Source organism: Heterocephalus glaber, unplaced genomic scaffold (genome assembly GCF_053883595.1).
Source record: "Heterocephalus glaber isolate CG9 unplaced genomic scaffold, H.glaber_assembly_v1.0 deba00001594, whole genome shotgun sequence".
NCBI classification, from domain to species: domain Eukaryota; kingdom Metazoa; phylum Chordata; class Mammalia; order Rodentia; family Bathyergidae; genus Heterocephalus; species Heterocephalus glaber.
The window spans coordinates 6,072,588-6,144,676 of NW_028258369.1; the positions used below are offsets into that span (position 1 = coordinate 6,072,588).

Genomic DNA, 72,089 nt, shown 5'->3' on the forward strand with positions numbered 1-72,089 from the left:
CGGGATTTCTATGTTTAGAAATGTTTGCTATAATGTGTTAGCACTGTTTTAGAAGTCCTAGGTGATATAATATGCAAGGAAATAATTTACATCTTTTCCTGATATGACTACACACACAGAAATTCAAGACTTAAGGCACAATGAGAAGCCAGGTGTGGTGGCACACTCCTGTAATCCCAGCACTCGGGAGGCAGAGGCAGGAGGATCACTGAGATTTCGAGGCCAGCCTGGGCTACATAGTGGGTTCAAGGCCAGCCTGAACTACATAGCAAGACTCTGTCTCAAAAGAAAAAGCACAATGAGAATTGAGAAGAAAATATGGTAGATTTACTGGGTGCATAAAATACACAACAATAAACAGCTTTTCTTATTTATGCTCTGGCAGTATCAGGTCATGTACTTATGAAAAGTACACAATGTATGTGATGAAAGCAGTAATATTTTATGAAAAAATATAAAACAAAACTAGAATGGAGAATCAAGGATGTGAGGGCAATATGATGAAAATGTCAGGCTCAATTTAATGTTAAAAATTCACACAAAATCCCAATATGTCTTTTAAGGGAAACTGAGTAAAATGATTCTAATGTTCCTATGGAAGAATAAATGTAAGAAAACTATGAAAAAAATGGAGCCCAATATAGATTTGCCTTTTGATATTAAAATTCACCAAAGAGTATTGTGAGTAAAACAATATGACATCAGCACAAGAATAACAGTGAAATTAGAAAAACCAAATAAATCTGAGGATACACACATAAAGTGTCATTTCAATTCATAAGGATAAAGGACAACTTACTTCATAAATAGTATTGTAATAATTGGCTCTCTATCCAAGAGAAAAAGAAACAAGGCCCCCTACCAAATAACATATACCAAGATAATTTTAATTGTATACAAATCCAAGCAAAATTAAAATAATAAAAATAACAAGAAAGCCTACACATGTATTTGTTGAAACTTGGAGTGGAAAAGATCTTTTTAGGCAGGACAAGAAATTCCAAGAATCATAAACAACATATTTGAACATACAAATATTAAAGATTTTTACCTATCAAAATATTTTATAAATAGTAACAAGATAAATCATAGACTATAAAAATGTGCAGCAAATGTATTGGCAAGTTAATAGGCCTTACAAGACTCCAAATAGAAAATAAGGTATAGGATTTGTACAGGAGACTTATCAGAGCAACACAAAGAGCTAATAGACACATGAAAGTATTAATCTCCACTTTGTGTATGGTCAGAGTAAACCGAAAACAGTAACAACATATTTGTTCGTGGAACCTGTGAGGTTGGCTCCAACACTCACTGTAAGACTAATAAGGGAGATCAGACCTTCTCATATATTGCTGTGGCAATGTGAACTGTATTAACGCTGGAAACCTGAATATCCAACAGGTATTTCTTCATGACCTGCCATGCGTTGCCCTGTTTTGGTGAACAGCACTGAGCAAAACAGACACAAACCACTGCATTCCTGGAATTTACATTTTAGCAGAAAATAATTTGGTAATATCTAGTAACATTTTAAAAATAGCACTTGGGCTGGGGATTTAGCTCAGTGGTTCCACTGCCTGCCTCGTAAGCGCAAGAACCAAAGTTCGATCCCCGGTACCAAAAAAAAAAAAAGACGACAAAAAGAATAGCACTTAACCTTTCATTTAGCAATCATCTCTTGGGGGAATTCAGTCTATGGAAATCAAAACACAAATATGCAAAGATTACATGTACAAAGACAGTTACTCCAGCATTCTTGTACAGGCAGAAAATTTAAAACAACCTGTATGTCCATCAAAAGGGGACTGGTTGACTAAATTATGGTGGGCCTAATTTATGGAAAGTTCTTCAGCTATTAAAGAGCATGAGGCCAGGCATGGTGGTGCACGCCTGTGATCCCAGCACTGAGGAGGCTGAGGCAGGAGAATCTCCATGAGGTCGAGCCCAGCCTGATCTACATAGCGAGACCTTGTCTCAAAAAACCGAGAGCATGACATTGAGCTTGAGCCTACTGTCCTGGAGGAATGGACATAATGTATTGACTTGTCTCATTTTGGCCAAAAACCTGAAGTCTAATCCCCCAAGCCTCCCCTCACTTTTGTATCTATCAATATTTATACAGGTTTGTACATGCATGGAGGGAAGGTCTACAGTCTGTTCACGATGTTTACCTCAAGGAAATTGGCCTGGAGGAAGTATGGGGTGAGATCACTAAGTTTTTATTTATACTATTTTGTATTGTGCAACATTTGTTCCAATAACATGTATTTTGCAACTGAAAAACATCTAATAAAAAAACTCAGGAAAGATATTTTTACTTTCTTCTTTGTATCATATTCTCTCCAGAAAACAACGTGCATTAAAAAATGCTTAAAGGAAAAAAAATGCTTAAAGGCAGGGATGGGGATGTAGCTCAGTGGCACAGCACCTGCCTGGCAAGTGTAAGGTCCTGAGTTCGATCCCCAGTACCAAAAAAAAAAAAATGCTTAAAGGCAACCAATAGATTTGGAAATACACCATGTTTGGTAAGAAAATCACTTGACACAGAACAGAATCAATGCTGTGATTTTAAGTCGGGTAAAAGAATTACATGTATGGACTGAGACTGGGGAACAATCCCTTTAATAAAAGGAACAGGTATTTTGGATGACTACATTTCCAATTTTTGCCACAGATATATGCAATAAAAATGACTTGCAAGATGTCTAACTTTGTATGCTTATAAATTGGTCCTTTAAACTTATATTTTCTGAAGAACCAAAGCATGCTGTCCTGGGAGAAATAGGAACTAAATCTCTGAAAGTCTGTCAAAACCACTACTTCAAGCAGGAGCAGGGAAAATCAGTAGGGGGAAAATGAACACAAATATGCACGAAAGGGGGAAACTCAGGTTTTGCTAGTGTGCTAATGCTAGAGGCTAACGGGGTGAAGTGAACTAACGTTTACTGGATGGTATAAGGGAACTCTTTTCCACCTTCCCATGTCCCAGCCTGTCGGGGCTAAGGAGGATGTTCCATTTCTCTGGTAGGAGGAGCAACTAGTCTCTTTGTAGCTCACAGGAGTGGAAGGTGGACCCCGTGCCTTCAAGTGGCTGCATCAGTCAAGGCCTACCCTGAGGGAAATTGGAGGTAGACTCATTTCAGCCTCTGGGTCTCCCAAATTCAGCTTTACTAGAGTAAGTCACACACTCAGCTGGTGGTTTCTTGTGCCTATTTTCAATGGGGTTAGAGCCCACAGACAAAGACAGGTGTGAGTGAAACCTCCAAAACCTCCAAGAGATGACTTTGCACTTCTTCCACTTATTTCAACGAATCTCATCATACAAAGGGAAATGGGTTCCACACTTAAAGTCAAGCACAAGCATGAAAGACTTTGAGAAGGTAGCCTCTACTGGAAAGCAGAATAATCACTACACAGCTGGTTAACTATGGATCATTTTAGCCAATGTGTTTAGATATTGTTGTGGTCATGAATTCCTAAGTAGGTCTTCAGCAGTAGCATCCTTGTGGCTTTATAACACCAGGTCACTACTATGGCAAATGCTTTGTGTTCACCAATACCATCAAAACAGGTAACTCTGGAGCCAAGTGAATAGGAAAACCAAGTAAAGGAAAATAATCCTTGACTTTGACCTCCAACTTGATGGACTAAGTATTACCATCACAGAGGTCAGAAAATGATTTTTAAACCCAAGTAGGTGCAAAATGCTGTATCTCTATGCAACAGTAATAGCTTCCTTGATCCAAGAAATGCTGAACTAAAGGGGTCATACTACTTCCAGCTTGTAAACTGGGGAATGAATGATCTATATCTCCTTCATTTTCCTGTGCATGTGTGTGCATGTATGCCTTATCTATAGCCAACAATCCACTAGGGTAACTTAAAATAGTAATTTATTTACAATAGCAAAAATGTCAAAAATAACAGGAATTGTAACAAATTCAAGAATTATTTCATGAAAAAGGCAAACAATATATACATGAAACAAAAGATAAAACAAAATTCATAGGACAAATTTTTGACCTTATCTAAAAAGCTGCAGAATGTGGCAATAGGGGTTTTTGGATATGAATTACCCTAAGTAATGCTGGGCCAACTGAATACATATACCCATACACACACACACACACACACACACACACACACACACACACACACACTTTTCAGCCCTTTTTCTACTTGCCCAATCTTCCTCTGAATTTTATTTACCTTTGAGGAATGCAACTTTGAGAGGCCACGTTAAGATTTAGGAATAATAGGCTATTTACATACGCACTAAAGGATATACTTAGTAAAAAGCAGGCTCACTTTATAAAGGGTAAACCAAAGGTAGAAACTCCAATTTTACCCTATTTACTTCTGGTTGCTGTTTTTGTGATCTTCTCGTCTACCAGTGTTGCACCAGTAATCTAAAAGTTTCTTAAGTGCTCTAAAATAAGTGTTTTCCAAACTTGATCATAAAACAGAATCACCTAGGGAACAGGTTAAAACACACTGCTGGGCCCCATGCCCAGCTTTTCAATTCGGTGGGTAGTGAGGTGGGGCTGAGAATTTACATCTTTAACCAAGTCCCAGGTGATTACCGTGCTGCCAGACCATACTCTTAAGAACCACTGCTCTGAAATAGTGCCCTCTAAAGATTTGGACCAGTCATGCTTTTCCTTACATGAATCCTAGAATTTGTGGAAAATATAGGAAATTAATACTGAGGTTCCCAGAGATCAGAACAGCACGTTATCTGACTATGATCACAGACTGGCTAGACGTGACATCAGACATTCTATTATAGCTGAGTTTTCAGCATGTTATGGTTTGGCCGGATTTATGGCTCTACAGTGATGTTCTCCACATTCTCTTGATCATTTACCTCATGTTTTGGTTATCTACTATTTGAACTATGAGGCTGACACTTGTTCCTACAGATGAAGAACTGAACTGAATTTGATCCTTAAAATCAAAGATGGCACAAAAATCTGACTCCTGAGAACTTCTGCCCAGCTCCCAAGTTTTTACTGCAACAAATTGACATCCATCATCTAGTATGCTGTTTACTAGATCCCTCCAAACTAGGCACAAAGGGGTAACTCGAGGGCAGGACTTTAGCAATGAAGTAGTGACGTCCCCAATGATTAAATGTGCTGTAGATTCATACTGAAATGAACTTTAAGTGCTCTCAAAACCCACTTTATGCATGGGTAATTTATCTTGGGGGAATTGGAGATGCTAATAAAACAAATGAGGATCAAAAAAAATGAACTTCAAGGACATGTTCATCAAAGGACTCACCAATCACCTAACTTCTCTGAAATATTACTTGCAAATTCACACGACTGAAATATTATCAGTATTTGCATCTGAGTCACAAAATTCAAAGCAATCAAGCATTCTGCATTTCACTGCTGCATAAAAGGAATTAAGAAATGGGGGGGATGAAAATAATCCACTGCTTTTGATGTTTATTAGGTTTACAAAAACTGTACAACTTTTTTTCTTAAGAAAAGCATTAACTTAGTACTGGTATCAAACAGACTAAACATTAACAGGAAAATATTCTGATTTTTATTTTTGCACATTGTTCTCAAGTACACAATTACAATAATGTCACACATCCCTATATGATTTTCTTTTTATGTATTTTACTTTTTTTACAAAGTATACAGAGGGAGGGACATACAATATTTAACAGGATATTTCTACAGAACAATAACTTATATTATGTCCTTGTAAAAATCTGTACCTCTTTAAAACATTTAACTGAAACATCCATTTTTGTTTAGCTTTGCTAATCAAAATTGTTTTAAGAATTAAAACTAGGTTGTAACTAATGTCAGTACATAACAGTGCCTACAATTTTCTCTTTATACAGACAAATATTTTATATTCACTTGACCAAACCCTTAAATACCTTTTAAAGGCTTCAACATTGTGCTTTAAAAAGAAAACTGTGTATGATTCCAAGTTATGCAAAAAGAAATATAAAGTATGTAAAGTGTTGTGTTCTTTATCTTTCAGTTTATTTAAAAAAAATACAGCTAAATGACCCAATCATTTATATTTTCTGAATTTATAGGATGTTTTAAAATTAATAAATTTCTACTTTAAGTGTTTTTACAGTATTTCCAGGAAAATAAAAAGGGAGATTTTTAAGGTTCTCACAAAAAAACAGACAGAGCTTTCAAGACTAGCAGGGCAATGAATCATGGAATTTAAGTTACAAAAAAAAAAAAAAAAAAGCACATTATGGGAGCCAAAAGGACACAGGAATTCCCCTATGTGACAGCCAAGGGAAACCCACACCTTGGTCTGACTGGCATTTGGGCTGAAATTCATACTAGCCTGAAGCACTTGATTTAGAACTAAATTAATCTAGCACTTCAGAGGCTTGCCAAACACCAAATATTTTGATTTCTAACCCTAAAAATATAACTTCTGAATACAAATATTGATGGCAAAGAGAAAGATGAAAGGTAAAAACCTAATGGCACGAAGGGGATGGAGCACCATAACAAGGTGGCAAGGCAGCTATCAAGTGAGAAGAAAATTACTAAATCCCCCTTGATGCGCCAGATACATGTACCAACAGCCAATTCCAGGGACCCCAAAAACTGATTTTTGTTCTTAAAGAGTCATCTTAACATAACCAAATTCTAATTAACCAAGTTCACTATACAAATGTATGACTGATTCAAATCTACATGTTATTAAAAACTGGCAACTCTCAAAGAAAAACAAAAACAGAAAGACTTGGTAAAGTTCCAAATAAGACCTCAGACTTTCCTTCTGCACTTGGAACATACCTTTATCTCCTAATCCAAGCCAACTTGACTGTTAAGTTTCTAAAGTCTGCTAACTGTAACTGTCTAGGAAACAGCAGAGCATGCTGAACTTGCCAAGTGTAAGGCATAATTAGCACCAATTCTCTGGTCCATGGAGCCATCATTACTCTTCGCCCCCTCACTTGGTGAGACAGAGTTCTCTCTCAGCTTTTCCAAGAGAACTGAGGGAGTCACACGTCGACACTCACTAGCTTTTCAGAAAAATATAAAGGCATGGAGCTGAAATTGTATGAAAACATTATATCTAAAAACATCTTAACCTCTTCAATTATTTTTCAATTACCAAAGATATTTAAAAGAAAATACCTTTACTCTTTAAAAATACTAGTGTCCTTATTTCCTTCTTATTCTTCACCTGAGTAGTCTCTCTGAAGAGCATGACTTACAAAATGCTCTCTCATGAATCCCTGGATCTTCCATGTTATTGTAAATTTAATACTTTTTATTATAGATTTTAAACAACTACTACTTGGGGTTGTGTGTATAAATACATAAAATAAGCAATACACACAGGTACATGTTATATATATATGTGTATATATATAATTCAGAGTACATTTACATACATAAAGTTGCAAAAGATCCTATAAGCCACAAGTCACCTCTAGGAGATTCCAAAATGCAGTCCTCGTTAAGTTTCATTTGCAGTACACAACCAACCATTCCAGACAAAGCAGCACAGACAGAATACTCAAATTACAACAGGATCAAGCAAAATTTTCCAATAAGGTTTTCTTAAAAGTTTGCTATGCTGACAAAAGATGTAAATAGTCCAAAGAAAGCATAAAGAAGTATATTCTGTTGCTAAACAAAACGAAAAGTAAACACAAGCCCAGCCACTGCTCCTTGCTCAGCGATGCCAGGGACACAAAAGCTCAAATGGAAACTTCTCTCATTGCATGGTCTGAAAAGACTAAGCAAGACAAGTAAATGACTTCCATGTTATGATCATGAGACCTGACCATAAAATCTCCCACTCATATAAGATTATCTCTGACAATTTTCTTGTGAGAAATTTATGGGGGCAAAACAATGAGTCAACACGAATACTTTCAGAATTACCAATCTAAAGTTACCTTAAGTTAAATGGTCTTAGAAGAGTACCATCAAGGTAAGCAAGGTAAATATTTAAATAAATATAAAACTTCTAAGATAGAAAAATTCAGTATAGAATCAGGGATTACTTTATTAAAAGCAACTAGCTTGTTGCTACTTTTCCCCATTTATTAAACAAACTGGATAGAATTCAGAACACACTACCAAACAAAATGTAAAAAAAAAAAACTAGAAGCAACAATTCTATTTGTACACAGCATAAATCAATATACAGTATTGTAGGTGAACTAGACTGATTGGAAGTATTGTTAGGGCAGGCCAACTTCTTTATGATGCCGCATTATGTGCTGGTTCTTTTCCGAAGGTCTTCGGAACCCTTTCTTGCAGTACTCACACCGGTGAGGATAGTCTTTTGTATGAATGGAAATAACGTGTCGCTTAAAGCCTGAGGCATCTGTAGTGCTATACTCACAGTACTCACACTGATACACTTTCCGGCCACTGTGTGTCTTCATATGCTTTTTAAGCTCATTCTGTTGCCTAAACCCCTTTCTGCATCTCTTACACCTAAATGGAAGGTCCTTTGTGTGAACCGAGAGAATATGACGACTTAGCACAAATGGATCTGCAATCTTAAAGTCACAATGTCTACATTGGTGCATTTTTTTACCCTTGTGGGCAGCCACGTGTTTCTTGAGTTCTGAAGGCCTATGAAAGCCTTTATCACACATGTCACACTTATGGGGGTAGTCCTTCGTGTGAACTGAAATTATATGTCGCTTTAAATCACTTGAGTTCGAACTCTTGTGGTCACAATGCAAACACTGGTGTGTTTTGCTTTCTTGGTGGATAAGAGCATGTTGCTGCACCTCTTTGGTATCTGAGAAAGTCAGAAGACAAATGTCACACTTGAATGGCATCTCTTTACTATGCTTAGTTTTTACATGTGTTTTCAAGTTAGAAGAATCTGCAGATCGATATTCGCAGTACTGGCATTGGTACGGTTTCTCCCCAGTATGGATTCGCATGTGCTTTTTGAGCTCTGATGGGTGACGAAAACCTTTACCACACTCGACACAAATATGAGGAAAGTTCTTGCTGTGGACTGCCAAAAGGTGGCGATTCAATAACCCTTGTTCAGCTGTCTCATATTCACAAAATTTACACTTGTGCATTTTGTTGGCTCCTTTTTCCTTATGCACCATTTTGTGAGTAAACAAAGCCCCAGAGTGAGAGAAATGCTTCCCACACTCATCACATTCGATGGCCTTCTCTGCCTTGCTGGTGAGCTTGTGGCTCTCCAGATGATTGTGTAAACTTATCTTCTTGTTGGTAGTGTAATCACAGTCAGTACAGCGGTATTTCTTCTTGGCAAGGTGTTCAGGATGGTTTTTCATGTGTCTTTTCAAGAAACCTCTCGACTTAAACTTCTTCCCACAGATCATGCAAGGGTACACAGTCAAGGGATGTCCATCAGGGCCAATAATTATTGCTAAGAAAGGACAAGAAAAGAGAGTATAAGGGGTCAAACCAAGTTCTCTTTCAGCTACTTCAAATATTTACTGAGTGTTCTGAACACCACTGGTCAAGGACTTGTAAGTGAGGTTATATGCTATTTAACATTCCTTTTATCATTTTTCCACATAAGAGATACAGCACCATAGTCGTATCAGGAGAGCTTGGTCTGGAAACTTCACTCAGTAGGATTGTACCAACCTCACTCCCTCCAGTTTAACAAAATTAGTGAATAAATATATAACTTCTATTAACTAGTGATTAAAGCCATATCAATTTAGAAATCTGTGGGAAACTGTTCATAAAAGTAAAGCTTTGTAATAAAAATTCCTGCTTTGGTTATTAAAAAACATTATTTATGTTAAATATATCCATAAAAATTTTTAATATGCAAATCTGTATGCAAGAATAGACAGAAGTATGTCAGATGTGCTGCAGTACTTATCCTGCTGCTCTGTAAATTATGTCTGCTTCATGCTAATATAATTAGATTCTTTAAATATATTTATTTAAAGTTAATGCTTGTAACATATTTGAGGAATTCCTTTTCATTTCCACATAAAAAACATCCAAGTTTTGAATTTTTTCATCCCTATTTGATCTATTTCCTGTTCCTTTTTCATCCAAGGAAATCATTCATGAATATCACTGAATTCTGAAAATTTTATTTCCAAATTCAATATACAAAAGCTACATGAGGTCTAGCAGCTAAAACGTCATTGTGACACCCCTGTGGATACACACTAGTTTCTCTGAGAGCTCGCACAGCATGCAGCACCATGGAACTTGTGCACCCTCACCTGTTTGGTACTGCCTTGAATCAGGTCTTCTCCTTTTCTTTGGTTTTTGTTTAGCCAGTCTGCCGAGGCCAGCAGACTCATCTATGTGCAAAAGGGCACTTGCAGTGCCATTCCGGTTTTCAATTCCATCAGAATTATTACCTAACAATATGCATTAAAAAACAAAATTATACAGTATTATAAATGATAAAGTTAGGAATTCTTTTATTAACTATGACAACGAAAAAAGTAGGCCATGATACTCATGAATGACAGAAACTCCCCATTATAGGTAATGGGTTTTATGAACACATTTATTATGGCGGGACACTAGGAAATGTCTAGTTTCCAAAGCTAAAAACAAAGGTCAGCATTTTCCCCGTGGGCTCCCTTGTCTCCCAAAACTGTAAAGTCACGGGCTAGATATAATCAGATGAAAAGTTTCAGTTTGAAAGCCTGTGTACTTCTTGCAGTACTTCCTTCTACATAATATACACATGAAGGAAATTCCTGCTAAAAATAAAGACAAAAGGTAGACTTTATAATCTTCCTCTACTCTTGTTTAAATAAAATAATCCGTATAGGGTGCTGGTATTTCAGATTTCTGAAACCTAAGACCACAGTGTTTTTAAATCATGATCTCATGCCCAAAAGCCAATTCAACCGATTCTAAGATCTGCTCTGTGACTTACCATAAGCTGCTGCCCAAGCGATCGGCATGAAGGTTTTGATTTCACTGTCATCCATCTGCTGTTCATGCACAGCTGCTGCTGCCGCTGCTGCTGCTGCAGCATCCTCCTCTCCTACAATCACTTCCATGTAGACTTCATCGGCGATTTCAGCGACATCTAAGTAGAAAATTATAAAAACTTTTCTCATCAGGTTTATAGCGATTAAAGGAAATACATTTTATTTGAATTCAGTTAATAAACAAATAGAAAGTCCAAATATTATGTACCTAGAACATAGCTTTTGGATAGTAAGCACTCAAATGAATCGTACAATTCTTGGCTTTCACCAATTTGGTTTTAAAGCAACATTTTAAACATACATAAAGAACCACTGATGTTTCCCTCTGAATATGGCAGTGCAATAATCTCTAAACAATGCTACTTGTTTCTTTCAAATACTGGCCATTTAAAAAAAGAAAGCCCTAAAATGTACCAATAAAAGGATATACAAAAAAAAAAAAAGAGAGAGAAAGAGCTATGGACACAAAATTTTCACCCACAAAAAGGCCACCTACTTACTTAAATCTTCATCTTCTTGCTGAGAGTCATTGACAGTCATATAAACCATCTTTTCTCGAGGAACACGAATACTGTTGTTCTGATCAAGTAGCTCAACTGCATGATCATTCTCAGGTTCACTCTCCACAATGTCTACAGTTCCACCTATAAGGGAAAAGGCAGGTCCAAAGGTTTATTTGAAAACTTCATTTCCACCTTTTTGTACTTTTTAAAAAATTACTTTTTATGTAGTTTTCAGTTACATTAGAATTCTTGCTTAAAAGTTACCTTCAGAAAATATTTCAAATGCTGTCAATCTAAACAACACAGAAGCAACCACACTGAAGCATTTGATCAGGATATACAGAGTGTGCTAAGGCTTTTTCTTACCTAAGTCATCTTCTCCGGGGTCAGCTTTAAAAATGTACACCTTGATGACTTCAGGACAATTGCCATCCACTTTACAAGGATCAATTTCTGACTCTGCATCCATGGTTATTCCAGATGAACCATCGTGTTCTATTTTGCCAGCATCATCCACTGAACAGGGAGGAAATACATCACAAATAATAGAGGATACTTACATAAAATGTTACTGTTTTCTGAAGTCTTTTTTATAACTTAATCTCTAATATGATACACCAAAAAATTGGATAGTTTTACCTAGACAACTAGAAGGTTCAATAAAGACAGTTCTAAAGACATCTGAAAATGGGGATCAGGTACTAACACAAAAAATAAAACACACAGAGAAAACTACTGGTAACCTAGAAAACTGTTACATTTACTGTGCCAAGTCATAGGTAAAAACATTCCTATATTAAAGATAATGATTTTTTTAAAAAATGGCTGGTGAGGCTGTGGGAAAAATAGAACCCTTCTAAAATTGTTGTTGAGAATGTGAACTAGTACAACTACTATGGAAATTAGTATGAAGATTCCTCAAAAAAGAAAAGAAAAACAAATTCCATTCGACCCAACTATTCTACTTCTAGGTATCTTTCCCAAAGAGTTAAAAAGACATTATATTATGATAATACATGCATACCCACGTTTACAGCAGCATAACTCATAATAGCTAAATCTTGGAAGCAGCCTATATGTCCATCAACAGATGAATGAAGAAAATATGGTATTCACACAATCGAATACTACTCTACCATAAAGGAGGATACATCTGAGTCACCTGTAGGAAGATGGATATACCTTGACACAATAATGTTAAGTGAAATAAACATTAAGTTTAAATATCGCATTGTTTCTCTTATACGAAAAACCTAAACCATAAGTAATTTAAAGAGCAAAATAAAAGATAATAGGAAACAGGGAGATAGACCTTTTGCAAATGGAAAGAGAACCAAGAGATGGGGGTGGGATTAAAATGTGTCACAGGCGGGCATGGTGGCGTACACCTGTAATCTCAGCACTTGGGAGGCTGAGGCAGGAAGATCATGAAGAGTTTGAGACCAGCTTGGGCTACATAGTGAGTTCAAAGCCAGCCTGAACTACAGCGTGAGAACCTGTCTCAAAAACAAAAAAAGATGTGTTATATACACGTACTAATTCTCCACAATGAATGTACTCATAATGTATTGCAAACATGCACTAATGAATCAATTTTAAAAATATTTATATGCACTACTTCACAGTTACTATTCTTGAATATCATCTGATCTAATCTATTTCCACCAGAATAATATACTTAAAAATAATCAAAACATGATTGCTAGAGGGGTGTATTGGAAGGAGATGACCAATAGAAATTCTAACTCAATATGCTTCAACTTAAAACTGTACAAACATATTGGGGCCAGGGATTTAGCTCAGTGGCACAGTACCTGTCTGGCAAGCGTGAGGTCCTGAGTTCGATCCCTGGTATCAAAAAACAAACAAAAGTATACAAACATACGATTTTATATACATCTATACACACAACTTTAGTTTATGACAGTAATTAGTCTAGGTCCTTGATGGAAAAAGGTAGCAATGTGAGAATTCAAACATATTCATATACCCATTGTCCTACTTAATAGCTTTGTTTAAAAAGAGAAAGAAAAGAAAACAGAGGTACATATGATTTCCAGTAGCAGAAACATTGCATTTGGGGGGCGGGGGGAGTGCCGGGGATCAAACTCAGGTCCTTGTAGTTGTGAGGCAGGCAGCAGAACCACTGAGATAAATCTCCAGCCCTTTTTTTTTCCGGTACCTGGGATCAAACTCGGGACCTTGCACTTGCGAGGCAGGCGGCGGAACCACTGAGCTAAATCCCTGGCCCGTGTTTTCTAAAACTTTATACAAGTAGCTAAGGAAATAAGTATACTATTATGGATAAGACCTGGAAAATAAAAACACTGGAAAAATAATGTCTTAAAAAAACAAACTCTGGAGCTGAGTAAAGACCAAATATATAATCCTCATCATTTATGAGCATCTCTAGCACAACAGAAAGTATGGGAAAAAGTAATGAAAACTTAGCACCGAGGACAATTTATAACAAAAGTTAGACTCATGAACACTGAGTTTATTAAAAGAACACTGAAGGGGGCTGGGGATTTAGCTCAGTAGCACCACGCCTGCCTCACAAGCACAAGGTCCTGAGTTTGATCCTCAGTACAAATAAACAAACACTGCAGGAATGTTCTCTCCACTCTAGGCCCTGCTGGCCTACCTAGCACAGCTGAGACCAAGCAGAGAGGAAGAGGGTCAACGGCCAGAAAGGAAAGCTCCTTTAGCCTATCTTCAGTACCTGCAACACGCCTTTGCATTTTCCTTTTTCCCTTTTAGTTCCCTTTCTGGTGTCCTTCTGCTGGATATATTTGTTTTCCTTTTGGCTAGATGTTTATTTAATTCACAAACACTGAATCACAACTATATATAATAGACTTTATGTTAGATACTGGAGATAAAAAAATAAGAAAAATGTATTCCAGAAGCTTGCTATCTTGTGGGAAGGCCTAAGTAGACAATTATTCTTAAACGTAGTAAGAACACAGCTACCATTTACTAAGTAACCAAAGTAATATTTAATACAACCCTATGAAGGAGGTGATATTGTGTTATCGACATTTTACAATAGAGCAAAGATTAGAGAGGTTGAATAACTTATTTCGAGACACAGAATTCAAATCTCAAGCCACATTAATCCTGGTTTGTCAACTTCTGGAGTTTAGAAAATAAAATGGAAATAAACTGGCAGAGGCAAAGGTGATTTTTGAAAAATCAATGAACAGTTCAACTATCTAAAGATGCTTTCTTTTAGTGAAAATCAGATGAATGGGCTCATGACTCAGGCAGGCTGAGTCAGTATTGCAATCAGGGCCGGGGGGTGGTGATTTTCACCACTATAACATCTTAAATTCATAGTCATCTGTTGTGCAATTTATACTCATTAAGCCAAGACAGAACCGAGATTTCAACACCTTTGAAATGATACTTCTGCAAAGTCCTGTTGTGCTCTCAATCAGATCCAAAAACTGCACTTATCTAATCAAAATTCCTACATAGAACATCAAGATGATGAATCCAGTATCTTAAAAGCCAGCATCAAAAAGCAAAAATACAGTAGTAATTTATCAACCTGGCTTCTGACTTCCTGAGAATCAAGACCATCCACATCACAAATAAATTACAAAGAATCACTAGCAAACAGCATCCCCAAACCTTTCTTATGTGTCATTTACAAACATAAAAATTGTAAAATTTAATCAGCTGGCTTCAAATGCAAAGAGCCAGGAAGTCAAAGCCCTGGGCCACTGAAAGTAGTAATTTTAGTCTATTTCTGACACCATAACATCATTAAATAGAAAGCTATATTTTAATACACATTTGGTTTCAAAAAACCAAACATGTCAGTTAAAAATGCACTTGTTAAGTGTTACAGCTCTTTTAGAATTTGTTTAGCAGGTCAAAAAAAAATGCACTTGTTGATAACTCATACTTTTACTAAGTATTCATACTAAGTTAAAATGAAGGTCGCTTATGAAGAAAAAGCAACATCTTATTTATACACAAGATGATATTAAAGCTGAACTCTCTAATGCAATCTTTAATAATAATTGATACAGAACATGGAAAAGGATTAGAGCCAGAAATGACTGGCCAATGTCACACTGTGCACTGATAGCTGCCACGGAAACAAGGAAAGGACATCTCATTCAGGCTGACAAAAGACGCACTGATTTTAGGTATAGAATACAGCAAGGACAAAAGTAGAGAGGAGAAATGGCATGATGCTGTTGGCCGTGGTGACACACGCCTGTAATTCCAGCACTTGGGAAGCTAAGGCAGGAGGCTCACTCAAGGCCAGCCTGAAATACATAGTGAGACTCTGCCTTTAAAAAGAAAAACAGAGAAAAGAAAAATAAAAGAATGGCATGATGCTAAGGGAACATACCCTTCAATACTGCTGGGGCTGAAGGTAAAACATGCCACAGAGCATGGTGAGAAACACAGCAAGCTGCTAAGGCAAAGCCAGGTCACAGAGGGCCTGGTGCACCTGGCAGAGAAGCTTAGACTTGATCCTGGAAGGCTAGAAACCTCTCAAGCTGGTCAGGCATCAAAATCCCTTGGGGGTACTCTAAAAAAGAGCAGTTTTACAGAATCAGAATGGGGAGGGGCTGATATATACAGGTGGATTTAGAGGCACCCTGTCCCTAGGATTTTGACCAGAGAGGCTTGAGAATATCTGCTGCAGGTGATGAGAGACTTTTAAGCAGTAGGTGATGGGCAATGACAAGGTTCAATGCCCATTTTTGCTATACCACTCTGCTTGTCTTGGAAAGATAGATACAAAGGGATTAAAGACATGAAGCAGGGAGACCACTTATGTATCTGCTGCAGTAACGTGTTAGTGACAGATGATAAGACCTTGAATCAGGACAGAAATAGTATGAATGGGCAAGAAGATTGGTCTTGAGGCCGATCTTGGGACTCAAATGAACAGGGCCTGGTGCGCAACTGAAAACGATGTGACAAAGGAGCCAGGGATAACAGGGGGTTTTGATCTAGGAGGCTGAGTGACTGGGGTAAAAAATGTAAGAGAGATGAGGAAAAAGACCTCTCTTCTTCCTGAATGCTTATTTACTTTAAGATCCCAAGGATATCACCCCCAAAAGCTATCAGAGCCAGTGCACAGCCCTACCACTCTGTCCTCTCAGTACCCTTGCTTGCTTCTCTCAAAGTACGTGACTCACCATGCTACTATCTGTTTTTCCCTCCATCTTTACCAACTGATAACCACAGAATCTGTATTTTCATTACCTGGTCTTCTAAGACAGAGCATGGCAATAGCAGATGCTCAGAATATTAATGGTTCCATAAATGACTGAGATATGAATATTTGAGTCTGGAAGCTAAAGGTTGACACACAGATTTGGGAGCCATCAGCTCTGTGTTAACTAAGCCTTGTGATCACTTACACACAATCTGCAGTATGAAGAAAGTGGGGGCTGAGGATAGAGTCCTGCGGAAGCCATAGTTTAGGGAGGGACTTTCTTTCACAAAGGAAGATGAGACGGAAAAGCTGGAGAGGTTGGTGGAAGGGGCATGAAGGAAGGCAGAGAGTTAAAAGATGCAGACATCCTAGTGAAATCCATGGTGGTAATGCAACAGGCACACAAGTCAAGGAATGTCTGCAATGATTGTGGCAACCCGAGGTCACCAACATTACTGGTGAAAAGCAGTACACGGAAGACTGATGGGGTCAGACTGGAGTTTAGGAGTCAACAAAAGATGTGAATTTCAAGTCTAATTTTAAAATGGAGAGCAAGTGGGCAACAATAAGAATGGGTTGCAGGATTAAGGACATTCCTGTTCAACTGATAAAGACATTCAGGCATGCTCAGTCTAGAGACTAGAAACCCACAGACTAAAGTCAGGACATGGTGAAATCTCTGGATCCAGATCTCAGAGGGAAAGGGATACTATATATGAAGCAAGGAGGAAAGAAGAAGGAATTTTCCTCAAAAAAGAAGGAGAAACATTCTATCCTTTCACAACTTGAGGAGGTAAATGTGGATGACACTACAGCTCTACTGTGTTCAGAGAAGGGAGAAAGACTGTAATGCACAAAGGTGAAGGAGCCCATGGCCAGTGGCTTCATCTGCAGACATGAAATAAGAGGTAAGGACTTAAGTAAACAGTGAGAAAACAGCATGCTGGGTTAAGAGCCTAAGAAGCTAGGAAAAATGAGTCGATCCAGGAAAAAAAGAATGACATGAAGGTATAAAAAGCCTAACTGGTTAAACTCTGCCATTAAAAAAAAAGGGGGGGGGGTCATCTCTGAAATCTAAACATAACTACCTAAAGTATTTAGATTATGCTTTATAAAAATATTTTGTAGGAGGAAAGATATTTTTATGACATACCCAGGTAAATGAGGCAAGGTTATTTTAGAATTTCGAAGTGAGCAGTATTGGATGAAGATCTCACCAAACTAGTCAGAAGAGTCCAAAATAAACCAGTTATATCTTTAGAAGACACATCTCTGAATAGTTTGACACTCATCTCTGAAGCTGGTGTAAACTTTTGGCAAGGTTTGTCAAAACTGATTCGAATAGGTACTGGAAAATCAAATCTTGGGTTTACAAAGAACACATATGTTTTGCATAGGTTAGTTTGTCAGTGCTCTTATAAAATCTCTGATGGGAAAATTCTACTCATGTTAGAGCTTGTGAAATGCCATGCACTTATTTACCTAAAACTGTAAGCAAAATGTTTGCTTTCATAAATGTGTATGAAAAGCACCTCAAATATATGGCCTTATCTAACAGCAAAGCTATTCTATTATTAGACAAAAGTAGGATTCATCCTCAGATTTTCACCTTGAAAACTTGCCCCACTAACTCAGCCTATGAAATTATTCTGAATCTGAAATATTATAGAAGTGATTTTAAAACACACTTTGATGGTCCTGTTAAGTAATCAGAATTTCACTGTGATTTTAAAGCTACCATTAAAATGAATTTCTAAAAACAGACAAAGAAGGCTTCGACAAAATTGAGTCATCATATGTATGATTTCTGCCTAAGTGCCTTCTTCTAATGTAGTAATGAAGAACTAGAGCTTTAGAATAAGGCCTCTCCAAAATAGAAGAGCATAATTTTTGGAAATTAAGACTACTTCTAATAATAACTACTATTTGCATGGCATTTTGCAATTTCCTTAGCGTTTCTATGTAGTTTTTATTTCATTTGATTCTCATCATTTTCAGGTAAAGAAATAATGGCTCTGAGATGGTATGTGACTTGTCCAAAATCAGTAGAGGTGAGAGTAAGGGGTAAGGAGAGAGTGAGGACATGCCTATCTTTAGAACCTAGACCTTTATTTTCATCTCAGACTTACCTATATCATACCAGACAGAAATTCTATCAAGTTAGTAAACTTCTTTCCCTTTTTTTTTCTATTCCTTTTTAAAAAGTGAACTGGCATCCTATTTTCATCAAGTCTTATATAATGATGATCTTTACATCTTGTCCAGCATTTTAAACCTCAAAACTGAAGTAAAACTTCAACTTACCAAAAATCTCAGTAATACCAAAATATAGATGCATATTATACTTCAAGGAAGCTTCAGTAAAACCCCCTTAAAACTGTAAATTAGGGGATGATTATTTGCAATGCTAATAGATACCGTGGTATCTAAAAATACAGTTCATTAAGATTTCAGGAAAAAAAAAAAAGATTTCAGCAGACCTAGTAGTTTCTGGTTGAGAAAACTTATGGGGCGAGGGTTGGGGGGTTTTACCACTTCAACTGTTAAGGAAATGTTGATCTAATTTTTTTAATTAGCAGGGCTGAATTGGTTCCTATATGGAGAAAATCATTTCATGGCAAGAAACTTTATGGTAACAAATGGTGACCGTGACATGTAATAGCAAATATTTACTGACCACATGCCACACATGCTAAGGCCTTAAAACACACCATTTACTTGTCACAACATTATGAACTAGAAAATACTGTTTTGTTATTTTTGCTTCTCTAAGCTTCCAGATGAATTTCATTATAATTCTGTCAAGGATGTGTATATAATTAGATTTGTAATCGAATTGCATTTTATCTAAATTAACATCATGAAGAGACACCTTTACCATTCTCAGTCTTTCCATGCAAACACTAGATTGGCTCTCCATTTAATCAAATTGCCTAATCTCTCAAGGTTGTATTTGCCTTCCCCAAGGGACCAAAGTACTGCCTTTTAGTTGATCTCCCTCTCCCAGTCAGCCTTCCTAAAGCCAGGATCCAGTCATCTTACTCTTCTAGCACAGAAGGGAAACCTGCTTTCTACCTAATAAAAGGCAAATTACATAATGTAGCCATCAACCTCTGACCAACTGTCTTTGCCTGAGTCCTATCTCCCCAATAGCACTCCTGTGCCCATTTCTTCAACTTTGCTAAAAAAAGATTGCTTAGATTGTTTACTGTACTATACTTAAGGAAAGTATTTTATAAGTATAAAAGGAAATTAAAATGTGCTTAAAATCCCACATCATCCCCCCAGTGATTGACAGAACTTACAGATTAGACATTTCTCTTTACATATTTACATATGTGGATGGAAGAAAGAATGAACAGAGTTGGTTGTTTTGATTTCCAGTGCTGTGGATTGAACCCAGGGCCTCTGCACTAAGCTTCCATCTCCAGCCCTCTTTTTATTTTTTGAGACAAGTCACTCCCAAAGTCACCAATTTGCCCATGCTGCACTTGAATTTGCAATTCTCTTCCCTCAGCCTCCCAGTGGCATGTGCCACCACACCTTGCTTGAACAGAGATTTTTTAAAATAAAAATTAAATATTATACTATTTTAAACAAAAAGTACTACATTAGAACTCACCTGAATTCCACAATAACAACACAATCTCAATTCTGCAGAGGATCCTGGTCCCTTGCATAAACTCTCAATTCTCTGGCCCTACCTTCTTTCTATCACAATGGCTTACAGAGCCACAAACCTGGCAAGCTGCCTTTGCACCAGCACCTATGTAGCTTAACCCAGTCAGAAACATACACCACACAATCCACTCATGGTTTCGCTTTAAATTCATGACCCTGAACCTGAAGTGGACCTTTTCTCATTCTCCTTCTCTTTTCTAGGTTCTCTTCTCCCCTCAAATCTAATACCACCTCCCCATTTGGCTACTGTTGCTGACTTTGCTTCTTTCTTCTTCGTCTTCTTTTTTTGGTTTTTCGAGACAGGGTCTTGGTATGTAGTTCAGCCTAGCCTTGAACTCATTGTGTAGTCCAAGCTGGCCTCAAACTCGTGGCCATAATTCCTGCCTCAGCCTCCCTAGTGCTAGGATTAAAGGCATGCACCACCATGCCTGGCTGATCTCCTTTCACTGAAAGCAAATGAAACAATCAGAAAAGATTCACTATCCACCTACCTGCAAGGAAGCCCAAAAACAACATCCCACCTATTACTACAACCCATTTGCATTTCTCCCTAACACCTACCACCCCCTTTCCAGAGGCAACCCTTTTCACTGCTCTAATCTATCTCTCTTGTAAACATCTGCTCAAAGGGCAAGGGTGATGGCCAATTCTGTCTAGGTCTCAGCAGATAAACACTAAATGTTAACCACAAGGCCAATCTGAAGCTCAAATTGCTTGTAATGTTTTCAAAATACAGACCTTTTCCCAATCTCATTATTGGGGGGGGGGGGCCTAAAACATCTTTGCCTTGAATGCTTTATTCCTGTTATAAATCTAACCAACACCCATATTAAACATTATACTGAAAACTCCTAATTCATTAATTTTAGTGTTGATTTCTAAATAAACTTCAGAGTATCTACACAATAATTTTAGATGGAGTAACAGAAACCTCTTCAGATTTCAAGCTTTTAAGAAGATATCCAAAGGGCTGGGGGATTTAGCTCAGTGGCACCGTGCCTGCCTGGCAAGCGTAAGGTCCTGAGTTCAAGCCCCAGTACCCCAAAAAAAAGATGTCCAAACACAACAACAACAACAAAAAGATGTCCAAGGTGACTATAGTTAGTAATAATGTACTGTATACTTGAAAACTGCTTAGATTTTAAGTGTTCTCACCACAAAAAAGTGTGTAAAGTAATACATATGTTACTCAATTTAGGCATTCCCAATGTAAAAATATTTCAAAACATCACATTATAAACCATAAACATACACAATTTTTGTCAACTAAAAATAAGCTATAAATAGATGTTTAAGATATCTTCTCTAAATATCTTTAGGTTTTAGTTTTAAGACTCCTCTCACACTACAGAAATATTCCTCTGGTGATAGATATTATTTAAATTCCAAAATTGCAATCTGTGATTTATCAAATGGCTTAAAAATCAAAACTAGGAAAGTATGTACATAAAAATAAGAGTAGGCCAGGTGTGGTGGCACATGCCTGTAATCATAGCTATTCAGGAGGCTAAGGCAGGAAGATCTCAAGTTGAAGGCCAGCATGGACAACTCAGCAAAACCTTGTCTCAAAATCAAAAAAAGGTCTGGTGATATATCTCAATGCTACAATGCTTGCCTAGCAGGCATGAAGCCCTGGATTCAATCCTCAGTACCACACATAAAAAAAATGTTAAGATACATATACATTCCATAATTAAGCCACAAAACAAAGGAATAAATATTTTACTATCTTTTCTGTGCTAATAGCCCTAAAATCAGTAAACTTTTAGGTTTGTTAATCTTCAAGGTTTATGCATTAAACATAGGGGTTTAGACTTTATGTATTCATTTATTCTCTGAACCACTTTTTCTTTTAAGTACTGGGTACAGAACCCAAGGCCTTTGCACTGCGCTATATCCTCAGCCCTCTTTTTATTTTGTATTTTGAGATAGTTTCTCACCAAGTCATTAAATTGCCCAGGCTGGACTTGAACTTGTGATCCTTCTGCTTCAGACTCCCAGAGTGCTGGGAGTGTTGGCACAGCCGGCTCCTGAGCCACTTTTGTTTGGTGGTCTACTGTGACCAAAGTCATGATCAGGAGTGAACATCAGGGCAATTGGTCAAAACCACCTAAAATGGATGGCCAGGGCATCCACTTACACTGCAGTGGACAGTGGACACATGTATGCAGCAACTCTACAGAGATTAGCATACCCAAATTTACTCCTTTTGTTGGTAAGTTTTACCATCTGCCCAGCTGAACAAGCCAGAAACCAGACAGTAAATTTCAAACCCTGTTTCCTCAATCCTAAATTTAATCCAAACCCTACTTCTTAAATATCAAAGACTTTGGTTCTACCAAACTCTGATAAACTTTATTTCGAACTAGTCATACCTTGGTACTTGACTGCTTGAAACTCATTGTGTTTGGCACTCAACATATTTTGGCCTGATACTCTTTTATTTATTTGGTACTCCACACGAAAGCTAGAACTTGTCAGTGTCGCTGGCTTGTGACTCGCCACCCTTTCCAGCCAAAACAATTTGTCTGGTACTCATCCTTTCATTTTTGGTATTTGCCAACCCTCCAGGAACCAATTAATGATGCATGCCCAGTTACCAGGTAGTATCATGTATTTCTTACCTGAACTACAATAATCTCACCAAAGGTGTCATTTTGTTTCTAATTTCATTATCTTGTATCTGCCCTCAACATTGCTGTTATCTGTCAAAACTATCAATCTAAGCCTGTTATTAATCTGCCTAAAACCCTTTCGCAGCTCCCTACACGGAAAAGGCAAAGTAGGCTTTCTAGTGTATTCAAGGGCCTTCATGCTTTTGGCCCTGCGTATTTCCCAATCTTATTACGCACCACTTTCTCCATTCTCCTCACCAAAGACATGATTTATACTTCAATAAACAAGTTTCTGGGGCAGGGGATTTAGCTCAGTGGTGCCAGCACCTGCCTCGAAAGCACAAGGTCCTGAGTTTGATCCCCGGTACCAAAAACAAGTTTCTGAACATTCAATGATCTTTCATATCTCCCTGCTCTTTTTTTAAGGATGTGATAATAGTATTGTTTTGTTTTTTTTAAAGCCCTCGCCTTTCAGAAATAAACGCTTGAGGACTTAGGAAAGAAATGTTATCTGAAATCTGCTTCAAAGTAATACAGGAGGGAAGGAAATTGATAGGAATAGAGATGAAATAAATTTAATGTCTTCAACTGAGCTTCCATAGAACTTTGATCTATAACACTTTTGTAGCATTTACTTCACTTCAATATTTCAAAAAATTTTCACCATTTCCTCTGTGCTTACAAAATACTCTGCATTACCTATTTATATACTTTTTCATACTCAGCTGTAATAGCTTGTTTTGGTCTCTTCCTCCAAGAACTATGAACTATTAAAAATCCAGCAATTTTGCTGTTTTTCTCCAACACTTAGTTTATAGTCCATCAATAAAATGGTTTTGCCAGGGATTTAATTCAGTGGTTCCACCACCTGCCTCACAAGCGCAAGGTCCCAAGTTCGATCCCCAGTACCAATAAATAAATAAATGCTTCTGAATGAAGACAACAGAAAGGAAACATGAGCAGGAGTAAAAATAATATGATTCCTTTTTCTCATATAAACACTTTTTACATTAAAAAGAAAAGTAATGGGCCGGGGATTTAGCTCAGTGGTTCTCCCGCCTGCTCTGGAAGCACAAGGACCCGAGTTTGATCCCTGGTACCAAAAAAAAAGTGAGGCTGTAGGTATCTGGGTGGCTTCTATTAGAATGAGCTATATAAAGTATCTAAGCTCCCTTCAAATTATTTCCTAATATTGCTGAAATTCAGTATTCAATAACATTGTAATTCCACAAAGTTCCTGCCTTCTAGGATACAGTGGAATATTATTCAATAATAAAAAGAATAAAGTACATGCCACAACACGGAAAACATGAAAACATCATGCTAAATGAAAGAAACCAATCACAAAAGACCACCTGTTACAGTGCCCCATTTATATGAAACAGGAAATGTACCAAGACAAAAAAGACTGGTGGTTGCTTAGGCATAGTGGGAATGAAGAGGGTTGGTGGGAATGACAGCTAAAGGGTATAGGTTTCTCCTTGGGGTGATGAAAATTTTTAATTAACAGTGGTAAATAAATAAATAAATAGTGATGATGGTTGTACGACTTTGTGACTATACTAAAAAACATGAAATTGCAGGCTTTAAATGAATGAATTCTTTGGTATATCTCGATAATATATCTCAATAAAGCTGTTACCAAAAAATTTATTTCAACATTTAAATTGAACCTAGGATTAGAAAAGAACACTTCTAATTAAAAGGCATGGGAGATGTCAACAAGACCTAAAGACTGACATCTCACAGATCATGTTACTATCGGAGGTACCCAAAGAATATTCTGTTGCCTGCAGCTGTTGAAAGGCAGTCTCTGACGCATCATCACCAGATCTTCTCCAGCTTTCTCTACTTCACAGTGATGTTTCACAAAATGGCTTCTTGATTACCCAGCTGCATAGTATAACTCCAGGTGGCTGAAGACTACTTACAAAGAGATTAGGGACAGTCTGGCAGCTGGATCAGATTAAAGGGGAACTAAGAAGCAACCTAAGTAACAAGGGGACGATTCTAACTTGTACTGCTCAGCCAGCCAGAAAACTCCTAAGGACCATGAAGAATATCACCATATCTAACCTGACCAGAAGCAAGCTAAAAGCCAATAGCTACTGGGAGAGAAGAAATACACTGCTAAAACCTCAGATGAGGGATGATGTCCACAGACATGGAGCTGTAACATTAAGCAAAAGCTGCACTCTTCTTCTGTCCTTTCACTAACCAAAATGGCATTCTATACAAACTGCTTCACTTAACTCCACTCCCACCAATTTCTCAATCCATTACAATTTACCTCTTCCATCTCCTTACTCACACATGCTTTACTGAAACTCTTCTAATTAAAATACCAAACATTTCCTAATTGCACAACAAAAAAAGCTGGCTTTCTCCTTAGCGGCTGACACTTGTAGGGATTCTCTAGTCCTTGACAATATTGAAAACACTCAAGGTTTTTCGTCTACCTCCTCTTCTCAAAACTCTGATTTTCATGGGCTCGTCTCCTCTGCCTAAGATACCCAAAGATCCGCACTTGACATTCTTATTCTAACAAGCATTCTCAGGGGTCCACCATCCATTTCTATGCAGAAGATTTTCTATATTATACTGTCAGAAACTTCTCTAGCCATACCTCTCTCAAAAGCACCAAATTCACATTTTCAACTGCCTAGAAAAAATAACCACCAGACTGTCTCTGACAAGCAATTCAAACTTTCTAACAGGTCCTAATCTTTTTTCCCCCCACAAAACTTACTCTTCTTGGGTAATTATGACCAGGGATCCAATCTTCCAAGGTACAAGTCTTATGGTGGTCCTTAAATTACCTTTCCCCCCTCAAATCCCCATCCCTGTTTTATGTCACCAAATCCCATCCATTTTACTTTCTAATCCCTTGAGTCTACCCCACTCCCAACCCCTTTACTATTAAGGTCTTGGGGTCTTCTTTATCTTATACATAAACCATTTCAACTATTCTCTATCAGTAATGTCTCCCACGCCTATTATTATTCCCTACTGCTACCAGGATTATCTTCCTAAATTCAAAATTGAAACAAGATATCACATGTTTCTATGTGTGACAAAAACTAAAAAAGGACAATAATATCCGGTGTTGGTTAGAGACTAGGGAAATGGACTATCTCAGAGTCTCACAGTGAGGGGAATTATATCAGGCAAAATACTGAGGCAATATAACCAAACTTGTAAATCTCTATACCCTTTGATGGAACAGTTCTATTTCTAGAAATTTATTCTAAGAAACTAAACAGAAAGTCCACAAACAAGTATATCCTGAAGTTCTCCTCATTCCCAGCAAAGGTCAAGACCCCCTCCCCCGTCTTTATATACAATGCCATTGGCCTGCAATGTCTGCATCCCACCCATGCCCTTTTCTATCATCTAAAACTAGAACTTGTCCTTGACTCCAAAGGTCAGCTACTCCCTCCGGTCTCCCCAAGAATTCAGGCACACCTCTACATCTCACTGCAACCCTTCTCTTCCCCCAGGGACAACAGTTTTATGTACTCATTTATTTAGTGCATACCCATATGTGCACTATCTACAACAGTAGTGTCTGGCACATAGGAGTCCAATAAACATGTTGAGTGAAGGTATTTTCCTCTTTAGAGCAAAAATTCTTTGATTTCCAAAATCTCAAGAACTTTTAAAAGGTATTTCCTAAAATGGTGGTGGACTCTAGTATATTATATTAAATTCCTGTATTAAAACAGGTATGTAAGCAAATACTCCTATAAAATTCTAAATAGTTTGAGTCCTTGCTTATTTAACGTTTAGTTCCTTAAGGCATAAGAATTCCCACGGAGGGCCGGGGATTTAGCTTAGTGGTTCCACCACCTGCCTTGCAAGTGGAAGGACCCCAGTTCAATCCCTGGTAACAAAAAAAACTGAGAAGAATTCCCATGGTCTAGTCAATCTAGAATTTTAACTCTGAAAGTGGTACCAAGAAATATGTTGTAAGAAGACATGACTATTCCAGATGCCAAGTTAAACATCTACAGGTGTGTCTCAAAAACCTTTTCTTCAATAACCTAATATGAACCCACCATACTTAAAATCCTGTTTAAGAATCATAGTTCAGGGCTGGGGATTTAGCTCAGTGGTTTCACCGCCTGCTGTGCAAGCACAAGGACCAGGGTTCGATCCCTGGTACCGAAAAAAAAAAAAAAAATCATAGTTCAATATTATACCAGAGCTTTTTCCCATGCTGTTCCTTATATAAACTATTTTTTACATATAATTATAAGCAGTACAGCCGGGCGTGGTGGTGCACACCTACAATGCCAGCATTCAGGAGGATGAGACAGGAGAACTATTTCGAGTTTAAGGCCAGCCTGGGCTACATAGTGAGTTCAAAGCCAACCTAAACTGCATAGTGAGACTCTGTCTCAAAAAAAAAAAAATTATAAGAAGTACAGTATTGTGCATCCAAGAACATAAGTGCACATTTCAGGTTCTGTCTAGTGGCTCCCTGTACCTATAAACATACAAAAATATAAGTAGTTTAATTATGCATTTTTCTAAGTTGAACTCCTTGTACTTTTCTAAAGAAGGGCCGGGGATTTAGCTCAGTGATGCCGTCGCCTGCCTTGCAAGCTCAAGGTCCTGAGTTCTATCCCTGATACCAAAAAAAAAAGTCTAAAGAGTTCCTAACTTAAAAAAAAAAGACTTCCCAACTTTAATAGAGGCTCATAACAGCCTAATCACATCCTTCATGATTTTATCAAGTTCAGTTCTATTCCTTTCAGCCTGTGTTTTTCTAGACTGAAGAAATCTCATCTTTTTGCTGTGTCCTTAATACAGAAGCAACTCCTGGTTGGCATCATTTCGCTTTTCTTAATTTTGAGTTATCTTACAGACTCCAAATTAAAACAGTGCAGGTAGGCCAATGAAATTTACTTTAACTGTATAGAAACAGGCAAGAAAATTTCACCTGACTTAAATTAGCAAAGTAGTCTCCAAAAACACCTCTAACAATCTGTGCCCCAGGACTTACAGGAGATCATAAGGTAGTCCTCACAGTTGCTTTTGTCGTCATCTTGCTGGTCCACGGGGATCCCGTTGGCATCTATGACTGCTTCAGAGGCACAGTCTTCTACTAATACTTCTTCTGAAACTACGTCAGTGGTCAGAGGATCGGTGACAATCTCTGCCTCTACGACACTATCATGAACCACATGTTCAACATGTCCAACATCAGACACATGTATAGACTCACTGGTCAAGACATGTTCTGGCATAGACATGGAGGCTGAAGTAATGTCAGAGGCTAAGACATCATCTGGAACTGTGCAATGTGCTAAAGAAACTTCTTCGGTTACATCTGAGTCCAGCACTTGTTCAGGAATGATGACCGTTTCAGATACATCTGCTTCTCCCATGATATCTGGGCACTGCACATCTTCTATAACAACATCCTCAATAACATCTTGGATTACAACAGAGTCTGGGTCATCAGGAACAAAGTTATGCACAGTTATGTCCGAATCCACAACATCTGACACAAAAACAGTTTCTTGCACTTCCACGACAATTTGTTCACCATCCATGTGTGTAACAGCTCCTTAAAAAAAAATTAAAAGGACAAATACCAGGTAGGCATGTATGACTGTCTCTATTAACATAAAATGTTATTCAATTTCTAACCGCACAATATTAGTTCCCTCATCAGTTCTCCCACACATTAAGGTAGATTAAAGAAAAAAAAGGGACTCCATTTTTCAATTATATTAGAAAGATAGTTTTAATACAACAGCTTGTATAGTCACCTCAAATCAATTAGCAGATAAATATATACTAGGAAAAGAAAAAAACTGAGACAGTCACAGAAGAAAAATATTTGTGAAAGTAAAATTGTAGGCACATTAAAATTAAACTCATTCACAGGTATTTCAGGGGTTATAAAAAGTGATGTGACTTCAGGTGGCAAAAGGCACTATTTCATTTTTCATTACATGTGTTTTTCATTTCTTTTCCTTCTTGCTCCATCTCCCTCCCTCTCCTCAAATCATGGTTTTTCTTCTTCCCATCTTTCCCATATACTTCTTTTATTTCTCCTCTACTTTGTCCCTTTCTTCCTTTATATCATTCTCCTTTCATTCTAATACAAGAGAGCACCAACATCCTCCATCCATGACTACGGAAATTTAGAAATCAACCTCTGATTCTAAGACATAAAAGGATGAGGGCATAAACGAAAACAGGGATACAAGGTCACATTTTGGAAGAAAGACAACTGGTTAAGAACACTGTGGATAATACAAACACAAGTGCAGCTGTGCTGGGCAGGTGAGGGTGAGGGTAGTTAGAATGGGCTTATCCCAACTTCACCAGGGTACTCTGCCTCGTCCCTGCTCCCAGACCCCAACTCCTCACAATCCAGGAAACTTCACTCTAGGTCATTTTGCAGTTAAGGATTGAACGTAGAGGAATCAAGTGTAGCCCAGTGAGATTAAATGACTTAACCAAGATCACATAGTTTGTACAGCATATGGTACTCTGTAAACATTACTCTAAGTGAATGCCACAAATGGGAATAAAAACCATATATCCTTGCTAAAAACAAAATTAAAAAAACAGTATCTTGACTGCTGGTCCAGAGAAGAGCAAAGAAAGTTTTATAGAAGTCTTACTGAAAAAGCTATGAAGTAGATTAATGCTTCTGGTTGTGACTCAGATGAGGCCGAGTCCAAGCAGGCACCTAACTCGATGACTGTGCAGGCCCTCAGAGAAGCCTACAGCTTTGTCAACAAGCAAAAACGATCAAAGGCCAACAAATATTAAAAATTATAGGAGCTGGGGATTTAGCTCAGTGGCACTGTGCCTGCCTTGCAAGCTCAAGGTCCTGAGTTCGATCCCCGGTACCAAAAAGGAAAAAAAACAAACCAAATAAAAATTATAGGAAGTCTTTAAAGTCAGTTAATGCCCATTTTAATTCTAGAAATAATGAAAAGAATATGCTCACTTTAAATTCTAAGGAACTTCTACAACATGGTATAAACAACATGATTTGCCTGCAATATCCTCAACATTATCATCAAGTGATAGGTCACTCTAATCTCCATTTGGCAGACATGAACATGAGACCATTTAGCGGCAAGAACACTGGTTATAAACTCTACTTCAGGCAGAAAGGTTATACACTTAATAGTTTTGTGACCTTGGGCAAGTCATTTAACCTCTGAGTTTCAGTTTCCTCATCAGCAAAATGAGGACAGTAGTATCTGCCATGCATACCTCACAGGACTGTAGTGATGACCAAATGGGAATGTATGGGAAGTGTTCTGAAAAACGGTAATGAGAGGTTTCATTATTATTATGGCATATGAAAATGGAGGCCCTGGTAGATTAAGTGACTTGCTCAAAAATAAACAAATACCATAAGTGTTAACAAGCAGGGCTAAAAATGTAATAGCTTTTCAATCTACCCTTAACCCATGACCCAGATTTGCTTGCAGCAAGACTAAGCAAATAAACACTCTATATTTTTCTCCAAAGAGCTTGGTCTCTCTTTCAAGCAAATTATGCTTCATGTTCCACTGAAATTATCAGTGTTACGTTTGTCATTATCAAACTGAAATTACCAAACTTTAAAGTTATTCCAAGTAGTTAAGAAAAAAATACACCCTGCCCCACTAGAATTTTAAATTTTTTAAATTAAGTTACTGATACTTGTTATTTCTTTAATATATTACAACCTGATTATTTAAAGCCGAACAGAAAATTCATTAACATTTTATTTGTAAGAATACCTAGGTTAGTGTGATATAAAACCATTTTACATTACAAAAGCAAGTATAATCACTTTACAATGTTATATAATTAGAACCATGAGTAATTCAAAATTGTGAATGAATATGATTTTCCTGTGTACTTTGGGGAGTGAGGTAAGACTGTCCTCCTGATGCAGAAGGTTCATTTTTGAAACTTGTGAGAATGAATGCTGTAAACATAGGACAGGGTCAGAATGTGGAGGACCTTGGGCTTATACTTCATCTGCTGGGTAATATAGAACAAAGAGATGACATGATGTACATGTCATGATAAGTGCTCTTATCAGTGGGCATGATAAAAAAGACATAGGGTAATAAGGAAAATAATGCAAAAGTTCCAGCACATGAAGAAAGATAATAGAATCTATACGATAGAAATATAATGAAGAGGAATAGATGTAAACAAGGAACATTTTCAAAGGGACAACCAACAGAACGGTGCAAGATGAGAATAACTGAAAACACAAAGGTTTTAATATTGCTGCTTTTACCAATTGGGTATCCCTTAACCAGAAGACTTGGGACCAGAAGTATTTGTAGATTTCAGATCTTTTCAGATTTTGGAATAGTTGAATATACATTATGAAATATCTTGGCAATGGGTTCCAAGTCTAAACACAAAATTCACTATGTTTCATATATACCTTATACAGATAGCCTGACGGTAATTTTATACAATATTTTTAGTGTGTCTGGGTTTGACTGCAACTCATTACATGAGGTCAGGTGTGGAATTTTCTACTTGAGAGTCATGAGGGAACTCAAAAAATGTTTTGGATTTTGGGTTAGGGATGCTCAACCCATATTCACAAGAATGTGAGAATTCTTGTGAAGGAGCCACATTTTTGAGGTGGAGAATAATGTGCTCACTTTAACATTTGTAGACTCTGACAGGCTAAGAATGAATATCAATGTGAGAGTCTAGCAATTCGTCAACATGTTAACCAAGCAAGTCTAAGGTGGTAAATTAAAAGTGGAATGATGCAAGTAGTTATACCTGTTGCATCAAAAAATGAATTTGGCCCTTGTGGTTGTAATTCAAGTCCATCTTCATCCATGGCCTTTAATTCTCATCAGTCACAGCTCCTAAATCAAGGGAAAAAGTAAACCAAGCATTAATTTTTTTAATCATGTACTAAAAATGTCATCACGAGGGCTGGGGATACAGCTCAGTAGCACCGTCCCTGCCTGGCAAGCACAAGGTCTTGAGTTCGATTCCTGGTACCCAAAAAAAAATTATTAAAAATGTCATCATGATAGTTTCATTTCTAAGACACTCAAATTATATAGCAAATGAACTTATATCAAAAACAAGGGCCGGGGATTTAGCTCAGTGGCTTCGCCACCTGCTGCGCAAGCGCAAGGACCCGAGTTCGATCCCCAGTACCAAAACAAAAAAAAACAAATTAGAGGCTGGAGGATCTTTGTAAGTTCAAGACCAGCCTGGGCTACATAGTGAGTTCAAGGCCAGTCTGAACTGCATAGCAGGACCCTGTCTCAAATAAAAAAAACAACAAAACCAAACCAAGAGTCACCATTGCCTAGACTTGTCTGTATTTGTTGTTTGTGGTACTAGGGATTGAACCCAGGGTCCTTGGCACTGAGTTACATCCTTAGCCCTTTTTAAATTTTTTTAGACAAGGTCTTGTTAAGTTGCTAAATAGCCCGGGCTGGGCTTGAATTTGTGATCCTCCTGCTTCAGCCTCCCAGAGTTTTGGGATTACAGGCACGTACCACCATGCTTAGACTTCATTTTAAATTGTGGTATTGGCCAGGATGCAGCTCAGTGGTGCTGTGCCTGCCTGGCAAGTGCAAGGTCCCAAGTTCGATTCCTGGTATCACAAATAAATAAATAGCAGTATTGATTGCATATATCGAATGTACACACCTTGATGAATTTTAACACATACAGAAACCTGCATAATCACTACCCAGACCAAGATATGGAACATTTCCAAGACTCCTCCTCTCAGTCTGCAGCATCTCGCGCTCCCATAAGGGTAACCAGTTTTGTTAAGGTTCAACTTAAACGTAAAGTTTGTAGCTTATTGGGGGGAAATGTCTGCCCAATTTTCATATTACTTCTCTAAATTTAATATATTCTGCTATCTTTCAACCAATTGTAGTAAACACTTTCAGATTTCTGCCTAATTTACAATGACCTCAATTAACTAACCATTTGATCTAGAGAAAGGAATTCCCACAGTTATTTATACTCTCCTGGCCCACAGGTGATTGGTGCTAGCTATAAAATAGTAAAAGTAAGTTCAATGCGAGCACAAATAAATCAAAGTCCTATTCCTGAGAATCTGAATAAGCAAGAATCAATCTTTCCCTCTCCCTTGATGGCTGGAACACAGGAACTGAGCAAGATCATTTTCCAACTTTGGTTTAGACTAGTGAGAAAAAGTTTACCAAAAAAGATCAACACTCAGGAGGAAGAGGCAGGAGGATCGCCACAAGTTCAAGGCCAGCCTGGACTATACAGTGAGACCCTGTCTCACAAAACTACAAAAAATCAAGTGAATGCCCTGAGAAAAAGAGTACATGACAAAGCAGGGAGAGAAGACTTACCAACAGCTTTTTGGCTCCTGATTCTATACCTTTCTGAGGCCCACCTACATTCCTGTCTTGGGTTTCTCCACAACATCCCAATGATCTTAATTCTCTCTTTTCTATGTAAGCTAAAAAAAAAACTTATAATAAGAACCTTAGTAAAAAAATATTAAAACTTACAACAAAGAACCTTAGCCAATGTGGTGGTTCATGCCTGTAACCCTAGCACTCTAGGAGACTGAGGCAGGAGGATATCAAGTTCAAATCCAGCCTAGGCAACTTAGCGAGACCAAGTCTCAAAAACTAAAAAAAGGGCTCGGGATGTAACTTTTAGTATGAATGCCCTGGGTTCAATCTCTAGTGCCACCAAAAAAAGAAAGAAGGAAAAGCTTAACTAATAAAAATGATGTATTGCTTAATACCATTTAATTATTATTTCAAGAGCAGGCATCAAGGATTACATTTGCTCATGCTTCCAGCACTGCATAATCTGTCACTAGTTTCCTATCTCTACTTTCTCACTTTCTAGTCCAACTGAACCACAATTAGATGCATCTTTCTTTAATCTTTAACATTTTTTCACTAATCATGTAAGGATTACGTGCTTACTGAAATTTCAAATAACAAAAATATCTGACATGTTTCTAAAGTATCAGCTAAGTGACATTATTCCTCTGTTCAAAAATGTTCATGGCTCTCTGCCACCTCCAAATAAATTTCTTTTTGGCTCCAAACGACCTTTTAGTCACTATATCCTCTTCAATTCCTGCAAGCACCTCCCTACATCACCACGAATCCCTCATGCACACACTTCACCCAAACAAAATGCTCCATGTCCCTGTAAGAAATTCAGAATTTGTATAATAAATGAGATTTCCACATGTTAGCTATGAGACACTCTCTTCATTCTCAAGAAATAGTATGTTTCACATGATTTATTCAAACTGCTTCAAATTAAAGCAAATAATGGCTAGATTGATAAATTGTTCAACCATGGAAAACACAGGTATAAATGCTTTGAATAAGCTGTCACTGCCCTCTCCCTGCTGAACTCACCTCTGGCTATAAAATTATTTTGCCCCTTTAAAAATGTAATTATAAAAAAAAAAATGTAATTATAGGGCCGGGGATTTAGCTCAGTGGTTCCGTCGCCTGCCTCGCAGGCACAAGGTCCCAAGTTCAATCCCCGGTACCAAAAAAAAAAAATGTAATTATAAAATGACACATATAAATTAATCCTCTAAACATAATGAAATATACATGAAATTTATGAGTGTTATCATTATGTATACCTAAAATGTACCAATAAATTTGCTTCAAAAAAAATTAAGCCAATTAAGTTAACAATAAAAGGGGATTTGTTAAGGTACTTAAGCCCCACCCCCTCAAACTACCATACATAAACCCAATCCCATCAGCTCTAAAAATTCTCAACCTACAGAACAATTCCTTTTCTTGGCTTTCACTACTAGAGTGGACCAATAATCCCTTCATTTTTTAAATTCTCCCCTTTCTCCATTGCTTTAGCCAACATTCTAGCTCGCTTCCTACCCTCTGAACTGCTTGCTACTCTGCCTCCCTCACCCCCTCCTGAAGTCTTGCCTAGCCCTGGAAACTCTGCTCTCTTCTCTTCAATTTTCTCACTATTTCCTTGGTTTCAACTACCATTTACACAAAGGTGAGTCATAAAATTCACATTGAGTACTCAAGATAGCACCTAACACCTCCACCAGACTGTCTGCTGAGTCCTGTATTTTCATCTGGATAAAACCCAACTTTCTCCTAATGTGACCACTATGGCCTTTTCTTTCTTCCCTGCTTACATCCAGTCAGGTGGCCAGACCTTATTGATTACCTGTCCCTGTTACACTCCCTAGTCACCATTCCCTCTCAGCTTGGTATTTCCTGATCCCTTGGGAATGAAAATAGCCTCAAGTGGCCCAATCATTTTTAACTAGATTTAGGTGAGCAGGGATCAACAAACTGTTTTGACTAGTTATGTTCCCTTCTCTTTTGTCATTTCAAAAACTCAAACATGGCGCCAGTCCTGGTGGTGCACGCTGTGGTCCCAGCACTACGGAGGCTGAGGCAAAAGACCAGCCTGAACTACACAGTGAGACCCTGTCTCAAAAAAATAGAATAAATAAAAATAAAAATTCAAACATGGAAAAAACACATTTTGCGCTTCCAAGGAGAAATAATTATACCTCAACTTTGTAACCCCTCTGGGTTTAGAACTGCTAATTCCCTCTGACAATCAAAATGAAGCCAGTTCGCAGATTGAGATAAAGTAAGGGTACAAGAAAGTGGGCTGATAATATAACAGAAAGCGCCCTACATGTGCAGCAGAACCAAAGTCTGAGACCAGACAAACAGAATGACTCAGAGAAGAAAGAATCAAAGAATATGGGAGGAAAAAAAAAAAGAATATGGGAGAACAAGTACTAATATCAAATGCCCTCAAAATACTTCTGGGACTGCACCATCACCTCAAAGTCGGTAAAATATTCTCTTCCTGGCTGCAAGAGACATGATCTTTAATTTATTCTGAAATAATTCACAGTGGAAAAATGAAGTTTTAAGGGAAATAAGGGGCTGGGAGAAACCCAGGAAATCAGGAAATTCACAAAAATTTCCCCTCTGCTTGGTGGTGGTAGTGATTGAACCCAAGTCTCCACAGCAGCTCGCCTGCACCTCCGCAGCCAGCTAGGCATCCCTGCAGGACAGTGGCACCATGTAAAGCACCGCCCCTCTTTTCCTGCCACAGCACCCCTTCTGCAGTTCCATATGGACAAGCACTAGGCTCAGGGGGCAGATTGAGGGCATTATCCCGGCAGGAAAACCACAGGGGACACCTATTTTGGTGGCAAATGGCTTAGCTTTCCACACTTCAATTATCCAACTGTGTCCTTCTTCCAGGACCCCCTGCTTCTGACATTGGGGACATTACAGGGTGCCTATTTTCAGATGGTCCTTTCTACTGTCTCTATAGGGCCACAGATTCACTAAAGCTCTCTTGGGTTTTGTCATTAATTGATTACAAATTGATTTATTCAACCATAAATTCACCATATTTTGATGATGAATACGTAACTCTCAGGTTTTCTTATTCCTGGAGATTTATTTTTATATTTCTTTCTCAATGTGATTTCAGGAGAAAGTGTATGTTCTCTAATCTGTTGTGAATTTGAAGTCACTATGAATTTTTTTGTTTTATTCTTTTGAGACAGGGTCTCACTTTGCAGTTCAGGTTGGCCTTGAACTCACTATGTAGCCCAGGCTGGCCTTGAACACTTTGATCCTCCTGCCTCAGCCTCCCGAGTGCTGGGATTACAGGTGTGCACCACCACACCCAGTGAAGTTAATATGAATTTTTATGTGCCAAATCAAACACCACAGAAATACATTTTTTAAAAACTGAGATAGAAATTTAAAAATCAATAGCAGTAGAAGGTTACAACATTTTTGCTTTTGGTCTGTTTTGAGACAGGGTGTTGCTATATAGTTCAGGCTGTCCTTTTACTCACTATGTACCCCAGGCTGACTTCCAACTTCCAACGATCTTCCTGACTCAGCCTCCTAAGTGCTAGGATTACAGGCCTGCACCAACACACCCAGCACAGGTGACAACTTCTATCAACACTTGATAAATCAAATATTCTGGGAAGATGTACAGAATTAATATTAATCTAAAAAATATTAATCTAGTAGCTGTAACTCAAACCCCATTCCCTGAGAATAGAATATTTTATTTTCAAACAATCCCCACTCCCTGTGTGGAGGGAGAACCGGAAGAGAGAATGTCTGCTGTTGTAAATGCCACAGCCTGTCCTTCCTTGCTCTCCCACTTGGAATTTTTGTGCGCTTTACTCAAAAATTTATTGCCAAGTTTTTGTTACAGATGAGTTTTTCCACAAAATCACTGAGCAAACTGGTCATTTCAATGTTTTGTCTGTTTAAAGTCTGAGAGTCCATCGCTTCTCGGCCTTTTGGCTAAGATTAAGGGTAAAGTCTGAGAGCCCAAACTTTCACAAGCTATTAAAATCTGGCCCTAAAGCTAGGGATTTAGCTCAGTGGTTTTGCTGCCTGCTGCGCAAGCACAAGGACCCAAGTTCGATCCCCAGTACCAAAAAAACCAAAAACAAACAAACAAAAAAACCACTAGAAAATCTGGCCCTAAAATAACAAACCTGAAAGCCTTATTTTTTCCAACCCCCTATTCCTGCTTAGATTAAGAGTTGCCAAAACATCCTATGAACTTAGTTGTATTGATGAACTAAGAACACTACACTGTTTTTTAAACACTTGCCTTTTTGGGGGGTTTGGGGGTTTGGTTTTTTTTTTTGGATACAGGGTCTGGGTATAGTTCAGGCTGGCCTCAAGTGCTCAGGAATTCTGCCTCAGGATATCCTTCTCTCTCAGCCTCCCAAATGCTGCGATGCTGGGATGCCAAGCAACCACCACCTCACCTGGTTAAATGCTTTTGTCTTTAAGACTAGCTTGATGTTAGGAAATGCATATACTTTCTAACTAACCTTCGGACAGGCAAAGCAGTACAGCTTCCTTAATAAAATAGTCATTTAGGGGAAAAAATAAGAACCAAGATGCATTATATAAGGGTACAATTCCCAATGAGAAATGTAATTGTGTTGTATACCTACAATGTACCAATAAAAGAATTTAATACAAAAAAAATAGTCATTTAGATGAATGCAATATTTTATCCCTAACATTCTACCGTATATCAGAACAGAAAGAGTATTACTCAACTCTTTGGATCACTCTTTGATTCTGTAGTGAAATTTAAAAATAAATAGCTTATTTGCTTTTGCTGAGATTTTGAACAAAAATCTTATCTATATGTTTCCTCTAATGAAGTATTCTGCATCTAGTTGCAGGCATACTGGAGTGGAGTATGTGAAACACTTGACATGATCAAAGGATGAAGACAGAGTTTTGCATAGTAGGAAGTGGAGATTAATTTAGACTACATTGTACATGGAATAAATGAAATAAAACTGTCACAGGTAACATTTTTTAAAGGTTAATTTCTGTCAAATCCAGTACATGATAAAGAAACGTTGGTATTATCAGAAACTCTTATGCTTTTCCTTCTTGCACCTGCCATCTTTTCCAAAACTGGGCATTTAATTCATCTTTAAACTGGTCATTCCCATAGTTATTAACCTAGCAAGTGCTTCTATCAAAGCCCTTTTCAATGAATGTCTCTATATAATAAGAAATCCTTCTGATAGTAGATTAGAATTTTCAGGTTTTTCATTTTTGAATTAGTGCATTCTCACTCATGTTACTTTATTCAAGTTAGTAAGTGCGTTCCTTAAATTTCCTGGTAACTAGTTGTAAAAATCACAAACTGCAGTTTTACAGTTTTTTAAACATTTTAAATATTCATAAGCAATGAACCTTCTTCAGTACTGGGGATTAAACTCAGGGCCTTCACAATGAGCTATATCCTCAGCCCTTATTTTTTTTGAGACAGGGTCTCAGCTAAGTTGCCTAGGCAGGACTGGAATCAGCATTGCTCCTGCCTCGTTTCCCCCAGCTTGAACTACCGGTAGTACATGCATGAGTGTCCCATTGGGCAGCTTATACCACTGGTGGTACAACTGGATGTAATCACTTTTATCAGTCTTTTTACTAATAAAATTAATAAAAAGCCATCCAATGGGACAGTCATGCATGTACCACCGGTGGTTCAAGCTGCCTGGCAACAAGACATAGGAATTATGGCCCTGTCACAAAATGTGTTAATCACTGTCACGCCCGATCACCAAAACTCTAACTTGACTAATAGCGATCCTACTCTTTATCTCACCTAAACGAACACAGGATTCCTATTATTGCTTTTCCTAAATACATTACTTTGGGTCTGTGAGATTTTTTTGGTCTTGTGAGACAGGGTCTCATTCTGCAATTCAGGCTGGCCTTGGACTCACTAGTAGCCCAGGCTGACCTTGAACTCTTGGCAATCTTCCTGCCTCAGCCTCCTGAGTGCTGGGATTACAGGCATGTACCAGAGATTCTGTAAATGTAGAGCTAACACTAACAATGGTCAATGTACGTACATCCTAAACACTGCTAAGACAATAGCAGTAGGCCTTTCAATAACAATTTTTAAAAATTGGCAACTACAGAATTACGAAGTGTTATCTTTTGCTAATATAATTAGCAATATGCTTTGCACATATAGCCTAATCTTTTAATCAGTATTAACAAAACAAGAACAGGCTAGGTAATGCAAGGACTGGTTTGCAATATACCTGCTTCTCACAAAACCAACAATGAACATGCCCCAGGTTAAATATCAAGAAGCATTATTTTAGCTGAGTGTGGTGGCACACACCTGTAACCCCAGTACTCAAAATGTTGAGGTAAAAAGATTGCTTTGGAGTTTGAAGATAGCCTGGACTACATAGCCTGAACTACACAGTAAGATCCTGTCTCAAAAAACAACAAAAAAGTTTTTTTAATTTCATAACATCCTCTGGAACAAAGCTAAGAGGCCAGCTAATTTTTACCCAAAAAATAATAAGTAAAAAAAAATTTTTAATCCACCTGGCTTTCTTTCAGCAGAATGGGAAGACAATAAAGGAAGAAAAAAAACAGACATGGAAAACGTTTTTAAAACCATAAAGCCGGGGGCAAGGGATTTAGCTCAGTGGCACTGCGCCTGCCTCGAAAGCGCAAGGTCCTGAGTTCGATCCCCAATACCAAAAAATAAAATTTAAAGTTGGGCATGATGGTACATACCTATAATCCCAGCACCCAGACGCTGCAGGAGGATGACAATTCAAGGCCAGCTTGGGCCACCACAGCAAGTTCAAGCTAGCCTGGACTCCCTAGCGAGACCCCTTGGGGACTGGGGGGCTTAAAAGTATCTACAATTCCATGCTAGCACACTGAGGGAAAATGTACATTATCAGCATTAACTCAGTAAGAGATGGAAAGCCCGATTACGATAAAATTTAAAAAATTTTCCCAAAGCTATCTGAACTATGCCAAAGCATAATTTTCTCAAGACTTTACAAAAATGATTCAACTCAGCTATAAAGTTGGTTAGTTATGAATTCCAAGTATTTGCAAATATGATCGATCGTACACATAATAATACACACCCTGGTACACACAGACCCTGACTCAGTATCATTATTCTAGAGCTGAAGAGTGGAGCCGAACAATGACTCACATGAACAGGTTCGGAAGGAAACCCCAGTATTCTCAAATAGATACTGCAAAGCTGGAAAACTCAACATCTATTTTTTCATTTAAACTATTCAGTCAAACTGGAATATTTTCTTTACAAAATAGGAATGAAGCACTGATATACATGCTATGACATAGATGATTCGTGAAAATATGCTAAGTCAAAGAAGCCAGGCACAAGAGACCACATATGACAGGATTCCACTTACATGCAATGCCCAAGAAGCAGCGCAGCTACACAGATCAATGGCTGCTAGGGGTTGGGGAGATCAGGGAGGAGGGAATAGACAGGGTTTCTTTTGGGGATACTGAAAATGTTCTAAAATTAGTAGTGATGGCTGCACAACACTGAATCTAATGAAAATCACTGAGTTGTATATTTTTAAAGGCTAGATTTCATATAACAGCTTTATCTCAATAAAGCTGCTTTAATATACAAGTATATCAATCTTAAACCAGCTTCTGTGAGAACGTGTGTTCTAGAACAGGAAAGTGACGTCACTATATAACAAAAAGACACATATTAAACCTAAGATAAAACACTAGAAGTACTCCCTCTAAAATCAAAATTAAAACAAGAATGCCTGTAACACTATCATTACTTAAGATTATATAAGAACTACTAACCAATGGATTTAGGTAGGATATAATTATTATTTGAAAAAAGTTAAACTTAATTATATATGATACAATATATCTAGGAAATGCAAGAAAAATCAACCGAAAAACTAGTATTAATAAGAATTGACAGAATGTTCTAGTACAAAATTACAGACAGAAGTTTTTTCTTTCAATTTATGGCACTGGGAATTGAACTCACGGCTTCTGCACTAAATTACATCCTGGACCCTTTTTTTTGGGGGGGGGGTACCGGGGATCGAACTTGGGTCCTTGCAGTTGTGCAGCAGGCGATGAAACCACTGAGCTAAATCCCCGGCCCTGGACCTTTTTAAATATTATAATTTTGAGACAGGTTCTGGCTAAGCTGCCTAGACTAGGCTTGAACTTGCTGTCCTCTGCCTTAGCCTCTCAATGTACTGGACCTTAGGCGTGCACCACTACGGCAGATTAAAAAGTTTTCTTACATAACACGAACAGAAAATCCCACTGTGTCTTGCTTTCCTACACCCACAGCTTAAAGGAAGAAAGGTTTACTTAGGCTTACAGTCTGTGGAGGTTTCAGTCCATAGCTGGCTGGCTCCAAGGCAGAGTGGTATGGCAGAGAGGCCGAGAGGCCGAGAGGCAGACAGAGCTGCACACCGAATGGTGGACGCAAGAGAGAGCTGAAGAGAGGAGCCAGGGAGGAAAAAAAAAATCCAGGCCACATCCCCAGTGTCCTGCCTTTTCCGACCACACCCCACCTTCTAACAGCAAGTTAGCTATTAAATAAATCCCCATAAACCAATCACCTTCCAAAAGTTCTGCCTATGACCACATGAAGCTCTTCTTGGGGGACATCTAGATATAAACCATAACATACTGGTAAGAATAATATATAGAGAAACTGCAGGCTCACGCCTGCAATGCTAGCACTCAGGAGGCTGAGGTAGGAGGATTGCTGTAAGTTCCAGGCCAGCCTGGGCTAAGCAGTGAGTTTAAGGCCAGCCTGAAATAAAAGAGACCCTGTCTCAAAAATAAAATATATATACACCAATATGTTTAAAATTTTGTGTTTTTCTAGGAAATTGTTCATTTTGTATGAATGACAAAAAATGTGAAAAGCAAAAAAGATTCCATTTTTAAAAACTATTAATAAATCAAAAAACAAAACTCTCACAAAAGAAACCAAGACAGTTCTATAGACGGAATCTATCTTTCAATAAACAGATCAGTTTCAAAAAAGAGAGAATATTCCCCTATTCATCTATGAGGTTTGCTGGGCACTGTGGTGCACACCTGGAGGCTGAAGCAGGAGGATCCCTTGAGTCCAGGGGTTCTGGGTCAGCCTAGGCAACACAGTGAGATCCCATCACCAAAAAAAAAAAAAAAAGTTAACGCTCATCTTATGAGGCTAACATAATCTTGTTATCAAAACAAAGCAGGAGATTCACAAGTTTCAGCCCAGCCTGGGCAATTTAAGGAGACTCAAACTTAAGGAGTCTCAAAAAATAAAAAAATAAAAGGCACTAAGCAATATAGCTCAGTGTGAAGGCCTTGAGTTCAATCCCCAGTAGAAAAAAAAGGACTACATGAAAAAAGAAAAGTACATGGCAGTAACAAAAGGATGCAAATATCCAAGACATCCAAAAATAGTTTAAAATAGAAAATCTATTAATGCACTTCATCACACTAGGATGTGCAATAGAAGCTGTAGAAAAATTCAATTATTTGTGGTAAAAACTCTAAAATGCTTAGAACTTAAACTAAAAAGAAAAATAATATCCAACTGCCTGGACAAAGCCCACTACGATAGTACACTGAATGAAGAAACCTTTGAAGCACTCGAAGTGCCTAGATGAGCATGCCTGTTATCAATGCTCTGGTGTCAGTGAACGCAGTACGACAGAACAACAGGAGGCAGAAAGCAACAGAAAAAAAGTAAAACTGCACTGTTAACAGACATGCTATTTAAAAAATACAAAGAATTATAAACTGATCTTACTCCCACAGTTCAACAAATCTAAAGACACTACCAATTGTAAGACATATCCGCATTTTACACACAACTAAGAAAAAACATCAACTAAGTTGTACTTCCTTACTATCTAGGATTTTCATTTCAAATTTATCAAGACAACACTTTCAGACTTACAGATTTTTATCCTATCTTGTAGGTAAAGAAAATTTTTTAAAAATAGAGACAAAAAAACTGGTAAGTATTCCTAAAACTTCAGATTACTTTTCTACTCAAAGCTGTTCAACTGTTCCTAACAAAATCATTCTCTGCCAACCAGAGTATTGGTAATACAGCATTTCTTAAAATGCTCTATTTATTATTTATGGGATTTCCTTTCAAGGCAGACACTTAGCAATTTCTGTCTTCAAATTGTATTGTTTGGAATAAAATAACAATGCAACAAGGCAATACTCATTTAAGTGGTGATAAAGTGGAGTGCCCTGAACAAGTTTGTGCATGCATAGCCACAAGAAATACATGAGGATGGCTTCCGGGACAACGGTGATTACAGGGCACCATCAACTGGAGATCCATTCTGACTTCAGAGATGTTAAAATGCAGGAAGGAAAACTCTGTTTCACAACTTATGAATTGTGCTCATGAGAGTTCAGCAATATTATATGATCAATACACAGAGGCCCTTGCCCATCACAAAAACTAAATACAAGTTACAGAGCTGGGGGTGTGCTCAGTGGTAGAGTATTTGCCTAAAATGCAGGAGGCCCAAGGTTTGAGTACCAGCACTGCAAAAAAAACCACAAAAAATTATAATTTAAAAAAAAAAGGGCTGGGGATTTAGCTCAGTGGTTCTGCCACCTGCCTTGCAAGTGGAAGGACCCGAGTTTGATCCCTGGTAGCAAAAAAAAAAAGAAAAATAATTTTTTTAAAATCCTATTCACAATGACAACAAAATTACATGATATCAAGCAAAAAGAAATCTAACAAAAGCTGGGCAAGATACCAGGTGTGGTGGCACATGCCTATAATCCCAGCACTCATGAGGCTGAGGCAGGAGGATCTCTGTGAGAAACCTGGGCTATATAAGGGGTTCAAAGGCAACCTGAACTACAGAGTAAGATCCTGTCTCAAAAAACAAAAACAAAAAAAGTTACGCAAGGGCTTTATGAACACAACAGCAATACTCAGATTCAAATCACAGCTCCATTATTTAGCATATACCTCTATGAATCTATTGATTCATTGTATAAATTGATGCAAATACAATTAAAATCCAACAGTTTTTCATAGAAATTGAAAACTCAACCCTAAAATAAGCAAAAGAAAGGAAACAGTTGAAGTAATCTTGAAAAGAAAGAACATATAGTAAAATATAATGATGTCATAATTACATCAGGATAGTATGAAGGCAGCTAAACAAATCAATGAAACCAGAAAAGAAAAAACAAAAACAGACATGTATATGTGGGGCTATGACATACCTCAAGAGTTAGGGAGAAAAGACTCAACTATTTGATAAGTCTATGTGAAAAAGATAAAACTAGATCCCTACATTACACAGCAGAGAAAAAAATTCCAGATGAATTAATGACCTAAATATTTTTAAAAGCCCAGAATCATCATTACCTTAAAGTGAAGAATTTCTTGAAGGCACGGGAAAACAAGCTATAAGTTAAAAAAAACACCAAAAAACAAAACAAAAACACCAGAAAACTGGCTACTGTCACATTAAGAAGTACTACACACACAAAAATTCTATAAACAAAGCTAAAAGACAAGCCACATATGAGGATATTTTCACTGCATATAAGCACAAAACATTAGTATCCAGAATATGAAAATAACCATAAACCAGTAAGAAAGACAGCAGTCGAACTTGAAAAATGGACTGAGGATTACGCACAAGGATTACGCAGAAAACTCAAATGGCCAATAAATACTGTGGGAAACGAAGATCAAACTCAAGAGCAATCTAAAAAATGCAAAATGAAAACTCCAAAGAGATAGCATTTAAATCCCACGGATGGGGAAAAATTGCAAAATCTAATCTCTTGGCAATAATGTGGAGAAACACGCTCATACACAGTTGGTGGGAGTGTCAGGCAGAATAAAATCTGGCATCGTGGCAATTCCCAGTAAAGCTGACAATGCACAGACTTCAACATAGCAAATTCTACTACAATCCCAAGAGAGAAGAACCCTGTGTGAGGATATTCACAACAGTAGTGTGAAATTGCTGAAAACTGCAAACAGCTTAATGGTTCTTCCGCAGGAAAGGATTAACACATTCCAGCCAGCTTGAACCTCCACTAGTACATGCATGACTGTCCCATCAGGTAGCGTGGGATAGTCCCATCAGGTGGTACAAGCCGCCCAATGGGACAGTCATGCATGTACCATCTCTGGAACAAGCCATCGGATGGGACAGTCATGAATGTACAGCCCCGTTGTGCATATATTAATAAGCCACGGTATGTTTATACACTAAAGTACAAGTAATATGGCAGGCATGGTGGTGTACACCTATAATCCCAGCACTTGGGAGGCTGAGGCAGGAGGACTGCCAGAGGAAGTTCAAGGCCAGCCTGGGCTACCAGGCTACATAGTGAGTTCAAGGCCAGCCTGAAATACACAGCAAGACCCTGTCTCAAAAATAATCATCATCATCTAGACAAAGCCAGGTATGGTGCTGCAAGCCTGTAATCCTGGCACTTGGGAGGCTGAGGCAGAAGGATTACCACAAATCTGAGGCCAGCCTAGGGTACACAGTGAGTTCTAGGCCAGTCTGAACATAGGGGGACCCTAACTCAAAAAACAAAACAAACAAAAAAATACAAGTAATATGGATGAACTAGACCAGCAGTTTTCAAACTTGTTGATCTCAGGACTACATGGAGTATTTTATGTGATCCATATTTATAAGTATTTATCAAGAAAATGTAAATGGAGGCATTTAAAAATATTAATTTACACTGCCTTCCTTGCAAGTGCAAGGTCCTGAGTTTGATCCCCGGTACAAAAAAAAAATTTAATTTATTTTTTAAAACTACTATGTGAATAAACATGAATAACATTTATCTTAAAATATTAACTATTTTTCAAGACAAAAAATTAATGAAGAGAGTGGTACTGTTTCACATTTTTGCAAATCTCTTTCATGTGTGGCTTAATAGACGACAGATGGATCCCCTTAACTGCTGCTGCATTCACTCAATTATGACACCATGTGTCATGGAGCCTCTGCACAGTACTGGTATAATGTACAGGTAAAATGGCAAAGACTATTATTATGAAAATTTTGACCTTATGGACCTCCTACAAGAATGTTAAGAGATCCCCAGAAATCCCTGGTGCATACTTTGAGAACTAATGAACTAGATCCACACAGAACATGAAGAAATCCCAAAAACACACTGTTCAGTGAAAATGGATAAAATGACGCCCGCAGCATGATACCATTTAAACATACAAACAATACCTGATCTTGCTTTGGTAATGTACATATTAGGACAGTGGTTACTTCTGGCAAAGACAAGAGAGGAGTAATTTCAAAATAGTTCATAAAGCCTAACGGCTGTATGCTTCAAGGCCATACAGTTTAATTGAAGTATACATCCCTTTGAATAAAACACCATTTTAAGACGCCTGGGTTTTATAAAATATTATTTAGAAAAACAATCTGACAGCAGTAAGAACAGGCTGGCCACATTCCAAATCAGATAAGGGTTGAGGATGGGGGTTATTCAGTGCCTGGGTTTGATCTGGTGCCCTAACAAGATAGGTATGCCTTAATATGAATACTCATTGCTCAAAGAACACACTGATTAAACAATTGACTCTGAATAGTTTCCAACGACATAAATTTTCTACACCCAATAACTGAGATGATTGGTTTTGAAATTACATGCCAGGTACTGCCTGTGTACAAAGTGAGAAACAGTCCCTATATTCACAGTTTATAAAAGACAAAAGTATAAATACTGTACATAGTCAAAATGTTACTGATTAAATGCTAAATTAAAGATGTCCACTCTGCTTTTTAGGACAGAGAGGTAAGAATGAGCATTGGAAAATGATGGTGCCATTAACTGAAAGAAAACAGGAGACAGGTTTTGTCTTAGGGGCTCTGGATTTTTTTTTAAATGATACAACAGTACTGGGCCTTTAAAATGTCCAGAGACATTTGACTTCAGCCATGTTGAGATGCTTTAGACACCTAGGTGGCTACCGCAAATGCCAGATGAGAAACTAGAAGAGAGGGTGGGCATGGTAAGGGACACCAAACTAAGGGAGAAGACTCCAGGGGGAAAGAAAGACAGGAATGACCTTGAGGGACAAGCCATCACAGAAGACAAAGCAGGCACAGGGTTGTGAAACACAGAACGCTTTTATGACACTCCCATTGATATACTGTGCAAGTTTTCTGACTTGGGAAATACTGGATTTAGGAATAAGTGAGCTAAAAAAACCAACAGCACTGGTGAAGATAAACCAGGTGAGGTTTTTGTAAAATAAGCAGACGTTGGACTGTTTCTAAGGCTAGGGAAAAACTCCAGCAGAGTAAGAGCTTAATAACATACACCCCCTCCTCCCCGGAGGCAGGCCAGGGCCATTTTCCTTCAGCAGGAGGAACAGGAGGAAGGGCTAGGTAGGGAGAGGAGAGGAATTACGCGGCAGGGAGGGAAACTCAACTCTTTACACCATTTTAGGGCATTCAGCCTTCTCAGTTAAGGAAAGACTGGGTGACCTGAGGGTAAGGAATTTAAGGGCCAGTTGAGTTTATAAGAAAAAGAAGTGCAACTACCAGTGGCCACAAACACAAATACAAGATTATCAGTGACAATACACAACTAAATGGGCTTGAAGTCGGGCATGGTGGAGCACTCCTGTCATCCAAGAAGCAACATGGAAAAAGAATTTGTAAAGCATCCATGAGCATGTTTTTTGAAAAAGGAAACTGGTATCTATCTTTTAAAAAACATGCAGCTATCGCGGCTTTCCTCATGATAGCCCACCCTGCTTTCTCCAGGGTGTGCTTTATCTTGCTTTTTCCACTTTTACTTGGCCCAAGTTTGGCCTGCAGAGCCAGTTTCTCCCCCTACTCTTCACTTTTACTTTCCTTTTTTTTTTGGTACTGGGGATCGAACTCAGGTCCTTCCGCCTGCCTCGCGAAACCACTGAGCTAAATCCCCGGCCCCACTTTTACTTCCTTGAATAAACTTGGCCACTGCTTTTTTAAAAATGTGCACGCACGCACGCACACACACACACACGCACGCACACGCACAGGCACACACACACACTATCCATCCAGTTGTCCAGAATTTTTTTTTCTTTTTTTTTTGGCTGTACGTACTGGAGATTGAACCCAGGTCCTTCACATTGAGTTATAACCCCATCCCTTTTTATTTTGAAACAGGGTCTCATCAAGTTGCTGAGATTGGGCTCAAACTTGCAATCTTCCTGCCTCAGCTTCCCAGGGGATGACAGATGTCTATACCATACCCAGCTTTATTTAACCATTTCTCATGGAAACTAAACTATATGTTTACCTGTCTTAATTATACAACTAAAGTCTAATCTTAATCTTGAACATCCACACCGCTGTACTTTATAGCTTCAAACAGAACTGGTTCTTCAACGTTTTTTTGTTTTTTAAAGAAGAGCATCTTTATAGCTCTTCTATATCTTTCTCAGCTGTTAAGATATAAAAACTACAAAGTTTACATTTACCCTCACCGCCTCAACAAGCACAGCGAAACTTAGCAACATGCTTCTAGTTGGCCTCATGCCTGCCCTGCTTCTAACGGTTTTCTAACCATGACCTTTAGGGTAAACAGGTCCCTTCACTCCCTTCTTGGAGCATTACCGTGACCTGTTGTAGTCTAGAAAAATGGAAAAACCGAAAGTGAAATACCTATGCTACCTCTGTCTTTAACACAAAGTTCTAATAAACACTGCCCACATGGGCCTTTAGATGAGTCAAAGATCAATCAAAACTGGAACAGGAAGGCGTGGCTTAGCAAACAGCTTTAGTCATCCTCCCAAACTGTGGTTACTTTCACCAGAGGGAAGAACACAACCTGCAAAAGGGCATCTGAAGGCCATTGTCCCCCCCCCCCCCCGCTTTGAGACAAGATATTGCTGCATTGCTCAGGCAGACTTTGAACTTGGAATTCTCACACTCTAGTCCCAAGTCGCTGGAATTGCAAGCACAAGCCTCCGCACCTGACCCAATGTCTTTTTAACAGTCACGCTTGAACCCACTTCTCAGCTACCTTCCAACCTACTTCTCTTCTTAGCTAGGTGCCACTGCAATCCCAGCTGAGGCAGAGGCAGAAGGATCTCAAGTTGGAGGCTAGCCTGATCAACTTAGCGTGCCCTTGTCTCAAAATTAAAAAGCTTAGCGATGTCACTCAGTAGTGGAGCGTCCCTGAGTTTGATCCCCAGCACCACAAACACACACACACACCCCTGATCTCTTGAAAAATTACCAGAGGAACACTTACAAGTTCATTTCTTATTTTAGTCAAGTAACCTGCATATGACACTAGTCCTGTTATTTCAACCACGGCAAATGAAATGTTAGATACCCATCTTTGTTTACTGTAGAAATTATAACTGAGCAAAAGGTTATTTGGGGTAAGAAATTAGGTTTTTTTAAGCAGCTGTCTAATAAAGATGGATCATTCGAAAATAGCAAAATCTCAACTTCTGAACATTCCTAGAACCGTCCTCATAATAAAATCACTGATCAACTTAATATTCGCATTAGTTCTCAACTCTGCAATTTGTCCTGGTCCCGCGGATCTGCTAAGCGACTAAAGCAGAGCTTTAATGGTGCCATCCCTCCTAGTTGAGAGCTCCCCTGCTGCCTCCCCCACTGAGCATAAGCCCTTCCACCTGGCAAGGGAGCGCTTCCGCAATCTACCTTTTCTAGTCTGAATTCCTACCATTCCCCTATCCATACCATCCACTCTAGCCAAACTGTAAATACTTGCTGTTTTCTCAAGAAGCTTCAACCTTGACATGCCCTTTCCTTACCTCCACCACTACTTAGAAGACCTACCTTTGTAACCTCAAATGTCACCTACTTCAAGAACCCTTTCCTGATACTCCAAAGGGAACCCTTCTCTGAAACCTCGGTAATCGGGCATCCCTTTCCCGCAGTGCTTACTTAGTACTAGTTCACCTTGTCTCATCTACCCTGTACCAGACACCGTGTTCTAGAACCTTCTCGATCTTTCTCTGCTCCTACCACACCATTGCCAACACTGGGCTCCGACTTCACCAGGAAAGTTGTATGGTCGAAAGTACTTCAGGGGATGGAACTGAGGTAAAACTAAACAAAGAAAATTTAAAAATCTAAACGCCATGACAGATAAACACAATGTCCTTCACTGAGAAAATAACCTCCTGCCCGTCCATCGTTCCTCAAAAAAATACTTAAAAAAAAAAAAATCACTAGCTTGAATACAGCTTTTCAAGAAAGTTGCTTCCACATAAACACAAAAGACTTCTTCACAATTTTACTCCTTCGCTTTCATGTTGTGCATTTTCCCCTATTGATCCAAACAGTAGTGAGTTTTCCATCAATTTTATTTCATTACTCAAATTAGTATACGAAGCAACGATTAGCGGAGGACAACCGCATCGAGGGTAGCCTATCAGACACGTATGACTTTACCTAAGCAAAATTAAAATTTCCTGGGGTCCCACTGCTGCCACCCGCGCCGACCGCCCTCAGCTGGCTACAGCGTCAAGGAAAGGTTCAGGGCAGGGATGAAGAGAGGCGAGATGGCTTCCAGCGCCCAGACGGCGGCGATGGCCGCCTGCGGCAGCTCAGCTGAAATGCAGCGGAAACAGCAGTCACGGGGCTGCGGAAGGCAGGGCAGGAAGGTGGCGCTGCCGCCAAACGCCTGGAACCCGAGCGCACATCATGGCGACCAGGGCAATGGCCGCCGTGGGGAGCGAGCACGCCCCTCCGCGCGCACACGTCGCCGTGCCGTGTCTCCGGTGCCCGAACGGCGCCGCCGCCCGCTCTCCCACCCCCCCTCACGGACTGTAGCGGAATTTTCTCTCCAGACACCGCCTTCAAGATGGCGGCTCCCCCTCCCGGCAGCCCCCTCAGTCGTCCCCTGCAGCAGGAGCCGAGCCGCCGCCATCTTGTCCCCCGTCCCTCCCCCCCTCGCCGATATTTACATAGCGAAAATCGGCCCGGCCGGCCTGCGGCCTTCACCTCATGCCTGCAGCCTTCATCTCCTCACTAGGCCTCGCCCCCGCGCGGTGCCCCGAGTCGGCGGCGGCACCCGCCCGAGACCCCTCCGCCGCCTCCCGGACCGCTGGGCAGCCTCCCCCAACCCCCGCCCGCTTACGGAGCGCGCCTCCGCCGCTCGGGGCAGCCGGGCTCCTCCCCGGGCCTAACTGCGGCCTCCTCGGGGCCTGCTCCGCGCAGCGCGCCACGCCGCCCGGCCTAGCGCAGGAGGGCGCCTTGCGGGCCGCCAACCAGGCCGGAACCAGGCCGCCGCGCGCGCACTAGGCCCCACGGCCGCCGCGGCGCCCGGGACTCACCGGACGGGAGTGCGAGCGGTCGGCGACGGTGCCGGCTGCTGCAGGCCGGCCTTTCTCTGGAGCACTGGGCCGGGCTCCGGCTGGTGGGGCGGGCGGAGGGAGGGAGGAGGGGCCGAGCTCGGAGCTGACAAAAAGCGGCCCAGCTCCCCGGCACGGGCCCGCCGTCAGCACGTCACGTCACCGCCCGGGAGAGAGACCCAGGAAAATGCGGAAGGATAGATGGGCCCCCTCCTCCGCCTGGTGGGTCCCCCTGGCGCCCCGGGTCGGCGCCGCTCACGCCCCGCGCCCCGGGAGCCCAGTGGCCTCGCTGCGGCGGGGTCTTCGGCGGCCTGTGTCTCCGTGACAGCGCCCCCCTTCTTTCCACCTCCTCCGCGCTCCCGCCCGCCGCCACACACGCCGCCGCCGCAGCCTCGGCAGTCAAGCGGGCGCGGGACCGCGGTCGGTAGAGCCAGCGGGGAGGCGGCGGCCCGGGCCGCCCCCAACCAGGGCCGCCGCAGCCGCCCCCGGGGGCCTCGGAGCTCTGCCGCCTCTCCGCGCGGCCCGGCCTGGGGCGGCCCTCAGCCCTCGCCGTCTCCGATCGCTTCCTGCGTCCCGGTGGCTGGACAGGGAGATAAATTTAGCAGCCCCGCCGTCCCCTGGCTTCCCGTGAAAAACAGATCCTTGCAATGGAGTCAAAGTGGATGTGCGGGCAGGGGGGACCCTAGGACAGCACCGAGCCCCTTCGTGTTTTAATAAATGTCCACAAGAAAGCTGAGCTGATTTTATGGGGGGTGAGGAAAGGTTACATCTGCACTGCGATGAGCAGGAGCTTTAGTGACATTTTCTGTTTACCTGTGTCTCGGGTTTGAGGGCCTAGGAAATGGAAGCCTGGGGTCATTGTTTCGTAAATAATGGATTTTCCACGTTCTCCCGCAAATGTCTAGGAAGTAGCGGAATAGGGTAAGGATTTATTTTTTAAGCTACATAAACAAGCTTAACGTTGAAAAAAAGGGAGAGAAGGAGGAAATTATATGATTCAATAAAACATAAAAATGTATTTTTTGTGTTTTCCTCAGTTTCAATTGTTATGCCCTATTTTCTATACTGAATTTGGGACTCAAAAAGTTCCGGGGGGGGGGGAGTTAATGTCTTTACACGCATCTGAAATGGGGCATCCTGAAACAGCACTATATGCTAAAGACATTTTTAAACAATAAAGAACGCAAATTATAAAGAATATAACATACTGGTGTGGAATCTCTTCAAATACAAAGTTCCAGAATGCAAATTGACCCTTCCCTCGGACATCTTACAATCAGAAAATGCATTGACAAAGGGAAAACAGCCGGGCGTGGTGGCGCACGCTTGTGATCCCAGCACTTCGGGAAGCTGAGGCAGGAGGGCTGCAAAATGGAGCCCAACCCCGGCAGCTTAGCTCGCTAAACTTGTCCAAAATAATAAAAAAGGGGAGGGGAGCATGGGGATGTAACTCGGTCTGAAGACCCTAGGTATTGAACCCTCAGTACTGGAAAAAGGAAGAATAAAAGGGAGGGCGGTGAGGCGTGGTGGCACAAGCCTGTAATCCCACCTACTTTAGAAGCTGAGGCCAGAGGATCTCAAATTTGAGAACACACTAGGCACTTAAGTGAGACTGTCTCAAAACAAGAAAGGGTGGTGATGTAGCTCAGTACAAAGCCTTGAGTTCTGTTCCCAGTACCACACACACACAAGAAAGAAAAACCAGTGATACCATAAACAGGGTTGGTGGTACATGTCTATGATGCTAGCACTCCAGGAGGCTGAGTCAGGAGGATTGCAAATTCAAGTCCTGCATGGACCATTTAGTAACTTACCAAGACCCTGTCGCAAAAAATAAAGGGGGGGCCCGGGGATTTGGCTCAGTGGTGCCCATGTCTGCCTCGAAAGCGCAAAGTCCTGAGTTCGATACCCGATACCAAAAACAAAAAATAAAGGGGGAAAAGAGAGGAGGGCCTGAGGATGTAGCCCACTGCCAAGGCCCTAGGTTCAATCTCCCCGGGGAGGCGGGGGCGGGCGGGGGCGGGGTTAAAAGAAATCTGAGGATGTACTACATGGTAATTTTCTTCTCCAGACTTTAGCTCTCTCTTTTTTTAAGCGATTAAATTTCCTTTCAAATATGATAAATGACAACATGTCTTCATCATTTATAGAAATTCCTTCAAGCTGAAACAGTCTGTTCACAGAAAGAAAAAATAAAATTAGGCAATTATATTTCAAGAAAAAAAACGAGAAAGCCAGCTGTGGTGGTGTGTGTCTGTAGTCCCAGCTCTTCAGGAAGCTGAGGCAGGAGAATCGCAAATTTGAGGCTAGCCTGGGCAATTTATGGAGACTCCATCTCAAAATAAAAAATAAAAAGGTCTGGGATGTAGCTCAGTGGTAGAGCACTTGCCTAGCATGTGCAAGACCCTGGATTCAATCTCAGTACCGAAAATAAAGGGCACCAGGGGGTAGCTCATGTATTCACATTAATAAAATGTCAGAACACTGATAACCAGTACTTTCCAACAGCCTCTGTCTAATGCTCCTGCATACCAAGGATAGGGTCTCTCCCACCATCCATTCACCTGGGAGCAGCATGTTTAGGACACAAGCTAGCATCAGGGTTCTTGATACCACCAAATGCTTCTAAGTCTACCAGTATGAAACACTTAAGAGGGTCCAAAGAATATTAAAAAAATGATTCTTCAATTTAAAAGATTCCAAGTCGCTTAGCTGTTGATACTGTCAAACAGCCCTTCTTACTTCTTGTTGTTTTTTTGAGACAAGGTCTTGCTATATAGCCCAGACTGGCCTCGAAATTGAGGCAATGCCCCTGCCTCAGCCTCCCTAATGCTGGGATGACAGGAGTGCACTACCACACCCGGCTTTTGTATTTGTTTTGGTACCGGAAATCGAACTCCGGACTTTGCCCTTGCCAGGCAGGCACACATGCCTTCTGAGCTACAGCCCGGGCAGCTTTGTTTTGTTTTTGAGACTAGGTCTCCTTTCAGTGCTCAGGCTGGTCTGGAGCTCCTGGGCTCAAGCATTCTCCCGCTTCAGCCTCCCAAGTAGCTGGGACTGCACTCGCCCGCTGCTACACCTGGCTATACTTTTCCCAAATAAAAATAAAAGGACCGTTAACCTTGACGGAAAATAAGGGAAGGCTAATATTAATTATATCAGATAAACCTTTACTAAAGTCAACAAAGATTGTTCCATAGATGATTGCACAGATGAAGTTAATTTTTTTTTTTAAGTTTTCAAAAACAGAAAGTCACTGGGAGTGTAGCTCCCTTGGCAGAGCACTTGCCTAGCTTGTGCAAGCCCCGAATTTGATCCCTAGCATCAAAAGAAAAAAGCAGGGGAGTAATTTGTACTTCAAACCTATCTATGGAAGACAGTCTTTGTTTTCATTTTGGTTTTGGCTTTTTAAAACACAGTCTTGGTATGTAAATAGCCCAGGCTGGCCTGGGACTCCCAAGCCTCCTGCCTCAGCCTATCCTCCCAAGTGCTCAGATTATAGGTGCTGCAAGGAAGTTTTAAAGAACATTGTTAAACAGTGTTAAAAGAACAGTGATAGGGGCCTGGGATTTAGCTCAGTGGTTCCAGCACCTGCCTCGAAAGTGCAAGGTCCCGAGTTCGATCCCTGGTACAAAAAAATATAGCTTATTAACCCTAAGACCTTAGGGCATCTGAAATCACTGAAAGCATTTGGTAATCAATCAGTGGGTGATTAGGCACCGGACAGTTTGTACTTACAGACCTGCGGGCAGCCTAGCTTGTCTTGAGACTTGTGATCAGTGCTTAGAGTTAAGGACCTACTGCCAGGCGAGGTGGCACGCAGCTGTGGTCCTAAAAGCTGAGGCGGGAGGATTGCTGTGAGTTCAAGGCCAGCCTGGACTACAAGGAGAGTTGCAGACCTACAGAATCGAGGCTCAGGAAGTAATAAAGATGGCACTTACCTTGAGGAGCCTGGAGACTGGATAGCAGAATAAAAGCATTCATAAGTGCTTTCACTTTCTCAAATAAACACACAACAAAAGGACATTTTTCTCAAGAAAGATTGAGGGAACATTTCAGAAGCTCAGAAGTGTACGCTGTGAATACAAAATAGCTGCTCTCAACACAGTCAAGGGGATTTTGATGATATGGTAAAATTTATTTGTTCCTTCAAAGCTGTTAATATATATCAGATAGCTAAAAGCATCTACTCCACGGTTTTGACAGTGTTTTAATAACTTACTAAAAATCTCTGACATATTTATAGGTGCTTGAGCCAGAAGCAATACAAGGCCTTTCAATCATTTTTCCAGAGAAAGATTAGTTAGAAAAGAAGCTGTTGGTTTGCACTCCACATCACTCACTGATGGGAATCCAAACAGAAAATGATAAACTCTTGGCTTATGGTGGGGCGTGGTGGCACAGGCCTGTGATGCCTGCTCTCGGAGGCTGAGGCAGGAGGATCGCTATGAGTTCAAGGCCAGGCTAGGCTACATATTGAGTTCAATGCCAGCCTGAATGAACTACAAAGCAAGACCCTGTGTCACAACACCAAACAAAAAATTAGCTTATGAAAAAATATAAACAGCAAATAAGTTTGTGATAATACATTATTTTATATTGTAAAAATGAACAAGGTTTACCTTCCTGTGGAAATGACCCATTTTATTGATCTAAACATGTCCCATAAAAATTAACTGTTTAGGGCCGGGGATGTAGCTCAGTGGCACTGTGCCTGCCTCACAAGCGCAAGGTTCTGAGTTTGATCCCCGGTACCAAAAAAAAAAAAATTGTGTTTATATCTGATACTTAAATTATACTTACCATGAGCAACTTGCTTCTTCCATTAGAATTCATTTGACTGTAATTAATACCAAGTAAGAATTTTTAATCTGAGTTGTTAAGCTGTACACCTACCCCAAGGAAAATAATTTACAATTAAACAGTAACTGACAGGTGATTTTCAAGCAGTATTTTTCATACAAGTCATTAGTTGAATAAGATATTAATCCCTGAAAACTCTACTTCACGGATTGTAAATCACAGGACACAGCAAACAAACTAGGTCCTCTAAAGAGGTTAAAAATCAATATAGAAGGTGGGTTTGGTGCCGTACACCTGGAATCCCAGCACTTGAGAGGCTGAGGCAGGAGATCTCTGAATTCAAAACCAGCCTGGACTACATAAGGAGACCCTGTCTCAAAAAACAACAACAACAACAACCTCCCTCCCAAAAGAAAGAAAGAATTTAAAAAAAAAAAAAAAGAAGAAGGAACCAGATCTGCCCATAGAAATGACTGATTCCGGGCCCAGGGATTAAGCTCAGTGGCACCGCGTCTGCCTCGAAAGCGCAAGGTCCTGAGTTCTGGTACCAAAAAAAAAAAAAAAAGAAGGAACCAGAGCTGCCTGTAGAAATGAGTGATTTCTTGACAATTCAAATCAGCAACCAAGATAAGCTTCCTAGGGCTGTGCCAAAAATTCTCAGGAGCCAGTTAAAGACTCCAGCTGGGCTAAAATTGAGAAAATTTGCACATCACAGAATTCCATGGATTGAAACACAATGGATATGTTCATGAATTTATGAGACTTCAAAAATGAACAAGTAAACTGGGCATAGTGGTACACGCCTATAATTCTGGCACCCTGGGAGGTGAGACAGCAGATTCAAAGTCCAAACCCAGCCTGGGCAATTCAGTAACTTAGCCAGACCCTATCTCAAAATCAACAAACAAGGGCTGGGGATGTAGTTCAGTGTGAAGGCCCTGGGTTCAATCCAACCAAAAATAATTTTAAAAATCAACTGCTGGTGATGATCACACAAACTTGTCAACGTACTAAAAACTAGTGAATTGCATGTAAGCTTTTTTTTTTTTTTTTCAAGGCTGAGGATCAAACTTGGGGCCCTGGGTATGCAAGGCACGCAGTCTACCACTAAGCTACACCCCCAGCCTCTCACACTTCAAGACAGGGCCTCACTAAATCGCTCAGACCGACCTCAAACTTGTGAGCCTTCTACTTCAGCATCTGGAGTAGCTGTGTGCCACCATGCCAGATCTAAGGAACTTTCTTTTTCTTTTCTTTTCTTTCTTTCTTTTTTGCTTTCTTTTTTGTTGTTGTTTTTTGGTTGGTTGGTTTTTTAAGACAGGGTCTGGCTGCATGGTTCAGGCTGAATCTGAACTCATTATGTAGCCCAGGGTGTCCTCAAATTCTCAGCGATCCTCCTGCCTCAGCCTCCAGAGTGCTGGGATTACAGGTATGGGCCACCACACCCGGCTGGAATTTTCTTTTAGTAGAAGTATTCCAACTAATAATGAAGAAGGCCTGAAAGAATTAGAATATCACCGCTGTGCAACACCTGGTAACTTAATAAATAGATCTTGGCAACAATAAGCAATGGCTGCTCAGCGGAAAGACATCCAGACACGCCTCCTGATGGGAAGACACAATGCCTACATGCAAACCCTGGCTGTGACCCTGTCGTGTATAGTTTTTGTTTTGCTTTTTCATTTTGCGCTAGGACCTCACCTCTGCGAGGCACGTGCTCTACCACTGAGCTACATCCCCAGACCAAGCCTGTAAAGAAAAAAAGAGAAACCCTCAAACCTGAGCTTGACCAACCCTCTTGCTCTACCAATTTGGGGACAGAGAAATGTAGCAATAAAACTCTAGGATGTGATCAACAAAATCCAATTGGTGGAAAACTATAGGGCGAATGACCTACTTTCTTCCACAGGTAGATTAGAAGAAAAAGAAATTGGAAGAGAAAGCAATAGATTAGAAAAACCTTAAAAGGGCCGGGGATTTAGCTCAGTGGTTTCGCCACCTGCTGCGCAAGCGCAAGACCCGAGTTTGATCCCCAGTACCAAAAAAAAAAGAAAAAGAAAAACCTTAAAAGACACACTGATAAATTCCAATAACAAACTTCATTTTTTAAAATATGAACTTCATTTTAACCTTGACTCAAATAGCTTTAAAACTTGGAGACTACTTGATAAAACAACAAAGGTTATTCTAAGCCATTCTCAGATAAACTGCAGCTAATAAACATTCCCAGGAAACTGCAGCTAACAAACACTCAAAGATATCCTGAACGTTATTCTGCTGGAAGGAATGTATGTAACTATAGTTGTTGAAGCTGGGTCTAGTCATGCACACTTGTAATCCCAGAACTTGGGCTGAGGCAGGAGGATTGTCATGAGTTTGAGGCCAGCCTGGGCTACATAGCTCAAGGCCAGCCTGCACTGCATAGCAAGACCCTGTCTCAAAAAATCAAAAAACAAACAAACAAACCAAAAAAGCCCTCCCGAAACCAAAAAACAAAAAACTACAGTTGTTTTGGGGAGTAATGTTGAAAATATGCCATACTTTTTTTATACCCCAAGAAAAATTCTTAAAGTTGTGGGAAAAGAGAAACTAACAAGGTTGTATTAATATTTTTTTACAAATCTGTATTAATATATATTTTTTGCAGTATGGAAATCAAACGCAGACCCCACAGCATGAGCTATATCCTCAGGCGTTTTTACAAATTTCTTTTTTTTTTTGCGATAGCAGGTGGTCTCCTCTCCCTCTCCTCCTCTTCTCCTTCACGGGGATGACCTCGATCATGTGCCACCAGTCTTGGTCAATCCCTCTTTCTTTCTTTCTTTTTTTTTGTACTGGGGATCGAACTCAGGACCTTGCGCTTTCGAACCAGGCAGCAGAACCACTGAGCTAAATCCCCAGCCCTCCCCTTCTTTCTTTGAGACAGGGTCTCACTGTGTTCCAGGTTGACCTCAGATTCACTATGTAGCGTAGGTTAACCTTGAACTTTCTATTCTCCTGCCTTAGCCTAGTACCCAGACTTCTGTAACTCAAAACCCACTTATTTATCACAAAGTAGCCTAGGCTGCAAAGTGAGTTTCAGGGCAGCCTGAATTACATTGCAAGACACTGTCTCCAAAAAAGGTCTGTGTTGCAGATCTTAACTCCTGGGATGAGAAAATTTTGAATGGCTATTACTGAACAGGCAGTCATAACATGCATTGTGCTGCCTCTTTTTTTTGGTACCGGGGATCGAACTCAGGACCTTGCACTTGCCAGGCAGATGCAGTGCCACTGAGCTAAATCCCCGGCCCTTTTTTTCCTTTTTGAGACAGGGTCTCAGTATGTAGCCCAGGCTGGCCTCAAACTTGTGATGATCCTCCTGCCTCAGCCTCCCAAGTGTCGTATAACAGGTGTGCACCACCACACCCAGCACATTGTGTGTCTTCGGTAACATTTGAATCTTGTCTCAATCCTCCTAAAAGATCAGAAATATGGATTTTGATGGTAAAGTGACATTAACTGTAAGCTTTTGTGAGTGAAGTCATTGGTTTTATCCTGTTCAGAGTTAGGCTTTTGCAGTGGGTGAAAAAGTTGGGGGAGGGGTCTATAAAATCATAATATACTTGTGGACTAAAAGATATAAGTGCTGTATAAAGTCAGCCAATTATGTTAAACCAGCACATCTGCCTTTACTGTGTTTATTAGGCTGAAAAGGGATGGAGCCTAGAGTCTTGTGCATGATACTCTACTGACAGGAATTAGCGAGACAGGAGTTATTAGATGATAAGGACAACAGCCCCAAAATGGAGTCGGGCAGCCCAAAATGGAGTCTGCTTGTTCTGACCCTCCAAGGACCTTTCGAAAACATCTGCCAGGTGTTCTTCTGCTCTCTGGGACCTCCCCAGAGCCTGACCACATGACCAGGCAGGCCATTGGCTCAAGGGCACATGGGCCCTGCATGGACACTGCTGAACACTGCATAGATTGGACCCTAAGAAAAATGTAGTCTCCCTTAGGGTAGAAATTATATTCTTACACAATGGCCTAAGCTCCCTTCTAAATTCCTTTAAGCCCCCCGACCCCAGCAGCAGTGGCAAACCTATGGCACATGTGCTGCAGCAGGCACACATAGCCCTCTCTGTCAGCATGCAGGCCAAGTAGCCCCAGCCAAGGTGTGACAAATTACCGGCATGCACACAACAGCAAAGATCACAGTAATTGTGCAAAAGCACACTGAATGCAAACTTTTACCTTTCAGTAAAAAGCTGTTTGTATCACTGAAAGCTCTGCTGTGTTTTCCTTTTAAGACTAAAGACGTTAACGTATAAGTTGTTTTTTCTAAACTAAAACCTCAGCATTCAGGTTTAATTGCAGTGTTGGCACTTTGTGATAAATAAGAGGGTTTGGGGTTGCAGTCTGGGCACTCAGTCTCTAAAAGGTTCGCCATCATTTCCCTAGACAAAGAGCCTGCATAGTATACTACTCAGAACCCCCTCCTGGCTAGTGGGAGCTTTACTTCCTTGCCTTCGTTCCTTCCTTCCTGTCTTTCTTTCTTTCTTTCTTTCTTTCTTTCTTTCTTTCTTTCTTTCTTTTTTTCTTCCTGGTTTATTTCATTGAGACAGGGTCTCACTTTGTACTGCAGGGCTGGTCTTGAATTCACTACATAGCCCAGGCTGGCCGTGAACTCTCAGTGATCCTCCTGACTCAGCCTCCCAAATGCTGGGATTACAGGCCTGCGCCACCACACCCCACTTACTGATGATATTTTTAACCACATCAAATTTATAGATTTACCTGGAAAGAATTGTTATCTTTTTCGTTTTTTGGTGTTTTTTTTGGTACCGGGGATCAAACTTGGGACCTTGCACTTGCCTGGAAGGCAGGAGCACCACTGAGCTAAATCCCCGGCCCTGTTATCTTTTTTATTGAGTCTTTCTATCCATTAATTTAACATATATCTCCATTTATTCTCTTAATATATTTTTCATAATAATGCTTTGTGATTTTTTTTTAAATAAAAATCTCCAACAGGGAGAATCAAGATGGCAGAGTGGTTAGCAGCAGCAAAGTTCAGCCTCCCTAAGATCCAGAATCCAGACATTGGAAAATAATAACTTGAGGAAGAAAACAAAAGTAGGTCACCAGGAATCAGGAAGGAACAGACAGGAGAATTAAAAGCTGCAGTGAAGTTTGAGAGAGAGACCACAATGCAGAGAAGGAAGCAAACAGCCTGGACGCCTTCCCCAGCTCCCAGCTGGTGGATCTGGGGAGGGCAGCCTGGCTCTGCAGGAGCAAGGCAAGAAGGACTAGGCCAGGTGGGGCTCCAGGGGAGCCCACAGTTGTGATCTGCAAGGGCTCCCTGAACACAGCAGGCAAGAATCCCTGGCTCCCAGGGCGGGCGCCTGCATGCTGCTGGAGAGTGCTTGGTCGGTGCCCTCCCAAGAAAGGGATGACTGAATCTGAGTCTTCCTTTCAGGGTCCCACCGTGAGAGACACCGTGGGGGACAGCTGAGGACAGTGAGCAGGCTGGAGAGAGACTCCCTGAGGGGTCTGAACTGTCCCCCACAGTGGGAGGCCAGGCCCAGCCTGAGTTTCGCTGCGTCTGAAAGTGGGGGCACTGGGGACTTGAGCCCCCCCTCCCCTTACTGCCTGCCTGCAGCACGGATCTGGGGTCTAAGTGCCTCCCTTATCTAATGGCGCCATTGGGGCTAAGTCTGGGCGTGGACATTGCCATACACCCCCCGCTGGGGTAAAGGGGGGGGGGCTCTGGAATGGGGAGGAGGGGGCTCACAAACCCTCAGGCGGTAGGGCATGGCAGAGAAAACCATGAGGCTGAACTCCAGAGCTGCGGATCCAGGAAGAGAAACTACAGAGAAAAGTTTTTCTGGTTTTGGACTTTTTTTTTTCTTTCCTCTTTCTTCTTCACTGTATTATTGGAGTCTGGGACATTTTCCTTTATCCTGCTTTGTTTTTTGTGGATTGTTTTCCTTCTTTCTTTTAATTTTTTTTTCATTTATTTATTTACTTACTGGGGTTTTTTTGTTTTGGGGGGTGATTTTTTGGGTTTGTTTTTTTTTTGAGACAAGATCTCGCTATATAGTTCAGGCTGTCCTTGAACTCACTGTGTAGTCCAGGCTGGCCTCAAACTCATGGCAGTCCTCCTGTCTCAGCCTCCTAGTGTTGGGGCTACAGGTGTGTGACACCACACTAAACAAAATGATCCAAAACATAAATGACCAGTTTAGCAAAGAATTGGGGTGTGTGAAAAGGTTCCAAAGAGCAATCCAAGAGAGTAAAAGTTGTATCGATAGTGCGGGCAGCAGAAGCGATCAGTGTGAGGACAGAGTGTCAGAATTGGAAGATAGGGATGCTTTCGAAGATGAATTACTCAAAGGTACCTTAAAAACAACAAAAGAACATGAAAAATGCATCCAACAGCTGCTAGATTATGCAAAGAAGACTAATCTAAGATTAACTGGAATGCGTGAAAAATCAGAAGATAGCCCAAAAGGCATAAAAGAACCTGTTTATAGAAATAATAGGGCCGGGGATTTAGCTCAGTGGTTCCACTGCCTGCCTCACAAGCGAAAGGACCAGAGCTCGATCCCCGGTACCAAAAGAAAGAAAGAAAGAAAGAAAGAAAGAAAGAAAGAAAGAAAGAAAGAAAGAAAGAAAGAAAGAAAGAAAGAAAGAAAGAAAGAAAGAAAGAAAGAAAGAAAGAAAGAAAGAATAGCAGAAAGCATTTCAATTATAGGGAAAGAATTAAACAGACAGATAAGTGAGGTATATAGAACCCCAAATAACCACAATTAAAAGAGATTCCACACCACATCATAGTCAAAATCCCGCAAGTCCAACACAGGGACAGAATCTTAAAAGCTGTTAGAGAAAAGCAAGGAGTCACTTATAAAAGTAAATCCATCAGAATTACAGCAGACTGCTCAACACAAACCTTAAAGGCCAGGAGAGCTCGGAGTGAAGTGTTTCAAGCCCTAAAAAAAAAAAATTGCAACTCAGATTTATATATCCCACAAAACTTTCTTTTAAAACTGATGGAGACAAAAAGGGGGGGCCGGGGATTTAGCTCAGTGTTTCCACTGACTGCTTCGAAAGCGTAAGGTCCAGAGTTTGATCCCCAGTACCAAACAAACAAAACCAGGATATCGTAGAAAGAGATGATGAAGCTCACAATGCCAGGAAACCTAATAGAATGCATACAACAGGCAGGGTGAGTGGTGAGGCAGAGAGGAGGAAAATAAAAGGGAATCTGCATCAGGAAATAAAGCAATGATAGGGATAAGCTAATATCTCTCAGTAACAGCTCTCAATGTGAATGGTCTCTGTTCCCCATTCAAAAGACACAGGTTGAGGGCCCGGGATTTAGCTCAGTGGTGCTGCCGCCTACCTTGCAAGCACAAAATCCTAAATTTGATCCCCAGTACCCCCCACCCCCAAAAAAGACACAGGTTGGTAGAATGGATCAAGAAATAAAACAATGATGTGCAGTATACACGAAACATTTAATTCAAAAAGAAACTCAGGGATTAAAAATCAAAGAATGGAAAACAACATTGCATGCAACTAATTTCAGACAAAGTGGATTTCAAGTGAAAACTGATCAGAAGGAGCAAAGAAGGCCATTACATATTGGTTAAGGAACAACCAATAGGAAGAAATAACAATTACAAATGTGTATGCACCAAACACCGGCATGCCCAACTTCATGAAAGAAACACTAATGGACATGAAAAATCAGATAAACAGCAACACGGTTATAATGGGGGACCTCACTACTTCGCTGTAACAAATAGACAGGTCAACTAGGCAAAAATCAACAAAGAGATATCAGACTTCAACCAAACCTTCAAACAAATGGACTTGATAGATTTTTTTCTTTTCCTTTTTTGGTACCAGGGATCAAACTCAGAACTTTGCACTTGAGAAGCAGACAGCGGAACCACTGAGCTAAATCCCCGGCCCTGGACTTGATAGATATTTACAGAATCTTCCACCCAACCATAGAATGTACATTCTTCTTAGCAGCACATGGGATTTTCTCCAAAACAGACCACATACTGGCCCATAAAACATGCTTAAGTAAATGCAAAATAATTAAAATTATTTCATGCATATTATCAGATCATAGTGCAATGAAACTAGACATCAATGGCAAAAGAAACCAAGGAAATTATACAAATACATGGAAACTAAATAATACTCTCTTAAATAATCAATGAGTCACAGAAAAAAAAGGAAGAAATTAGTTCATAGATTCAAACAATAATTCTAGTACAACATTACCAGAACTTATGGCACACAATAAAAGCCATCCTACAAGGGAAGTTTATAGCAGTGAATTCCCACATCAGAATAACCAGAGTGAACCCAAATAAGTAACCTAATGATGCACCTCAAGATTCTAGGGGGCCGGGGATTTAGCTCAGTGGTTCCGCCTTTTGCCTCGCAAGTTCAAGGACCCGAGTTCGATCCCCGGTACCAAAAAAAAAGAAAAAGATTATCTTGGGCCGGGCATTTAGCTCAGTGGTTTCGCCACCTGCTGCGAAAGTGCAAGGACCCAAGTTCGATCCCCAGTACCAAAAAGAAAAAAAAAAGATTCTAGAAAAACAAGAACAATCCAAATCCAAAGCTAGTATGAGGACCCAGGCATGGTGGTGCACGTCCCAATCCCAACACTTGAGAAGCTGAGGCAGGAGGATCACCGAGAGTTCGAGGCCAACCTGGGCTACATAGTGAGTGCAAAGCCATCCTGAACTACGTAGTGAGACCCTGTCTCAAACAAACAAACAAACAAAAGAAACAAGAAAAAAAAGCTAGTGTGAGGAAGGAAATTATAAAGATTAGAGCAGAAATTAATGAAACTGAGACTAAAAAAATACAAAGAATCAATGACTCAAAGAGATGGTTTCAAAAAACAAAAATTCAACAGTTCTTAGTACATCCACAGATTTGTACAATCATGCCTAGCGTGCGCAAGGCCCTGGCTTCGATCCCCAGTACAGCAAAAATAAAAAGAGAAAAAAGGGGAAAAAAGCCATAGACCAGATGTGTTTCCATGTTTGGATATTTCAGTTTCTTTTTCCTATAATCTGTGTATGTAGCGATTTGCTTTTCTAAAGTTCAACCACATGCATTCTTGGATAAACTCCATTTGACCAACATTTTTTAATACACTTCTGTATTCAACTGTTAATCTATGATGACTCTTACAACTATGTCTATAAATGGCATTAGCTTATAATTTTCTTTCTGTGTAAGATCTTATCCCAGTTTTTCTACCATGGGTAAAGTAGCTTTAAACGAGTTAAGTAGCATTCTTTCTTATTATTGTTGCTACTATTATTTCAATAGTTGAGATAAGGATTTTCTGCTTACTTGGTAGTTGAGTAAAACTGCTATATAACCCCCTGGGCCTGGTTGTATTTCGTGTGTGTTCAGGTGATGAAGTTTCTTTATTATTGTATTAATTCATTAATGATCTGTGTTTGGTTTCTATTTCCTCTTGAATTCATTTAGTAAATTTATATTTTCCTGAAAAATTGTCCATTTCATTGTGAGCTTCCTAATGTATTTCTATAAAGTCGATCATAACATTCTCTGAGTTTTGGGACCTTTACTCTTTGTCACAGTGTCCCCATTTTCTGGGTTTTTTTGAGCCAGAGTCTTGCCATGTAGCCCAGCCTGACCACACTCTGGGCAACCCTCCTCCCTCAGCCTCCCAAGTGTTGGGATTATAGGCGCGCTCCATTATGCCCGGCTCGGTGACCCCATTTTCATTCCTATCATATCTATTGGGCCTCCTATTTTTCTCAATTAGTCTTCCAAATGATTCACTCATTTTTATTCTTTTAAATTCATTAATTTTTACTGTCATTGATCATTTGTTTTTTCTTTGCTTTCTTAATTTATAACATTTTGCTTTTATACTTAGTTTTTTTCCTTTAATTTCTTTATCTTTTAATTTTCTTTCACTGAGTTTATTAATATGTTACTTACAGGAGACAGGCTGCCCTAGTTACTTTTTCATTGCTGAAACAAAATACCCAACACCCACAAGTTAAAGGAGGAAAGGTTCATTTTAGCTCACAGTTTGTAGAGTCCTCAGTCGGCTGGCTCCGAAGCAGGGCTGCACGGCAGAGAAACAGCTCGTGGCAGGGCAAGCAGCGGAGCAGGGAGGCTACCGTCTATCTGTCCCCTTATATTCCATCCAGGACAGGCGCCTATTGGTTGGTGCCACCTATATCCAGGGTGGGGCTTCCCTCTTCAGTAAGTCCATCCAGCCACACCCACAACTATGTTAAATGAGTCAGTGGACTCATGCAGTCCCGCATGAGCCCCTAATCCAGCATCACATACCCATGATCCAGCCACCTCCCCAAAGCCCCACCTATGACAAGCAAGGCTTTGGGGGGACAGCTAGACACAACCCATAACACCGGTAATTCTCCTCCAGCAGATTTCTCCCTTTCCTTCATAACACTGGAATTTTAATCAGACATAGGGCTTGCAGCTAAAATCCATACATCCCAGTCCCCTTTGCCACCAGCTGTCACCACATACCCAAGTTCTTAACAACAGTGTGTGCCTCTTCAAAGTCTTGCATTTTTATTTTATTTTTGAAGCAAAATATTTATTGGCACATTTTAGGTATGCATAATGATCTCATTCATCATATGGAATTTGTACCTGTACATGGGATATCTTGCTTCTTTTTCCCATTCCCCTCCCCTCCCTTTGACCTTTTTTCCCTCTCCTTATTTACAAACGCTTTGTTTCCATTTTTTCCTTCTATTATCTTTTTTTTGCTTTGTCCCTTCCTTTCCCCCCTCTTCCCCTCCCTCGTTCCCCTTCTCATTTGAACATTTTCTTCCCATTTCCCGGTATCTATTATACACTTTGGTCCTTATTTCCACTTTAGATCTCTCACACCAGAGAAACAATGCAATCTTTAAACATATGTGTCCAGTTTATCTCGCTTAAGAGTATGGTCTCAGCCAGGACGCCAGGTTCCTGGCCTCAGGGAGCTCACAGCTGTGTGGGAGGAGGCCGACAGAACATAGAACCACTGCCTTGGCCCTAGGTGTCCCCCATCTCAGTGGTTTCCAGTACAGCTGTTGGTCACAGAGCTGGTACACAGTGGGCATGGCACATAGTGGGCGCTTGATAAATGGCTGTTGACTTATGGATCTGTCCCATCTCTGCCTCCCTCAGGCACACTGAAGAGCACCTGCTGAATGCCTGGGCTTGTGTTTGAATTCACTGGGGGAGGCCAGAGGCATTTCCCCAGCTGTGGGAGTCCTAGCTTGTGGGTGCAGACCTTCACAAAAGCCTGCCTCTTGGCCTCCATCTCCACCTTTCCCAGTGCTCTCATGGCTGCAGGCCTGGAGGCATCTTTCCTTTGATGGTTGAATGAATAAATGCCCCTCTTTCCCCTAAAAAAAAAAAAGAGTATGGTCTCAAGATGCGTCCATTTAACTAGTAATGTCCCAAGCTTATTCTTCTTTATGGCAGGATAGTGCTCCATTGTGTAAAAAATCCACATCTTCTTTATCCATTCATTAGTTGATGATGGGCAATTGGGCTGTTTCCAAGATTTAACTATTACAAACTGTGCCGCTATAAACATGGGTGTGCATGTATCACCGTGGCATGATACTTTTTAATTCTTTAGGGACGATACCAAGAAAGGTACTAGCTGGGTCGAATGGAACCTCTAATTTTTTTTTTTGAGGTATCTCCATCCACACTGATTTCCACAGTGGTTGCACCAGCCTACAAGGGTTTTGCATTTTTAAAAATTGTGTGTGCACTCTCTTGGACCCTTTCCCATTGTCTGATGGCTGCAGAGCAATGACAACCTGACATTGCGGCCTGGGACATTCGAGCGAAAGGTCTCTGATGAATTTGCTGTAGATGCTGCAACTCTGGACCCTACAGCAACCACGGGCTTATTTTAGGGGGAGGAAACACAATCATATCTTCCTTAAGTTTCTATATTTGGGGGTCTCATTGATAAAAGCACTGAATCTGTAACCTGTTATTTCCCCTTTCTGAACAATTAGATGATTAATTATATTTTACTTTTCTAACATATGCCTTTAAAACTTTAATTTCCTTCTAAATATCACTTTAGCTCCCCACAATGAATGTAATCATTAGGTACTGGAAACATGTATTTTAAAAATAAAAATTGAAATGAACACCTTAGCTATATCATGCAAGCTTTGATAGATTCTGTTTTGTTGCCATTCAGTTCCAAATATCTCATAATTTTCATTTCAGTTTCTTTTTTAACCTAATCATTATTTAGATTCTTTGTTTAGTTTTGTTTTTCAAGACAGGGTCTTGCTATATAGTTCAGGCTGGCCTTAAACTCGTTATGTAGCCCAAGCTAGCCTCAAACCCGTGGCGATCCTCCTGCCTCAGCCTCCACCCGAGTGCTGAGATTATGGACATGTGCTACTATGGCAGCAGGCAGGACAGGCAGCTAGAGAAAAGCCAGGCCCAAGAGGGAGTCCTGAGACCAAGGGCTGACAAGATGGAGACACCAAGGCCAAGGCCAAGGCTAAGCTCCTGTGGTCCAATAAACAAGGGTCTCATGTTAAATTGGAGGGCTCTTCCTGCTCAGGAATGTGATAAAAACAAGCGGACAGATAACCAGTACCACCAAGCCTCTATTCATACCTCTCTGAAGAATGTCTTTGTACTGCTTGTGCTGATAACTTTAGAAAAGTTCCAATACAGAGTGCTTGCAAAAGTCCACTCGCTACATGCCCTGCGTTTCTATAGGCCCACTTGTAGTCACATTTGCTGTTTGTAACCCACTGGTTGATCTCAGCTTGGCCCATAGTGGTCTGAGATGTGTACTATTTCATGTATAAAAACCTCTAGAGAAAAAGTCCCCATGGCAACCCACTTTTGGGTCCCCTTCCCACTTTCAGGAGCTTTCCTCTAATAAACTTTCTTCCTACTTATCTCTCGTGTCCTTGAGTCCATTCTTTGGCATTGGAAGACACGAACTTGGTTTATACGGGTACCCTGTAACACTACCTCACCCAGCTTTTGTTTTGTTTTTCAAACCAGCTCTTCCTACATTGCCCAGGCTGGTCTGAAGCTCCCCGCCTCAAGCATCCTCCCGCTTCAGCCTCCCAAGTAGCTGGGACTACAAGCACACCACCAAGGACAGACTAAAAATGTTTCAAAATGTCCTTCCAAAGCCAGACAGGCTGGTGTGAGTCTGTAATGCCAACTACTCCAGAGGATGATACAGGAGGATCCCTTGGGCACAGGAGTTAGGGGCCAGCTTAGGCAAAGTAGTGAGACCAGTCTCAAAAAAAGAAAGAAAGAGAGGGGACAGGGAGAGAGGGAAAGAAGAGGAGGAAGAAGAAAGGGAGGGAGAGGATGGAGAGAAGGAAAGAAAGAAAGAAAGGAAGAGAGAAAGAAAGGAATGAAGAAAGGAAGAAATCCAGCCAGCCAGGCTTTTAGAGGCAGGTTCTGTCTTCATATTATTTATATCAAATTTGATTTTTTAAAACATTTGATTTTTTAAAGCCAGAGAACATGTTTGATATCAGTGTTTCTCAAACCACCTGCAGGGAAAAGGTAGCTTCTAAAAAATATTTCCAATCTACTGTACCCTGATATTTCTATAAAATGTAACAAAAATAGATTATTAGGGAAATGAAATTTTTAAATGACATTAAAAAAAAACACAAAGCCAATGTTTTTTCCTGGTACCAGGAATCGAACTCAGGACCTTGCACTTTTGAGGCAGGCACGGTACCACTGTGCTGAATTCCTGGCAAAGCCAATTATTTTTACTATTAAAGGTAGCAGACATTGCTCAAATATTATAAAAGTTTCTAGGCATCTATTTTTTTTAGTGTGTGTGGTGCTAGGGATTGAACCCAGGGCCTTGTGCATGCAAGGCAAGAGCTCTACCACTGAGCCACATCCCCAGCCCCTCTAAACATGTATTTTCAATTTCTGTACTTCAGAGTTCATTGACTGGCATAACACCACAAACCATATTTGGGAGGTATAATTTTTTTTTTTTTTGCTACCAGGGATCTAACTCGGGACCTTGCACTTTCAAGGCAGGTGGCAGAACCACTGAGCTAAATCCTCGGCCCAACACAAACCATATTTGGAACAGCACTGGTGCACATAATATACATAACATAAAACATAATACACAGCTTATCCAATGGCCTTCAGTTAACAATTTATGCCAAAGAAGCATTTGAAAATTATGCCACTTTTTTTGCCAGGTGTAATGGCGCACATCTGTAATCCTAGCACTCTGGAGGCTGAAGCAGGATGATTACCTAAAGTTCCATGCCAGCCTAGACTACATAGTGAGTTCAAGACCAGCCTGAACTACCCAGCAAGACTTTGTCTCAAAAGAAAAGAAAAGAAAAGAAATTATAACCACCTCTCTTTTTTTGGTAGCAGGGATCGAACTCCGGACCTTGTGCTTGCAAGGTAGGCAGTGGAACCACTGAGCTAAATCCCCAGCCCTATAACCATCTTTTGAACAAAGAGTCCTTTTTATTATAACATATTGATTGCCTCTAAAATCTATTAAATATGCTAAAAGAAATGATAATTCAACGTTACATTTTAAGATAAAAATAGACTCACTAATTACGGGACATAAGAATTCCCATCAGTGATTATCACATGGAACAAATTTGGATTGTGCCCTGTGCTTCAGTGAACCACAAATGTTTTCTGCTTATTTCTTTTAGCATGCAGACATCAAGTAAAAGAAATAAACACCCTAAATTGAGAACAAAACAGGAAGAAGCAGCTGGCAGAACTGTGGAAAGTCCTGTAATGCTCCCAAAGGTGAGCCAAGCCAAGGACACAGCAGGAGCCTGAGGCAGTGAAGATTCAGTGAGGTCTCCGTCGTGCACGCACGATGGAGCCCCCACTGGACGGGAATGAGGATATTTTAAGGGGGAAATTTACACGGAGATGAAGTGGAGAGAGAGCGCGATCCATGATCCGCTCTGGTGTGGAGTTTGGGGTGTTTTGCCAAGGAGAATGAGTGGCGGGTAGAAGAAAACGGGTGGTGAACAGAAAGATGAAACCGAGCCCGTGCTCTGAGCAGAGCTCCTCGTCAGGTCAGGGCCCCGGGACCCCGCAGCGCGTGGCCTCCCCGCCAGCGCCAGCCGTGCGTGGCCCTGGGAGCTGCGGGCTGGACTTGGCACGCGCCCAGCGCTGCGGCCCAGGACAGCGAGGGCCGGGGAGCGGCAGAAGTCGTCCCACAGGTGCCCGGGGACAGGGCCAGGCCCGCGGCGGCCAGGGGCGCGACTCCCCCCGTGCCTGATGCGGGCGGGAAGGCTGGAGAAGCAGGAGGAGTCGCCCTCGTGATGAATGCTTTCACCCAGGGCCAAGCCCCAGGCTCTGCAGCATTCAGGTCGGGGAGAGCCCCGAGACGAGACGAGAGAGGAGAGACGGGGGAACAGAACCAGGCGCCAGCTCACAGGCCCAGTACTTGAGGCTCCGGCCCAAGGAAGCAGATTTGCCTAAGCTTGAGAAAGATGCAGAGCTGCAGACCCAACCCACTTAGCACATGTCAGGGAGAATTAACTACCTACACAGGCACTTGGCAGCAACTGTGTACT

General features: G+C 40.4%; 1 protein-coding gene and 1 non-coding gene across 6 annotated transcripts; one reads left to right on the forward strand and one right to left on the reverse strand.

Annotated features, from left to right (window-relative positions):
- Window positions 1-5,439: 5,439 nt before the first annotated feature.
- Window positions 5,440-52,580, reverse strand: Zfx (zinc finger protein X-linked). 5 transcript variants are annotated; one of them, XM_004872226.4, is made up of 8 exons: window positions 51,637-52,580; window positions 31,708-31,796; window positions 27,935-28,501; window positions 11,809-11,958; window positions 11,440-11,583; window positions 10,882-11,037; window positions 10,211-10,351; window positions 5,440-9,387 (listed from the first exon to the last, which is right to left on the reverse strand). In XM_004872226.4, exons 2-8 carry the CDS (start codon window positions 31,766-31,768, stop codon window positions 8,204-8,206), a joined length of 2,403 nt encoding a protein of 800 aa, XP_004872283.1. In that variant the 5' UTR covers window positions 31,769-31,796; window positions 51,637-52,580; the 3' UTR covers window positions 5,440-8,203. The 5 variants fall into 5 exon arrangements, with proteins under 5 accessions (XP_004872283.1, XP_021105838.1, XP_004872284.1 ...); XM_021250179.2 differs by lacking the exon at window positions 51,637-52,580 and adding an exon at window positions 51,441-51,460; XM_004872227.4 differs by lacking the exon at window positions 51,637-52,580 and adding an exon at window positions 50,753-51,065.
- Window positions 15,288-15,327, forward strand: LOC147823247 (U7 small nuclear RNA). Its single transcript, XR_015444166.1, has one exon. It is a non-coding gene; the product is annotated as a U7 small nuclear RNA (small nuclear RNA).
- Window positions 52,581-72,089: the final 19,509 nt, after the last annotated feature.

Bases quoted from the DNA above. Each gene is read 5' to 3' on its own strand.
- Zfx (XM_004872226.4), bottom strand. From the start codon at position 31,768: ATGGATGAAGATGGACTTGAATTACAACCACAAGGGCCAAATTCATTT. The intron at 11,959-27,934 runs GTAAGTCCTGGG...CTCCCTGTTCAG, and splicing joins GGACTACCTTATGATCTCCT to TGGATGATGCTGGCAAAATA. The intron at 10,352-10,881 runs GTAAGTCACAGA...GCATATTGTTAG, and splicing joins CGCTTGGGCAGCAGCTTATG to GTAATAATTCTGATGGAATT.